Genomic DNA, 72089 nt, shown 5'->3' on the forward strand with positions numbered 1-72089 from the left:
CAGACACGCAAATTAACCATAAATCGATATTGAGCATCTTGTGTATAGGGCTCTGTTCAAGGCAAGCGCTTAGTGGTTACGCACCGTGTGCGCCAACCAAAAATTCACCATCTTTAAATGTGGCAAAACAAACCAAAAAAAACGGGAGAGATATGTGCTTAATAAATATTTATACGAAAATCACATGCAGTGTGTTTCTAGCAATAATTGTAATTGTGTTTTTTTGAGAATTCGACTTGTACAATCTGTGCATGTTTTACAAAGCGGGGTTTAGTTTGTGCTACAATTACAAAAGTAATGTCCATCGAACGTGACAAAGATTTTCTTTTGTCTTCCGGGTTTCCAGGAGGACTTTATTATATTAGCCTGGTACTAAACAATAGAGACAGATATAACACTCTCTCACTTGTCTTTACTACACTAGCCATTTTAATGTAGTTGCAAAACCTCTCATAAACTTCTAATCTATTCGCGAATCGCGGATCATATAGAAATGTACGCCAAGGCGCTAGAGAATGATTCTTCCCCGGGTTTGTTTTGTGCCCGACTCTATGGTTTACAACTCATTGACGAAGACAATCGTTACGTCAGAGCGGAAGCGACGTAGGTGTTTGTCAGACGCTGTGAGATGTGGAGCCGCCTGAGGAGGAGAATAAGCAGAGTGGCTTGACAGGTGCGGAGCCACCTCTGTCTGTCAGAGATAAGACTGAGGATTTCTCAAATATAGCGCGCCCAGCAGAGGTAGGGGCTGCAAGCAAAGCCTGCCAGGTATGGGAGGTAGTGGGGAGGAATCCAGCAGAGGGACGGGGATCACCTGAGTGGGGGTGGCCTGTCAGGTGCAAGCAGTGAGGTATGCAGCATTTGGCCTTATACTGTGACCAACGTCATGTAAGATGGGTACACCTCAGGTCAGGACATAAACCATCAGCATCTCAGGGGACATAAATGGTGGATCAGGTGGAATATTGTACTTGAGTAATGATGTATAGTTTATGCTCATTGAATAGCCACTTGTGGCTAGCTGTTATTAACTCATTGCTCAGTTTGAATGGATTGTATACTTGTAATTATATAGCCATGCGGTTAAAAGAGCTCAAGATTCATCTACCGGTTGTAACTCATGATAACGGGGTCTACTCACTTAAGAGAGAGTTGGCAGGAGAGTTTTGGTTGTTACACCCTCACACTAACACTGACCAGTTTCTCCGGCAGTAATGCCTAAACTGGCCCTACGTAATGCAGATGGGTGAAGCTGATCTGGAGAAATCTCACTGATTTAACTATACATTATACAGGGCCAGGCAAGCGCTTCCTGCCGCAGAAGCTCAGTAGGGTTGGTCCTTAATGTACGGCAAGGAGTTGAACTGTCTTACCAACTATAGTGAATAAACCCCAGCGCGTTGAATGTCATCTTGCTGATTTAACTACGTGTTATATATATATAGTGAATTTGTCGGCTTCCATGCAATATGCTGTGGCAGCCCAACCCGCTCATTTACGTTTATCATTTTTGCTTTCCCTAAATTATTGATCAATCATTTATACAGTTATAAGTATAATAACTATTATTATTATAGACTTCCTGGTATTGTACTCTTGCAAATTAGTTTTTTTTACGGTTTTGTGTCCTCAATACTGCTAAATATTATTATTATTTATTGTTTTATATAGCGCCATCAAATTCCGTAGCGCTGTACATAACAAGTAGTATGTAACATAACATTGACTAACAGTTCTTATCCTCTTAGACCGGTTGTATGCTTTGAAGTAAATAGAAAATAATCAGATGATAGAATCTTTGGACCACCATTGGTTTCCATTTGGTCTCCAAGAGGGTCTCTTTTCTGGGCCAGCTGGCAATTAAAAATTCTGTTATATTGGGTATATTAACTTATGCTCTACATATTGATACACAGTTGCTGGTTTTTAGGTTGTATTTCACGTTTGTGTACTTTTTCTTATCTTTTTTATTTATATAGCACCCCTTCTTACAGTACATACATTCAAGGGGTATGACAAAACTAGAACTGACAGAGTAAGAGGAACCGATCCATTAGGAGGGCCCTCACTCGCAAGCTCGCAATCTAGAAGGGGTGAGGTGTAGAAGATACAAGATATAGAGAAGGAGGGAGAGATACCCCCTTAGATGACATTGGGAATTCTATAAGATAAGATGGATTCTATTCTTCTTTGAAGAAGTGGGTTTGAGTAGGGGGGTATTTTGTTAAATGTATGGGGGAGCAGTACAATGGAGAGTTTTGTAGGATAGCATAATGATTTTAAATTTCATGATTGTGCTAACAGTGCCAGTGGAGGCAAAACAAGAGCTTCATCTAAGGAAGATAAACCAAGCGCAGCAACATTTTTTGGGGGGTAAAATCCTATGTATCCAAAAGTTTTGGCCACATCTAAAAAAAAAATAACTTTGTGTTTGTTCAATTCCTCTCTTTGTTTAATATTCTTCAGATACTGCATTGATCCATCTCATCCATCGTTTAATATGAAAACATTTGAAGGAAAGAGGGGAAAAAAAGGCAACTTTTATTTTTGCTTTTTAATTGGCTTGTGTAACTTAAAAAAACTACCCCTAAAATACATGCACCGTACTGTCCTAAGACTACTTATCCCGCCAGAAAACCCTAGAAGAACTAAACAAAAATGTGCCAGAAATTGCACTGATCATAATATCCCGCTAATATTATGTAATAAGGTTAAAAAAAAGGCATATCCATCAAATTTCCTTTCCAAGGCATCCCAATTATTTTGCTTTGATCCAGGTGTGTCCCTTTAAAGCACAGGATCATTTTGCTCAGAAGAGAGGTGGGAATCCCTTCATGTCTCAGTGGGAATATTTCTCTAATAATCCCCAGGAATGTCAAAGCTAGACTTTGTGTATATATGTGTGTGTGTATATATATATATATTAGTATACTGTATGTTACTATTAAGTGATTATCCAAAACCAATAGGCAGAAAATCCTTTTTGACAGTTCTTCCCATTTGCATTGCTTTCTTTCAAGCATCGTTTCCTTTTTTCATTATTGTACTTTCCCTGATTTGCATTTTTTTTATGTGAGGATTTTATAATTAACGGATCACAATTATCTCTTTTTTTTTCATGTGCATAAGATAATACAAAAACCAACATGGAGTCCATGCTAAATAAGCTAAAAAACACTGTCACAAAGGTAACAGCTGACGTTACCAGTGCGGTGATGGGCAATCCTGTGACGAGGGAATTCGATGTGGGAAAGCATATAGCCAGTGGTGGCAATGGACTGGCCTGGAAAATCTTTAATGGCACTAAAAAGTCTACTAAACAGGTATGTTTTTTTTTTTTCTTCTTTATCTCCTGTTTGGTTTTGTTCTTACATGCATTATTCCTACTTTAAGTTTCATGTATAGAGTGCCAGGAGATTCTGTAGAGAATTTACAATGACGAAGGATGCAAAATAAACAATAAATAAGACATACTGCCTGGTATAGAAGAAGAGGCCCCTGAGATGACTTTCTGTCGAGGAGGCTGGACGTAGATGCTTTTGGGGGTGCATTCATTACAGGCACAGTTGGATTGAGGCACTCTTTAGGATGATCACTTTCTGGAGATTATCGCCCATTGGGTCAATTTGAGGAGGAAACTCACTACAGTTCTCAGATTACTTATGGATTTAAGCAAGCGGACTACACATTTCTTGTCAGTTCAGCTTCCTAGTTGAGCTCCCGAGCCAAGTAGTGATTTAAGTCAACGTGTCTTAACACGCAGAGTCTAGAATGCATTCTGCATTTGTTTAATTTGCAGATGACCCTTATTAGCTGCCAATGAAAGGCCCCAAGTCTGTGACATGAACATTGTCGCTGCTGTGGATAAACAGGAGGACATACTAGCTAGTAATATGAAATGCTTATTCCATGGCAGGGGTTGGCAAATTTGGTTTGGAACTAGGAGCCAGCCAAGAAATTAAAAAAAAAAAAAAATACTCTAAAAAGCACCCCTCCGGTGCCTGGCATTTAAGTGGTGTACGAGCAGACATTGTCAAAAGTCAGGATTTCACAACAAAAACTCACATTTCCCAGATTCTGTAATGACCGTAAAATGGGGACCTTCTAACCAAATCACCACACGCTAATCTAGTGTCATCCAATCTAAGCCCTTGACAGCATCATGAATCTTTATATGAAAATCTCCAATATGAGTCACACACACAAGTTCTGGCAAGTGACCTCAGATCACACAGAAGCACCACGGTGCCAATAAAATGAGATTGTAATCTGCTCGGCACACAGTGGCAGTATTAACCCCTTCCATGTCAAATTCGATATGCCCTTCTGTAATCAGTGGGGCGCAGGGGTCTGGGATGGAGTTTGCCCTAACGTTGCAGCTGATTGCCCTATCTCACCCCCAATACCTCTGTGCCTGATGCTCTGATATCCTGGCTGTGGCTCGCCAGCTGCTCTCAGTGCAATTCCTCTGCCAATCTGCCTCCCAGCCCGACTGACACATACAATAAACGAGGTTTCAAATGCAATGCCGTACTTCAAAATTGTATAACTTTACTTAGATCATGAAGTAGAACATATTAGCAAATGCAACAGGGTCATAGAGAAAAATGTTGCACATTCTAACCCCCCCTTACTCCCTCCAACCTGTCTGCACCTCGCCATGTACTGCGGGCACATTCCTGAGCGCCCCCCCTATAACCAGGCCCTATGGGGACACTGAGGCACCTGCGTTACTGGCCACGAGAGACAGCAGCAGACAGCTTACTTGCTGTGCAGACAAGACGGAGGAAGTAAGAGGGGGTTAGTTTATGAGAAATGTTCTCTATGTCCTTGTTGCGTCTGCTGATTTGTTCTACTTCACGTTCTAAGTAAAGTTACACAATTTTGAGAGCAGCTGGCGGAGGCGAGTCACCATGGCTACCTGGCGCCCAGGATTTGTCGAGCTGTGTTCTTTGGAGTGCTTGTCTGTCATCCTGGTGCATTTGTCTTCCCGTTGGTATTTTTATTGTTTGTTTGTTTTTCATTGTTTTAACGCTTTCTTTTTCTCTATAGGAAGTTGCTGTTTTTGTGTTTGATAAAAAGTTAATTGACAAATACCAGAAATTTGAAAAAGATCAAATTATTCATTCCCTCAAGCGAGGTGTTCAGCAGTTAACACGGCTCCGGCACCCAAGGCTGCTCACTGTCCAACATCCACTAGAAGAGTCCAGGTGTGTTGTCTGTACGTCTACTGCAAGAGCTGGGGTTCTCGTGTCTTCGAATCCAGGGACTCTTAATCGCAGCCATAGAGGGCCACATGCACTCCGTTAATTTTTGGATATCCGACAGCCCAATCAAAATAGTTCAAATTGATTACAGAATTCGTATCAGCCCCTCAGGCTTGGGTCTTGTCTGTATTCTCCAAAACTCTCTGTCTATTTACATAATTGCTCTCAGTGATGTAAGTTGATATTTTTTTTTTTTCTTTTCAAATCAAGGGCTACATAATACCGGTATTTTTAAGTCCACCCACTAAACCAGGCATCTCCATATGATGGATTACATCAGTTTGGGAAATAAACTAAAAACTGTTATAAAAATATATTTTCCAGGGACAGTTTTTCTACATTGCTAAACTCATAATCGATCCTGGTTGTTAATGACCGTTAATTGGTGATTATTATGTTTTTATTTGACTGCATGTGTACTGACTTTATGTAATGCATTCATTTATTTTGTGCAGGGATTGTCTTGCATTTTGTACAGAGCCAGTCTTTGCAAGCTTGGCCAATGTACTCGGATGCTGGGACAGTCTTCCATCTCCTCTGCCTTCTGACATAAAGGAACACAAACTGCATGATATAGAAACAAAATATGGCTTGCTTCAGGTAGGTTTTCCTATCTGCACACTTGGTTACTTTAAAAAAAAAAAAAAAAATGTCAAATGCAATAAAAAGCCTTTAGGATTAACCCAAGAGGTTTTTACCAAGCGTAACTCATAACCGATCCTTTATGTGAAATATGACGGCACTGTATAAATCAATAAACATTAATAATATCTCTCACAGGTCTCTGAAGGATTGTCATTTTTACATAGCAGTGTAAAGATGATCCATGCAAACCTTACACCGGAGAACATCATTTTGAATAAAACGGGAGCATGGAAGATAATGGGTTTTGATTTTTGCAATCCGGCACTGAATCAAAGTGATCAAGAGGTACTTCGCAAATATACTAATGTTTGGATTTTTTGTTGCATGCTTTCCATAGCTTTTCTTTATTTCTAAACGTTCACTTTAAGCAAATTTAAGTAAAAAAAAAATATTTAATTACATAAAAATTGCATCTCAATTATATTTTTTTTCTTTCTGTGAGGCAGAACGTCCTGTTTCTTTCCCTCTTGATCCCCCCTCACTTAGTGTGTCCCGGAGGTGAGGCTATGCGCTCACCTTGGGTCCCTGACTGCTTCTGCGACGCGGACACTTGGGGATGGTCCTTGGGGCAGGAGATCACCACACCTAGTGCTCTTCTTTCCGTTTTGTAGGAAGGGAAAGGTTAGCTCTGGTCTTTGTAGGCAGACGCACACCGAACCAAACATCCAACATGCTCTTCATGCGAGAAATCAAATCCAAGGTCTGTGCTTCTTATTCCAGACCCTGAGATGATGCGGGCAATGAGTTTTTGAAATGGTTCAGGTCTGAGTGCCTCAGAAAGCAGCTTCCTCCATCTGCCACAATTAAGCATTTGATATCGTGGGAATAGTTTACATTTTGTGTGTCTTTAGGCCTCATGTGTGGTTTAGCACATTGTGCCTTTTGCGCATCTGAAATCGTTAAGCCCATTTTCCTTATTCCAGCCAAAGTTCGTGTGTAAAGAATGGGATCCCAACTTACCGCCGCTTTGTTTGCCGAATCCGGAGTACGTGGCGCCTGAATATATATTGTCTGTGAGCTGTGACCCTGCCAGTGACATGTACTCGCTTGGCATGGTCATACATGCCGTTTTTAACAAAGGAAAGCCCATCTTTGAAGTGAACAAACAAGATATCTATAAAAGCTTTAGCAGACAGCTGGATCAGGTATGTTCTACAGTACTTAATGGAGGGATGCCTTGTGTTTCAAATTTAAATGGCAATTGTATTAATATCAAGGTAGCAAAAACATAAATTTTTGTTCCGCTCCTGGAAATGGTTACATAGCCAGACTTTATGTTAGTATGTTTTCTGCATCATTCTCTACAATTTTAATTTCATTTTTGATGCAGCCTAACTACCTCATTCTTTCATTCCCGCATTAACAAGAGTACATTTTTGTGCAATTATAAATATATAGAGCATTTTAAATACGGAAATGCTCGAGTAATTTTGCCATAATACTTTTCTTAAGTGTAATTTAGTTTAATATAATGCAGTTTAACAATAAGTTCTGTTCCAATAATTTATTTTTTTCTTGTCCTTTCACTTTGTTCAGCTAAGTCGTTTAAACCCAAATGTCCTTGCAAACATTCCAGAAGATGTGCGAGAACATGTGAAACTTCTACTGAATGTGACACCTGCTGTTAGGCCTGATGCAGATCAAATGACAAAGGTAAAATCTAGTGTGACCCGATGCTCGTATATTGAGACCCAGCAATGACTCTTTAACATTGTGAATAGTCACCACACTGGCTCAAACCCTTGATATGTTTTTTTGTAGACCTTTGCAAACAGCTGTCACAGTATTGTATCAAGCAATTGTTATACATACAATAACAATTAGAAACTCTAATAACGGCATGTTCACGGATAATCAAAATTAAAGTATGCATCGCTGAGCTATGCGAGACACTGGAGCTTTGGTGACAATCCTGATGGAACCATACAGAAGGCCTTGTGATTGCCATCTAGACATACACGACCCAAACTCCTTTTTATTCTCCAGAGATTTTGTCATATGTATGCAGTCAGTATTTCAAATTGGCCGTGAGTGACTGACATAATACGTTGGTGTACAGGTGGGGAGATCCAAGCTTACAATAGCTTGTGGCAAGATGGTAGCTTGCGGAGACCTTGTGGCGTTACACTGCCCTGAAGCTTCCACATATATTTCAGGGCAGCGTCAAGCCTTTTACATTACAAAGTGTATGGCTCATCAAAAATGCCACCTATACATGAGCTAAAAAACACTACTGCCATTGTGTGTATTCATTTTTTAAGTAGCTGTATAAGTTCCCTATTAAAGAGGCTTTTATTTGGTCTTGTTTTGCTCTTACAGATCCCCTTTTTTGATGATGTTGGTGCTGTGACGCTGCAATATTTTGATTCGCTTTTCCAACGAGACAATCTCCAGAAGTCACAGTTTTTTAAAGGGCTCCCAAAAGTTCTTCCAAAGCTGCCAAAGGTTTGTAAGCACCCAGCGATATACATGCAATGACTAAAACAGTAACAGTCATATCACAAAATCGCATCTGAACGCCCTCTCTGTATCCACCTGATTGCAAAAACACGATTTAGTGGTCAGACATTTCCCTCCGTGACCAAATGATGTACTAGTTCATAAAACAAAATGTTAACAAAGCTTTAATAATGGTGCTATAACAATATGCGGAAAAAGTGTAATATCTCATTTTAATTTAAAACGATTAGTAATAATAAGCAAGTTTGCTTCAGCCACTTGCACTAGATTAATTAATAGAGAGTGAATGTGAAGATTGTTTTTGGGACTGCAAATGGTTAGAAAAATGCTATCCCCTCTTGCAAATGGAAGACCCCTGAACTCTTGCTCAAGCAGCCAGAAAAAAAACCCTGCTGCTGCAAGTAGTATAACGGATAAGTACTTTTTTTACATTTTTCTGTATTTTTAGTAGGGCTGTCAAGGAAACTAAATTGTCCCTTTAAGGCTAGGTTTCCACTTGTTTTTTTTTAGCTAAAAACGCCCATGAAAACGCCAATAGCGCCACCTGGCATTTTTTTAGTGAAAAAACGCAGCAGCCAGATGTTAGCTGTTCTTCAATAGGAAATCGCACAATGCCATATCCACTTGGCGTTTTTCTGTTTGGCGTTTTTTCGGTCCTCTTTGGCGTTTTTCTGCTTTTTTGGGCTCTGTGGCAGTTTTTCTAAATCGCAGCATGTTGACACTCTGGCGTTTTTTGCAAGGAAATCTTGGCGTTTTTCTCCAATAGAAGTCTATGGGAGAGAAAAAACGCCATGAAAAAGCCATGTGGGTTTATTGCCTTGGCGTTTTTTATGGCGTTTTTTCCACAGTTACAATGCAGAGGATGGACCCAGTATCTGTGTGTCCTACGAGAAATAGGCTGGAAACAAACAGTTTCACACAAAACAAAGTTCATATTGAATTCTACACCATTTGGAACAAACATGCCATTACAAACAAACATACCCAACTGGATCCTGCGTGCCAAAAGCAACAGCAAACCATTTGCACCATCATTTGGGGCCAATCTTCCTAGAGGAGCAGACATTCGGAATAAAGCATGCCTTACAAACCACAGAAAAGAGACAAAAGGGTCCGCCGGGGCGTTTAAGTAGAACTCTACCAAGTAAATGGCATCAGGAGGGGGCAGATACTTGCCATTTATCCTAATCCCTTTTAGCTGGGTGACAATTCTAACTTGTAAAGGCTGAAAAAACTGCCTAAGGTCTAAAAAAGCAATTTCCACAGAAAGGCTAAAACGCCAGAAAAAACTCCAGAAAAAAACGCCAAAATGCAGTGGCAGTTTTCTTGGCGTTTTTCATCAAGAAAAAAAACGCAGGACAAAAACCCAAGTGGAAACCTAGCCTAAGTTCATCATCGGTTCTATTTCCTGTATGCACGCTGTTATATGTACCTCTTTTCACTTTTTTTTTTATTTTCAGCGTGTTGTTGTTCAGCGTATCTTGCCAGCATTGACGGCTGAATTTGTAAATCCTGATATGGTGCCGTTTGTCCTGCCCAACGTACTTCTGATTGCAGAGGAGTGCACAAAAGAAGAGTACATAAAGCTCATCCTACCAGAACTAGGGCCCGTGTTCAGACAGCAGGAGCCTATTCAGGTTTGCTTCTTTCCATTACCCTTCTGCAGGTCTTACTCTACTCTATTGTCTCATTTATATAAGGCCTGTTCAGCCTGTCTTGCAGGAGAAGCTTCCTTCACAATCCTAGAATTATCAAAGGTTTCAAATGTTTCATTCTCTAGCAGAGTCCCTCTTTAGCCAATAGACCACATTGTGACACAAGCCCAAGATAGCTTCTATGTCTGTTGTAACTAAAACTGATGCGCACTTTCTGAACCTAATAAATATACCTGCAAATGTGCACTAATTGCCCAGACAAACTTCCTGATAGTGATGGGTGGAAGTCTTAGTTTTATGAATAAGACAAGCGTGAGTGGCCATTGTTAAAGCTGATAGTATGTCATATATAATATAATATAATAATAATATATAATGTTAAGTGTACCTATATTTCAGGGATTTTTTTATGTTTTTTTTTTTTTTAGAATTATGTGAATTAAGTATAATGTGAGTGCACTGGTTTGTTTATATATTTGTATTATTATTATTATTACCTTTTGCGTAAATAAAAACAACATATTATAATAGAAAAAGTGAATACTGGTCAACCATTGTTACTCAGGAGGCCAAAATAGCCAAAGACCAAATGTATCCAAAATTGTTGTAATTGAATGACCATTCCTGTATTTCACAATTTATTACAGATATTGGTTCTTTTTTGATCAATACAACAATATAAATATATATATTTTTTTTATTGAAAAACCTAATTTATTGTGTTACTTTTAATTTCCATGCCTTCAGGCTAGCAACATGGTAAGTGAAAGGCATTGAATTCTCACTTAAATTTGATGTTTCCGATAGCTTTGAACGTATTCATAACACGTGCTGTCTTTGTTTCCAGATCCTTCTTATATTTCTGCAAAAAATGGATCTCCTTCTCACCAAAACGCCACCTGACGAAATCAAGAATAGCGTGTTACCCATGGTTTACAGGGCTCTAGAGGCCCCGTCGATTCAGATTCAGGTATCCCTGTCACTACGGCTCCGATTTATTTTTCCCCTAAAATATTCTCTGGTCTGTTACACCAAGTTGATCCTATTTCTCTATTTGTAGGAGCTGTGCTTAAATATCATCCCTTCCTTTGCTAACCTAATCGATTATCCCTCCATGAAAAACTCTCTGATACCAAGAATTAAGACTGCGTGTCTACAGACTTCCTCTCTCGCGGTGAGTACATCATTTTTTTATTTTTTTTTATCACTATGGCATATGACGTATAGCATTCGCTAGAGATTCATGATAAGTCAAACATGCAAATGAGACTATTATCTAACATCATTTTCATTATGTAGCACTATGCGCATGGTAGGAGGCACGTGAAAACAACTGAGCCTGTGTATCTGTGAGTAAGGAATAAAACACTGGGGCACATCCAGTTTTTTTCCTGTATACTAAGTGATTTTCATGCACGACTTAAAAAGTCATGTTGTCACCTTAACAGGCAATGCCATTATGTTCTTATTTGCATGTTGACAGTCTAGAATTCTTTAAGTGTCCTGGAACCTTTGCAAGGAATGATTTCATGATGAAGAACTTGTCCCCACTCAGTCAAGGCATAGCATGCATTAAGGTGCAGTCACTCACCTTAGTGAATAAAGCAGATTGTATGTGAATTCAATGTCACACTTGCTTTGGCTTAATAAAAAAGCCTCTCTAACATCCTTCTCCAATAGGTGCGAGTAAATTCACTGGTCTGCTTGGGAAAGATTTTGGAATACCTGGATAAGTGGTTTGTGTTAGATGAAATTCTTCCTTTCCTGCAACAAATTCCTTCAAAGGAGTCAGCGGTTCTTATGGGAATTTTAGGTATTTGAGCTTTCATTATCTATTGCAACCAGACAAATGTCATTTCTTGTTGGACCCAGATGAAATGACTTTATTTAAAATATATATATATATATATTTCAAATAAAAACAAAAAGGCATGAATGGATGTGATACTGTATTTTATTTCTATATATACACTATGGAGCGCACTGATATTGTAACACAATTTTATAACGACAGTCCCATTAAATAACAATTTTGTACATCTTTTGTACCTCAGAGGATTTCCCATACCCTGAATTTAAACGTTGTGTCATACATTGACTAAAATGTTTTTTTCTGACAGGAATATACAAATGTACCTTTACACATAAGAAGCTTGGTGTTACCAAAGAGCAACTGGCAGGGAAAGTGTTACCCCACTTAATCCCTCTTAGTATTGATAATAACCTTAACCTCAACCAGGTAAGGACTAAAATATATATAGTCTTGCATTATTATTACTATATTTACTTATGTAGCATTGTCTTTATTATCCCTACATAGAGATGTAAAAAATTCCAGAAATTTTGAAACCAAGGGGAAAAAAACCCCAAAACAGTCCCCCCCCCCAGAAACAAAAAGGACATTTAAAAAAAAAAAAAAAATGCAGAGTGGAGTAGTTTTACAAATTTAAAATTATTTTGTTAAGCTGGGAACATGAAAATAAATGAAGAAACCATCAGCACAAAAAAACAAGACGGGGAGAGCGATCCCAATCAGCACCTTAGCACCATTTCCAAATGGGAAAGCTAAGTAACCGGCATTATTTGTGCCAGTGAGATGTGAACACATTGCATCTTTCATCAAGGTCTTCCTGTTATATAGTTTGAATGCCATGTCATAAACATATTATTTATCATTGTAAAAGAAGATATTCCACACTTCATTTTGTTTCAATTTTTCCAGGAAAAAAACAAAAACAAAAAATGCCTTTGGGAAAAAAAAACAAAAACGGTCACATTCCCCCCCCCCCCCCCCCCAATTTTTCAGTTTTTTCCCCCAGACCTTCCCATCTCTATCCCTACATTATACCAACCATAAGACAGGCAGTACATGCTTTATAGATTATTTTTAATTCTTAATGTTTTTCTTTATCGTTATCACATAGTTTAATTCTTTCATGTCTGTGATCAAAGAGATGTTGTGCAAATTGGAGGCAGAACATAAAACGAAACTTGAGCAACTGCACGTTATGCAAGAACAGCAGAAGTGAGTAGTTTTGTGTATTTAGGGAATCTTTTATAGTACTTTTTTATAATGTACTGATCAACTCATTGTTTAATAAAAAATAGAAAATACTTTATTTTTTATTATATATCACAATTTGGCTCATAAGAAATTAAGCAGAGCATGCCCGTTGGCTCTGTTTACCTTGCAGGTCGTTGGATATTACAGGTCAGCTGAATCTGTCTGCAGGACAAGCTAATAAAGCAAGCAATCAGGTAACAAGCAAAACACACCCAAGGCGAATTCAAAGAAAAGCAGTTCAATGTCAAGGTTAAAATGTGAGACCATGGTAACCAATTAAATGTTTGAGTGATCCGGCTTTACATGTTTCACAATTTATGGTCCGTCGGTGAAACCTTTTACACAGCGCATTTTTCTTTTATAAATATAATATTTCCCCCCCCCCCCCCAATTCTGACTGTAAGCTTCACTACAATTTTTTGCTGAAGAAATAAACTAGAAATAAAGAGACTGCTACTTTTTGGGTACTGGTTGGGAACAGATTTAATAAAAAAAGTGATGAAATAAAATTTGTCTTTGCCCTTGTAAAACATGCAGTCTGACCTATTGAGACATATCGTTTTGCAGTAAAGGAGATATTTTCCTTTTTATATTTTGTCATGTTGCATTTATCTTATGGACACATGTTTTGTGTATGTATGTATGTGTGTATATATATATGTGTGTGTGCGTGTGTGTATATATATATATATATATATATATATTGAGAAAATATAGATAAAATTGTAGCCTTTGAAAGCGTATAATTATCCAGTGTTTAAACATTTTACGTGTCTTTTTAAAAGCAGACAGACACACTAAGTACCAATGTGGGGCAAGATTTTCTTACGGGCGTAACTGACAAGCAAGAAAACGGGCACGCTCAGAAGCAGCTGGTCAAGGTGGGTGCGCTTCTTCATACACAATACAAAAATTCATCCTCTCATTTTCCATTTGCTCGCAAGCAAAGTTTTCTTGCGTTCTCAGAGCTAATGATGTTATTGCCTCAAATCTAGTTTAGCGTTCTTAGATCTGTATACCGTGTCATTTCTATTGTCAATGCTAGGCAAGGTGCTTATTTTTTTGTGACTTCTCATCAACTTGCTGTTATTTTCATTTTGAGTCTAACAGGTGATATGTTCGTCCTGCCTTCATTCCTGCCACATAGATGTTTGTTTACATTATCAAATTGTTATGTATCAATGCATGTTCCAATGACTTACACCTATTTGTTTCATCTCTAAAGGCATCGCTTACACTTGAAGAGAAGCAGAAACTCGCAAAAGAGCAGGAGCAGGTGCAAAAAATGAAGAGCCAGCAGCCTCTTATTCCTAATTCAGTGCCACCCGTGCCACCAGTCAAACAGGTAACAAATGTTCGCAAAACTAGCCGAAAAATTAAGCTTATTATGTGTATGGTACAGATGCTTAATATCAACCTATTATCATGTTATTGCCCTGTAAGGGTTACGTTGTCTGAGTGATCTAAGAGGGAACAGAATGGTTTTTAAAAATATAGCTTTTTTTTTTTGGTTTGCCCCTCATATAATGTGTCACTGTCTCCCAATTTCCGGCTGTTGGCATTGCCTAGGATTTGGTTCCTAGCCCAGTCTCGGGTGTCTCACGTGAGCAGAGGTTTTATGCATGCTGAGAACATATGATACTTTCTGGGTTGCAGGAACAGACTTCTTGATGCTTGATGTCTTTGATGTTAATTGCAACGCTTGCCAATCTAATCCTTGTGAGAGAATAAATACAAAGTGAAAAATGAAGGCAGTAGGGAGTAAGCACCTTATTCATCATATATTTAAAAATATATATATATTTATTTATTTATTTTTGCAGACCAAGGATCTCACCTTAACACTGATGGAAAATATGTCGTCGCTGAACAGCTTTTCAAGTGGAAACCCTAAAGTTGCCCCAGGCGGGTTTTCTTCTGTTGCTAACGTACCAGGCAGCCTAGGTTTCCAAGCACCAGTTGACAACATGAGTGCAAACCGTAATTTACAAAATGGTTTTAATGCCAACCCTGGCTTCCACACTACTGGATTCAGCATGGGGCCTGGGAATCCAAACCAAAATTTTTTCAGTGGTACCGGTTCTGTCGGAATGAGCAAGACTACTCCAATATCAACCCCTGCCAGCATGCAGAACTTCAATGCGTTAAGCAGTCCTCCAGGGATGGTACACAACAAACCTGCTCCAGACTTGTCCCCTCTCGACCAACTCTTTGGTTCTCAGAAACCCAAAGTTAGTATGAACCAAATGTCTCAACAGAAACAAACGCCCTGGATCAACCAATTTGCCACCCCTCAAGCACCTCAGATCATGAGCGGCCCAGTAACACAAACAGGCATGATGGGACAAACGGGCTTTGGAGCTCAGTCCAACCCGTTTTTCAACCCACAAAGCTTTACTCCGCCAACAAACACAATGAAAAGCAGTAGTTCGGCTAGCAACGATTTAAAAGACCTTTTTGGTTAGAGGAACCCCTTTTTATGGGTTGTTTTGTAACCGTGGTTAAATAGCTTGGAATCTATATCATATGAGTGATACTTTTCCATTTCTGATGTTTTATTGCAATCCTTTTTTTTATGTAATGCTGATTATCCTGTGTCTCATTAGGATTTTCCAGTATCTGTTACGGGCAATCTTTCAACAATCAGTAGTAGGAATATCTTGTGTTTCCGGTCATTGTGTCCATGTCATATCAATACAGATTTTGTAACCAAAACAAGAATTTAAAATTCTTTGCAACTCACTAAATATAACATTCAGAATCAGATGCATATTACAGAGATGGTTTAGATTGAGTTTTAGCAGGAGGGAAAAACATTTATACGTTTATTTTTTTTATTTTTTTTTATAATCCTGTTTTACATTTTCTATGACAAGTACATATGAAGGGAAAATGCATATTTCCATAGCATCCAACATTCTTTCTTCAAGCAACAGTTGTATCCAGATTTAACCCAGTGACTGTCAGATATGCAGTGTTTTGCAAAGCAAAATCACCAAAGGTACACAAAATGGATTGAATTAAGGTTAACATTCCAAATGTATTTGCTGAGGTTTCAATTAATATATAGCTTTTACTTGATCCTTATTTCTATTTTTCTTCATTTGCTGTTTTTGCACATTAATGTTGCTGATATTCCATTGTATTTACAATTTACCATGTTGTTATGCTTTATACTCCTTTCAAATATTAGCAGAAATTCAGCAGAACGCTATATTAAGAAGGTCTACCCTTTCGCACTCTGTTAGCCCTTAAAACTTTTTGCACTCTTAATTGTTGGACAACCCAATTAGTGATGTTTTAACACATTCACCCTGTGATCAATTTATTCATCGCAATTTGCTAAAAATATAAATGAATACACATAAATATCACACTGAAATCCCTAGGCTTTGAGGTATGCTGGCCAACAGTAAAATGCACCGTTGTGTATGATTTTTAATAATTTTGTTATTTAATTACAGTCAATTACAGATTGTCACTTTGAATTATTCAAAATACATTCTCGGTAAAGATACTTTTTATTTTATACTATTTTTTTTATGCGCTGTATTAATGTAATTGGAATGATGCGGTATGCGGAAGCTACTTAAAGACCCAAAAAGATTGTACCATTGCTGAAAAAAAACTTGGAGGCATGTTCACAAACCCTGTGCTGGCATGTCTAATTATGTCAGCTAAATCATCTTCTCTATTCGCTTATAAAGGACCAAACCCTTGGTTTTAACACTGGCAAGAAAGGCAGATTTGCCTATGTATAATGCATAATTCAATAGATGAGGAGACTTTTTTAACTGAGGTCAGCCGAGGTCTTCGTCCAGCAGAAGCCGTGACTGGGTTTGAACCTTCTTAATGGATACTGAAGTCAAGATGTATAAACTCTTCCTTAGGCACCTTACATTTATGAGATCGCTTTCAAGAATGTATGGGTAACCCTGCTTGAAGGATAAACTCCCTAGTGTTGGCCTTTCATAATGCACAGTGAAATCTGCGAGATAAAATGCTTAACACAGGATATAGTAAACACACCTCCAGGTCCTTCTACTGCTTTGTACGTCTGCACATGCCTGAGAAAAATGATCATGGAAGGGTCTATTCAAAAATCGACAGTTTCAGATGTAATGTACTAGTCATGCCGTGACATCTAGGAAACAGCTGCGGATCTTAATGTTCCTTCTTAGAAATGATAGTCTTCTTATTGAAGAAGCCACGATGCGGCAGTGCCCTTTTAATGGCACATTCGTAGACATTTCCAAGGCCGTACAAGCAATATGCTTATCGAAGCATTCAGCCTCTGTATAATATACACTGTTATTTCCCTTTAATTTGTTTAGCACAGGAACTGTATATACTGATCAGATAACCTGCTTGACGAATTGCCTCTATTAATTCTTTGTTTCATTGGACTGTGTTACTCCATCTAATGTTTAAGACCACGGGGCCTTATGGTGTAAATGGATTTGTTACATAACTTTCTGTATTGAAGACTTGATAAAAACACATTGATTTCTGTAAAACTGTGAATAATATAAATTGTTTAACATACACTTGGAGGTTTACGTGTGTTGTTCTCCATTCTTGTTAAACCCGTGATGTTGGTAAATACATTTTGAGTAATCTGTTTATAAGGAATTATAATTAAATAAATTAATACTGGAGAAAGGCTCAGACCATAGAGACTGACGTTTATATTTCTGTACAGGTGTTTGTGTTGTCCTGTATAAAGTTTCATCTTTGTGTTTTTCTGGACTCACAGGCATTCTTTTCATTGAACTTATAGGCAGGAATAATAGGTTCACTTACCACATTCACATGCAAAACATTTAAAAATGATTTGTTATTTTGAAACCAATATGTATGTATATTTTTGGTTTTCTCTCTCTCCTCTCTTCACGTTAGTTGGTTATTTTAACTGCCCAATGCACATTCGACTTTCATTAAATCTCTCCACATTAACTATTATGCATTCTAAATGGCCATCAGCGTCAGCTGAGTTGAAATGTTTAGATTCCATATAAGATCCTGGTTTACGGAATACAACTCCTATTGAGTGACAGAGGCACCGTAGGGAGGGATAGATTGAAAGGATTACTGCTGGAACAGGTATTGTATAGAACACCAGGTGAAAAAATAAAACCCACCTACACTGGATAATCACCCATGACAAATACAGGCCCATGGACACCTGAGACGAGCAAAGAGAAGCCAGTTCAAGGACAGACACGTGAAAGGCTTTACAACACAATAGATTCTTGTTGCTGTGTCCTTTACTATCTCATTATCAGTCTGCTGAGCGGGAATTCATGCCCCGAATTCCAGTAACTTCCAAATGGCAAATCTACGAACACAATATGCGTACGTAGACTGTGAAGTTAAAGGGAGACAAACAATGCTTTCAGTGCCAACCATTAGCAATGTAGTCATCAAACCTGCTCACAAAGCTAACCGCATATCCTGTAATCCTTCTTACTAAAATGACCTTTCTTTAGAAAAAATCTTGCATGCCAACAAAAATGGGCAGACTAGGAGGGCTTGAATTGTCATTATCTGAGAATTGGCTTATAGATGGTAGCCATCCATTTAATATTGGATAGATAAGATATAAATATATCTTAAAATAGTTGAATTTCAATAAGTTTATGAATAGATGTTCTAGGTAAAGTGTAAGCCATTTATAAGTTTGTCACTTAAATAGAACTATATCAAAACTACAAAACAGGCACTCAAAAGGGTTAATGTAGTAACTTGCACTGTCATGTGAATGAACACTGAAGGCGGGTTTCTTTGTCTTGGCACCATTAGACTGCAACCAGAGGAGAAACATGCCAGTAAAAACTTATGTCAAAAACATCATTTTTATTAATCACCTTAATATGCCACAAGAGGGAGATAATGCTTTACGTTTTCATGATGAGGGTTTTAAAACCGTCCCAGCAGAAAGACAACGAGGGAATTTAACTCTACATTAAAAGCATGAAGCAATTTTAAACACTAAAACCAGGCAAAGGTTTGGGATCCAACAACTGCTACACAAAATTGGTCGGTCTAGAATATTTATTAAGTAATCTAAATTTAAAAAAAATAAAAATAAATTCATTTTTGTTAGAGATGACCATCACTTAAGGAATTAGTTACTTTGCTTCTCTTTAATCTCCTTGTTGGTGTATCTACTAAAGTTAGCAATGTGCTATCTGAATAGGAAGCAAATAATACAACACTGTTAAAAACAGTTTTTTCATTTTTTCAAATACTTTAATGCTCAAAATACAACAAATCCAAAACGTCCACGTAGCAAGTAAAGGTACTTCTGTTTAAAAACGTGTACTGAATGTTATCTCTATATGCGTTTATGTATCTATAATATCCACACTTCTAAGAAAGAATTACAAGCTTTCGTTTATAATACTCCTTAGAAGGCATTCTTTAAAAACCCAAAAGGTTTTGCACCAGCTAATGATTTTCCCCGGCCGACTCATCTACTTAAATATTATTGTGAGCTTGCTACTTGGTCTTAGGATCTGGGTCAGTAAGATCATTTTACTCCCAGACAAAAAGCTGCCAACCTTTATAAGATAATTAGAGGCGGCTGCGTGCACCTCAGGCAAGGTGACGTATACACACGCAAAAGCAAATGGAAAAAAAACAGCGTACATTTACATGGGAAATATATACATTCATTGTACATACAACCTCTCATAAATAGAAATTATTGCCTACATTGTTTTGTTGCTAAGAACCTGACCTTAGAAGTTTTTATTTTGTGTGATACAAGACATTTCACCTATTTTGCCATAGTTTGCCACCCAGAGCCACACCAGACCCCAGCCACAGCTCACCAGGCTGAAAGCCAAGCTAGACTTGCCACACAGGCACTGCTTTGGAAACTCTCATGAATGACCTAGCCAAGGAGTGAAATCCCTAAATTAACTTCAGAATAACAATTCATGGTGTGGGGCTGTTTTTCAGGGTTTACTTCCAGCGAAGGGAAATCTTAATGCTTCACCGTACCAAGACATTTTGGACAATGCTTCCAACTTTGTGGGAACAGTTTAGGGGAGGCAATTTTCTTTTCCAAACGCTCTACTTAATGAATGGGCAAAAATTCCCACAGAAACACTCAAAAATCTTGTGGAAAGCCTTCCCAGCAGAGTTGAACCTGTTGTAGCTGCAAGGGGGGGGGGGGACTTTTTTATTAATGTATCTGTAGTTAGATAGAAAGTCCCAGTTGGTGTAATGGTCAGGTGTCTATATAGCGTATAAATATATAAATATAATTCTACACATGACATATATACTAGCCGTGGAAGTAGCTAGCGTGAATCTATTTGAAAATGCATTGGATGTATAGGTTTTCACACCAATTGTATTTTTCGTTTTCCTTTATTTGGATAACCTATATGAGCAGCTGTTGTGAATGAGACTTGTGCCTTTTGGAAAAAAAAAAAAAAAAAAAAAAGAATGAAAGAAAGGCCTTAGTAATAATACATGCGAATTTCAGTCCGTTGCCACCTGCATGCGTCATGGAGACAGGAGGAATCCCTTAAATGTTTAATAAACTTGCTCCTTTCTATGGGATGCTATTAATAACTAAACGGGCCAGTTCTGTGCTGACTCTGTTACTATAGCATCGCCGCTTCTTTAGTCGGATCAGACACACATGACAACCTGGGAGGCTGATCATCAGGTTTCAGGATATGGTGGCACTGGCTGGACCCACAGTATTATCCATTAAATATGTACATTAGTTCCAGGATTTCGCTACGTGCCCTGTTGTAATTAGCTGGCCACGTTTGCTTCTTTGTCAGCTTCTAGAAGACAAAGCCAGTTTTCTCCAATTTAATTACTGCCTGCATAAGATCAGATATAGAATATTTCTGAATTTCCACTGCCAAGTGTGGTATTTGACTTGGCTAGTTAGTTTTGCATGAGATCTTTCCAGCTGTCAGTCTTCCCTCCAGAAAAGAGTATTTTATCTTAAAGACTCTCAATTTCAGGTTCAGTTCTCCAGAAGAGGATTTCTCAACGCTATCGATCTTTGACTTCATCAAACTAGCTTTACATCTTAAAACCGAAAAAGGCGAGAAGAAGAAAAGGAGACCTTGCATTTTTCATGTTTAGTCTTTGGTTAGAGTTCACCTGGGCATGATGCTGCTGTCACTCTTTTGAAGTTGGACATAATATTCCTCCAAGATCTGTTTTGTATCAAGCGTAGAAGCCAGAATGCATGGTTACTAGAGGAGCACTGAGAATCCAGACTTACAATGCCTTTTCAAACAATCAGTTCCTTCAAAGACAAACTTTTTAACCCAGCTAAAGATGAGGTAAAGAACACCATAGGCGACTCACTGGGCAACCTGCAAAGGTAACATTTTTAACAAGCTTTACGCATAAAACTGTGCTTTTTAAATGCTGATTCTCCTGATTTGTAGAAGTTGTCTTTAACTTGTGTTTTAGTGCCGTACCTTGCTGTGCTGGAACTGCAATTTCTAAAAGACCTGTTTGCAAATAGAAGTAGATGCTGATGGAGGACAAACAATAATTGCTTGTTGTAGTTAGACTATCTACGTCTATGCCTTATGGCTAATGCTTGACCATCCACATCTATACATGTAAGGCTATATTAATGTGATGTCTGTCCCTTGCACTGGAAGTCTATTCAATTTTGTGTAAAATTATATTATGGAAAAATAGGTTTCACTGACCCAACACCTAATTAAGTCCCTGCTATCATTATCTTAAATTCTAGATGAAAATACTGTGAAATTTAATTCAACTTAAGGCTAAATGCAGCATTAAAAATTAATTGTAGTACTCCATTCCATGAAATAATTCTATAATAATGTCAAATTTGGCCTCTTTAATTTTTGCTATAGAATCTGAAAATGCTTTTAAAAAAAAATTGTATAGTTTTTAAGAGCTCAAACCTTCAATGTTTTAAAATTTTAGGTAGGACAGCTCGATTAATGTCTAAGTGAAAAGCACCTTTAAATTAATACAGTATTGCGTGCTTCGTATACGCTTAGAAAATGGCATATATAATATTCTTTTCCATATCTAGCTGTAAGATATGAGAGTATACATTTAGTAGAGGTTTCATTATATGGAGGCTATGTGCACAGAGCGCTTTTGAAGAACTGAAGCTATCAATAAAAATATCCTTTTGATTTGGCTATTCCATTGGTTGCAATGGTGATAAGACTATTGTTTCAGAGGTGGCATCAGAAAGCCTCTATACATAACCCCCTACTTCTTCACACTGCGTTTATGCAGATTTTAGTAGATACAGCGTTAGTGAATGTTATGTTAACGGGTGCCCATCTTCTTCCAAGCCAGTTTTGTTTTCTAGAGCCCAGGTACTTGACTTAATTAGCTAACACGTATAAGCCTTTCTCTACGTGCTAAGCATCTACACCAAGTGATAACCACTTTCATGTTTCAGTAAGTTAGAGCAGTAGTGCTGCTGCATTTTTTAAGGAAATTACTGGACTTTTGCTAACATTTACAGAAACCGCACTGCATATACAACACGAATTCAAAAATGACTAAGAAGGTTCTTATGAGCAGCTTTATTGCCTTTCTCATAGAATGAGGTAGCCTTCTAAGGTTACACCATTTAAGTATTTTTTTTTAGTCATTTTTTTTTATTTTTGCAAATCATTTTATAATCACTGATCTATTTATTTCTAGATCATTTGCTTTTAAAGATATTTCTCTAGATGGAGGAAGTTTCTGTTTTTTTATATCATTCACTGTGCCGGGTTTCCGTCATATACATACTAAGTTTTTGTGTACGAGTGATAGCTTTGTAACTGTTTCTAATCCTGATAGGGAATCCGAGAGGTTTATGCCAACCTGCATTTCTCAGTTACATTAGATAATAGGCAGGGGTTTCACATGTATGTAGATGACAATTGGTACATTTTTACAGGAAGCCCCTTACTCTGACAAAAAGTTGTAACATCTGTATTGTTCATTAATGTAAATGATCCCTCTTTATTAACTCTCTAAAAGCAATGTTATTTTCTTTATTTAGATACTTTTTGCAAACACAGTAAATGTACCAATAGACCTTTATGTCATTGGTGATCTGTAAATGGAAACTAAATAGATAAAAAAAAAACCAATGTGCTGAGTACCAAGATAAACATCACATGTAGCAGAAAAGACATCTTATTTTCAAATATACTTTTCATCAGGAAAGTTGATGGAACAAATACAGAAGAAGACAGTTTTGAACTCAATGAAGATGGACAGCCTGTCCAGGGCTCTACTCACACCCCACCTAAATTTGCCTGTTACTGTTGTGGACTGCCTAAGCGGTACATCATTGCCATCATGAGTGGCTTAGGATTCTGCATTTCATTTGGAATTAGATGCAACCTTGGCGTGGCCATCGTAGAGATGGTGAATAATAACACAGTGTATGTAAATGGAAAACCCGAAATTCAGGTAGGTCATCACCTTTTCATATACACAGATGTACAGTATGTGTGTGTATATGTATGTATATATATATATACACGCACACACCATACAGTCCAAGTTGTTATGTTATGTACTACTTGTTATGTCCTCTTAAATAAATAATAAAACTATTGTGTGAAGATAAAACTATTATGTGCAGTCTAGCATATACTGTACACCAACAATATAGTGGCCACTGGCCATAAAGTCTACCTTTGTTTATTACAAAAGAAAATAACTTTAATTGCTCATAAAATATATATATTACATTATCTATTTATTAGTATATACTGTGTATGTATTATGCATATAAATGTATGTATTTATATACAAGTAATCACTGAATATGTATTAACTGCTTTGCTTTGTTAAGAATATGCAACCTTATTTTTCCCTATTTTATTTTGTTCCAACTTGGAGTTACAATTACTTAACCAATGATTTATGTAAACGATCTAGGAAAAATACGTTGTATTGCTCAAGTGCAGAAATGTGCATGAAGATAAACTAAAATGTCTTAAAGGGAGACTTCCACTCATTTTTTATCACTAGTATCAGGTTTTCAAAAATGTTGTACTGTTTAAAACTAGATCTAGTGTTTGGATAACGTAATGTTTTTGGGCAGCTGTATGTGTTTTTGTATGTGTTCTGGTGTTGCTCTGTTATTGCCCAATCAATGAGACAAACTCCCTAACTCCATATGACTGTAGGACACCTGCCCCCCCTGGACTTGCTGCCCTAGGCCTAGTTGACCTAGGCAGAATACATCACTGTATACAATGGCTAAGTCTTAATCCTAAACCAGACACTCTGAGAAATGAAAGACTATGAAATAACAGACTTCATTAGCATTTCCATAAGGAATTAGATAGGGGTAGCATTAGGAAAATTAACCAAAATATCACATGACTGACAATAATGAAAGCCTCTAGGTCTACATATAAAGGGAAACAGATATGAAATCATTTTTATTTTTTGTTATTGCTAACATACATTATGATTATTATTATTAGCATTGGATAAGGATCAAGGATAAAAATGTTTTCTTCCATGGGGCTTCCTCTTTAAACATGTCAGCATTGCCACATGTCCCTGCAAGCTCTGGTGTTGTCACGACCGAGGTACGGGTTCTGGATCCGTGCTGCAGAATCGGCGCCTCCTGGTGGAGAGAGGACGCACTGCCATCAGGGCACAGGAGATACAGGCCGTTCACCACCGAGAGTAATGAGAAGGTGAAACTCAGGAACAGAAAATAAAAAATAATAACGGTATCCGAGGGGTCAGGCAAGAGAATAGTCAGGGTCACAAGCAAAGGTCAGGGCAGGCAGCGAAACAACGGAGGTCAGGTTCAAGCAGGAGTCAATACCAGAGAGATAAATCAGGATTCAAACGCTAGTGTAGGCAAAAAGGCACTAACACAGGCAAGGGTGTAGTACCAAATGAGAGTTTAAATATCCCTCCAACAATACAGATCCTCCTACCCTCCTAATTAGGGGGAGGAGGAAAAATGATAAATGTCACTTTAAGAGTGACATGAATATTCATTAGTTTAGTAGAGGCGCGCGCCCCATCACGATCCCTCGAACTCGCCGGGGACGCGCATCTCGAAGGAGGACGGACCCGGCGGCAGCTCACCGCCACGGCACGAGCAAGGAGCCGACCGCGCGGGCTGCGTCTCGGGGTCCCTGCCGGCGGCAACACGACGGGAGCGATAACAGGTGTAACCAGCTGCCTCAGAAGTCACATAATTAGTTTAATGGTGTACATAGATTTTAAGTGTCACTCATTCTCAAGTCAATACACCTGTTTGTAGAAGCCCCAAATTATTAGAAAGATTTTCTAACAAACAGCATCATTTAGACCCAGGGGATTACGTTGTGTAGAAGTACCAATCAGGATTCAGTTGCAAAATATATCCCTATGAACATTTTATGGAGCACCATTCAATCTATTAACCCCTTATGGATAAGAGTTATTTATACTATTGGACCAGAGCAGTTTTCCATATTCCATAATTTTCCATATTAGTGTTTCTACACAAATTATATATCTTTTTACGGACAAGTAGTGCTTTCTTTTGAAACCACATGCATATTATATTTTATATATTTAATAATAATAACCCTCTCCTGCCCAGATGCAGCAGCCTCTTTTTAGAACAATTCACTTGCCTCATCTCTCGACAGCATTGCTGCAATTACTAAATGTTACCCCCGACAATTGAGATGCCAACCGTGCTGCCACACGGCTGAACGCTACTTCAGAAAATCCAAATCCAGCAAAGACTTTACTCACTATAAATTCATGCTTCGCACCTACAACTCTGAACTCTCTCTCGCCAGGGCATAACTAGAAGCCTCAGGGCCCTGGTGCGAGAATCTGTTAAGGGCCCCCCATCCCCAACCCAATCTGCCCCCTTCTCACACTATCTACCCCCTCTCCCTCCCTTCTCAGGCTATCTACCCCCTCTCCCTCCCTTCTCACTATCTACCCTCTCCCTCCCCCCAATTCTCACTATCTATCCTCTCCCTACCCCCCCATTCTCACCATCTACCCCCTCTCCCCCTTCTCAGGCTATCTACCCCCTCTCACTACTCCCCTTCTCACTATCTACCCTCTCCCTACACCCCATTCTCACTATCTACCCTCTCCCTACCCTCTTCTCACTATCTACCCCCTCTCCCCCCCATTCTCACTATCTACCCCCTCTCCCCACCCCCCATTCTCACTATCTACCCCTCTCCCCCTTCTCACTATCTACCCCCTCTCCCTCCCTTCTCAGGCTATCTACCCCCTCTGCCCCTTCTCACTATCTACCCTCTCCCTACCCCTTTCTCACTATGTACCCTCTCCCTACCCCCCTTCTCACTATCTACCCTCTCCCTACCCCCCTTCTCACTATCTACCCTCTCCCTACCCCCCTTCTCACTATCTACCCTCTCCCTACCCCATCTCACTACCTACCCTCTCCCTACCCCCATTCTCACTATCTACCCTCTCCCTACCCCTTCCCACTATCTACCCCCTTCTCACTATCTACCCTCTTCCTACTCCCCCTTCTCACTATCTACCCTCTCCCTACCCCCCTTTGTAGGTCACTTACCATGCAGTCCTCTGTCTCGCTGCTCTGCCGCGGTGCACACAGCTTCACTGCTGAGTGCAGGCATATGACGTCATATGCCGGCGCTCAGCATGACGCGCCAGCACCCGAGACAGACGGCTCACACTTCCACCACTGCAGTCAGGGCAGCACTGAGGCAGCGCCAGGGAGCAGAGGAGACAGTAGGGCGCTGAGCGGTTGCTGAAAACGACCGCTCGGCACCCCTTGGGCCCCCCTGACTGGCAGAACTCCAGGGCGCGGTCGCAGTCGCGACCCCTGCAACCCCGGTAGTTCCGCCACTGTCTCTCGCCAAACAGCTCTACTTCTCCACTCTCATATCCTCCCTTTCTTCAAACCCGTGACGCCTTCAACTCCCTTTTCTGTCCCTCCATACCCACATCACAAACCTCTCTCACTGCCTAAGATCTTGCTAGCCACTTCAAAGACAAGATTGAGACTATTAGAAATGACCTCTCTTCTTTACAACCCCCTCCTACACCACCCACCACCACTCTATCCACTCATCCCATACTAACCGCCTTTTCCCCTACAACTGAAGAAGAGATAGCCACTCTTTTTTCTTCCTCCCCATCCCATCACACCTCACAAGGTCTCTATGTCCATCCCTTAACCACCTATTTAATCTTTCTCTATCATCTGGAACTATACCAATAACCTTCAAGCATGTGCTAATCACACCCATTCTAAAAAATCCTTCCTCAGATCCCATCTGTCTAACTACCGCCCTTTCTCTCTTACCTCTAAATTGCTTGAACATATTGTGTACAGTCGCCTTACTAAATTGACCCTTGACCCTCTACAGTCTGGTTTCAAACCTCTTCACTTTCCTGAAATGGCTCTGACTAAAGTCTCCAATTACTTGCTCTCTGCCAAAGCAAAAGGTCACTTCTCCATTCTAATACTATTGGACCTCTCTGCTGCTTTTGATACTGTTGATCACCACCTTCTTCTTGACTCACTTGCTTCCACAGACATTCGAGATACAGCTCTCTCCTGGATCTCCTCATATCTGTCTAACTGTTCCTTCTCTGTCTGCTTCTCTGGCAAGACATCATCACCCCTTCCACTTTCGGTTGGCGTCCCCCAAGGTTCAGTCTTTTGGCCCTCTGCTGTTCTCTCTTTATACTTCATCTCTTGGCAAACTAATAAACTCATTTGGCCTCCAGTATCATCTATATGCAGATGAGACCTAAATATACATGTCTTCTCCTGATCTCTCTCCATTTCTCATGTCCCATATTACCAATTGCTTGTCTGCTATTTCTTCATGGATGTCACAATGCTACCAGAAACTTAATCTTTCTAAAACTGAACTCATTATCTTCCCTCCTTCCATCTTCACTCCACTGCCTGGATTCTCTGTCACATTAAACAACACGACTATCTCTCCTACTAACCAGGCCTTGGGGACATCCTTGACACTAACATCTCCTTCATCCCTCACATTCAGTCCCTCACCAGATCCTGCTGCTTGCACCTAAAAAACATCTCTCACATCCTCCCATTCCTCACCCAAGGATCCACAAAAACTCTGGTTCATTCACTTATCATTTCCCGTCTTGATTACTGCAAGACTCACATTCAGTCCCTCACCAGATCCTGCCGCTTGCACCTAAAAAACATCTCTCACATCCGCCCATTCCTCACCCAAGAATCCACAAAAACTCTAGTTCATTCACTTATCATTTCCCGTCTTGACTACTGCAACACTCTTCTGGTTGGCATTCCACTCTCGACTCTCTCCTCTGCAATCTGTCCTAAATGCTGCTGCTAGGCTTATCTTCCTTGCACGCCTCTCCTCTTCTACCTTTAGAATTAAATTTAAAATCCTGGTACTAATGTATAAGGCCCTCCATAACACTGTTCCTCCATACATTTCTGTACTCATAAGCAAATACTCTCCTCCTCACTTATCACCTCTTCCTTTTCCCGTCTATAAGATTTCACTCGGGCTGCCCCATATCTCTGGAATCTATTTTCACCTAACCTTCAGCATTCACCCTCCCTCCCAACATTCAAGAAACATCTCAAAACCCACTTCTTCAGAGAAGCATACCATCTTAGCTGCTAGAACTTCCTTGTCATTGATACGACCACCACACTACCTCTCACCCTTTCTCTGTGCCTTATGTTTGTCACCCCATTCCCTCAAGATTGTAATCTTGCGAGCAGGGCTCTCTCCACCTAATGAATCGATTTGTCTTAGTCTGTCAATTCTTGTCTTGTCATATCCCTTGAATTTATGTATTGTATTAAGCACTGCGTAAATTGTTGGGGCTATATAAATAAAGGATAATAATAATAATAATAATAATAATAATAATAATAGGACTATAATAAAAAAAAAAACCTGTGACAGTAAAAAAAAAATCTAATTTTGTTTAGTATGTTTTCCACAGGATATGTGCCATTGCTAAATCAGTCTTATGTTCAGCAACAACCCCCCGGTACACTAATACCTCTCACTGATAGTTTTTTTAATACTTTTCTCTTCTTATTGTAATATTCCTGCCTAGCAATCACAAAGTGATCAGGAAGTGGGGCTCTACAACTCTGATTTCTTGATCATATGTGATCAGCATAACTGGGAACTTTTGGACTCCGGCTACCTGGAGCCTACCCTTGCGGGGCACAGCCAGGACTACTTACTGACATCAGTAGGCAGTCCCGCTGATGTTGCAGGACACCCCCCATTTACAGGGCAAATGGGTGGGGAGTGGATCACGTCAGGACCCCAGTCCCACGGCCAGGAGGATTCCACTGTTGACCTGGAGAAGCGGCGCTTTCTAGCATCTCCAGGCGAAACCCAGAGAGTTCCCAGTTACGGTGATCAGCATCAGTGGGATGAACAGGGTTTCTGTTACGCTGATAGGGCTGACACCACACCACATTCTGTAACTGCTTAACAGGTCTTTTTATACTTTCTAGAAAGGAGAGAGATGGTGCAGTGGTCCAAGATCTAGCAAGTGCTGTGAGCAAACACTATCCAAATATTATGTCCGTAACACTATGGCCCTGTGCCAAGAGACCTGTAAAAGCAAGGAGGAAGATAAGAAAGAACAGCACTAAAGAGCCATATAAAAGAAGCAACTCCCATCATACAAACCAAACTTTCAGCCTTAGTGCCAAATACAATGTGCAAAAAAGCAAATACTTGTCATCACCCTGATAATGAAACATCACAGGCCCAGTATCAATTTAGTAAGGACTGCAATATTGATCAAAGAGGAAGAAGACTTCTAGCTTGCAAAAAATTACCCTAAATATGCCCAAAATATACCCAAAAATAACTTTGGAGCATTTCAAACTTAAAAACCTGAATGTTTCAGAAGGAATACTTCAGTAAAAGCCCAGTACACAATTCAATTAAAAATATGTGTGAAAAAAAACATAAAATTGCTTGCCGGCAACGGCCCCATCCAACCTGGGACAGCATGAGTAATATTGTTAGTAAGAAAGAGTACAAATAGTAAATAGTAAAAATGATACTGGCAAAACATTTTGTCAGTTGAAATAGTTTTATTTCCAGACAGTAAATAAAACTATGGAAAAGACAAAGGGTGTCATAATAAAAAATGTCATCATAATCAGCAAGGCAGGAGACCTCAAGCGTACCCTAGTCCTTAAGGCTACAATATATTGTTAAACATCTATATTTATTTACACTTAACCATTGTGAGATAAATGAATGTGAAACCTGTCTTACAGAAAGCCCAGTTCAACTGGGACCCAGAAACTGTCGGCCTCATCCATGGCTCATTTTTTTGGGGATACATCGTGACTCAGATACCTGGAGGTTTCATTGCGAACAAACTTGCTGCCAATAGGTAAGAAATAAGAAAAAATAGGACAAAAAATGCCTGACATATGTTAACACGCTGCCAGATTAACAAGTTTACCAGTAGTAGAATCACTGATGTCTGAAGTGATATTGCACGACATTCTCCAATCAAAGACGTTTTGAACTCAGAAGTATTTCTGGCCCTGCTCTTCCCAAGATTGGGCTCTGGATCTGCCCATACAAATAGCCCTGTTATTTATTAGTCTTCCAAAAGTCAATGAAAAAGGGATGATATCCACTTGACCAAGCACTGATTCTGAGTATTGGGATAGAACTTGCTACCCTATGAATTCACACAGGAATGAAAGGGAAAATTGGGTAATTGTCTTGGAATAATTGACAAAAGGAATGAGGGAAAATGGAGTAAAGAAAATATGGAGAGAAAAAAACAACTAAAAAAAAAGGAATTATGGGGAGAGATAAATGAGAAAACCAAAACATTTGCAAGAGATACCTAGGGTAGTAAGCCCCACAATAACCACTGATCTTCGTATGAATTTAGGTTGTCAAAGAAATAATTGAACACAGCTTTTAGTTCTTTTATCTGAAATTGGCTCAGTAATAACAATAGGCCTTTTGATTTGAATGATAAGATCACTTAATCAATGTAACAGTTACATTTTATAGATATTTTTGTGGGGCGATAAGCAATTTATATAACTGTAATCCACTGGAATTAAAGAAATCAGCATACGGGTAAATATAAGGCCAGGGTGTTTAGTGCCAAATAAATGATAATACATGGAGAAACAGGCAGATAATTAATTAGAGGGAATTATCTTAAAGGAACAAAGCATAAAAAAAGAGAAACGCTTCAGTTATATAAAAATAAGTATTGATTCAACTCCACATGAATAAAATGATTAGAAACACAATGGGGTGTCTAACAAATTAATAATAACTATGCTATATGATGGGGCTATATAAATCAATAAATAATAATAGAACTAAAATTGTTTAATTTGGGGATGCACTCACTAAGAATGTTTAAAGTGAAAGAATTATATAGAACACTAACCATAGAATTTGCATTTCAATTTTAAATTCCTAACAAAAAGTGAAACATGCTTCACCATAGAGTAAGAATTGAACCATTTGGGAGTATTGAGTACTGGTTAGTAGTCTCAAAAACTCAACTCACCAAAAAAGTTCGTGCCACATTTAGATTGGAAAACATAGTCGGTTTGGTCATAATAAATGAACTTTCTTCTCTATAAAAAATATAAAAAAGGCATATGAGTTTTCTTGTATATATAGTCTTGAATTGTTTTTTATCTACACTTTATCTTCTCCCAGGGTATTTGGTGCTGCTATTTTTTTAACCTCAATACTAAATATGCTGATCCCATCTGCAGCAAAAGCACATTATGGATGTGTGATATCTGTTCGAATTCTTCAAGGTCTTGTTGAGGTATGTAATAATAAAATATAAAAAAAAGGAGTAAAAGGATAGGGTCAATGTTAGCTGTAAATGTCTGAATAATAGCAAGGTGGTGAATATCCAAACAGGATTGATGATGCCCCATCTTGTCTGCATACAGGACTAATGGTCAAATTGTCTTATTGCAGAATGTCATAGACAGGAATATCTTTTGAGACAAAAAAAATGACAACGTAATTCCTTGGGAAGTATAGATAAGTAGTGTGATATGTCAAAGCATTTCATTGTCCCACACATTACAGGGTGTTACCTACCCAGCATGCCATGGGATGTGGAGCAAATGGGCCCCTCCATTGGAGAGGAGCAGGCTGGCAACCACTTCATTCTGCGGTATGTGAATGGCTTTCACCAAGTTAGACAAATTTGGGAAAAAATATTTTATGTTGAGGCAGTTGGTATTGTTTTATTGTAGATTTAAGTGATATACTATTCTTGCTCTGCACACCATAGCTTTACTTTTTGCCAATGTTTAGCAAGGGTCTGACACACAATTCTATGCAGATCAGAATAGGATCCTGCTTTATAAACATGATTATATAAATCTACAGTAAATAAATGCTGGCATATGGCTAGTCCAGTAAGATACAAAAACAGCATTCAAAGTATCCTTCACCGTCAAATACTAAACAGGTTATGGTGTGCACTGTACCATAACACATTTAATTAACTCATTATTTTTAATTAACCCTTATTTCTTATGGCGTTAAACATTTGTCAGCTGTGAGCATATGTGGCTCTTAGACAGAATTTACTTTTTTAATTATGTTTTACTATTATAGGCAAGTGAGTTGATTAGCGTACATGGTGTGTGTGTTGAGGTTTTTTACTATAAACAGTGTGTCTGATGTATTTATATTTTTGCTTGTTAGGATCCTATGCAGGTGCAGTGATAGCTATGCCACTTGCCGGGATACTGGTGCAATATATAGGTTGGTCTTCAGTCTTTTACATTTATGGTAAGAATATTTTATTCTACTATTATTTTCTTTCTGCGAGAAACACCTTACCCTGGCCTTTACTGAATACTGAAACCATCCCTGAGATTAGATTGCATTGGATGGATGTGAACATGCTCTCCAAATGCAGAAGTGCAAATTAGGGGGACGGGGATTACAGAGGCACATATTGCCAGTGCTGACCTCACGTGTTGCAATAGTTAGGGTGACTAGAAATCATTTTTAATAGAGGACACATATAAAATAACATGTATGGCTATGGGGGCTAGAAAAATAGTTTTTAATAACTATACTGATTTATAGCTTTACACAGTTTCAGTTCCAACTCAATCATACTTTTGCTTCAAATATTGTACAATGATAACAACATGTTTCAAAGTGTAGCCAATTATTATACAACAAATATATATAATATAAATTGTATAACGCATTTTTTAACAAATTAGCCTCAGAAAAAAACATAGGGTTTATCAGACTACTGGGGCATAGGCGGATCCAGGGGGCAGCAACGGGGCAATGCCCCATCCTGAAAAAGGTGGTAGTATGCTCTGGTCATAAGCATTGAGAAGTTAGACCTGAGTAAATCTTAACTTATATTTAACTCTTTATTCCCCTAATTTCAATGAGGAGGCAGGGTTCAGCGGGGTTATGTAACGTCAAGTTGCGTGACCGTGTGGTAGTAGCACAGCAGCTACCACAATGGGAGCTGCATTAAACACAGGGTGAGGCTTCACCATGGTGAGTTGTGTTTCATTGTGTGTCTGGGTATGTTAGTGTGAGTGTCTGGTTATGTTAGTGTGTGTTTGCTGAATACGTTAGTGTGAGTGCGTCTGGGTATGTTAGTTTCTGTGCTTGTTAGTGTAGGTCTATATTTGTTTCGACATGGTGTTGTGTGTTTGCTATGCGTGTGTGTATCTTGGTATGTTAGTGTATCTGTGTATGTTAATGTGTGCATGGGTTTGTTAGTGTGGGCATATTATTATTATTATCTTTTATTTATACAACGCCACAAATGTACGCAGCGCTTAATACAATACATATATACAATCTTGAGTTATTAGTCTCTGTTTGTAATTATGAGTGTCTCTATGTGTCTTTGTATATTAATGTATGTATTTCCCGAAATGTTACTGTGTGTGTACAGTTGTCTGGTTGTGTGAGTGTCAGTGTTTGTTACCGTCTCTGGTTGTGTTCGTTTGAGTGTCTGGGTGAGTATGTGTTAGCATGAGTGTATGAGTATGTTACTGTAAGTCTCTGAATGAGTTTCTGTGTGGGTATATTACTGTGGATATGTTAGCATTTGTGTCTCAGTGAATGTGTGTTAGTGTTAAATGTATGATTGTCTGTCTGTGTGCCTGGAAATGTTAGTGTGTGTGGATGTGTTAGAGTGTGTGTCTGTATGCATGTGTGTTAGTGTGAGTGTCTAGATGTGTGTGTTAGTGTGAATATCTGCATGTTTGTGTGTCTGTTTACATATTAATCAGAGTGAGTGGTCTGGCTGTGTAAGTGTGTGTTAGTGTCTGGTTGTGTTAGAGAGTGTTAGTGTGAGTCACCCTTCCAAGATCAGGCTCTGGATCTGCCCCTAAACTGTGGATTAGGGAGTAAGACCTGATAAAATGAACTAACTTGCATACTTTTTACCAACAGGGATGTTTGGCATATTCTGGTACATCTTCTGGTTGCTCCATACCACAGAGAGTCCAGCCGCACATCCTACCATTACCATTGAAGAAAGGACATATATCGAATCAAGTATAGGTGAAGGATGTAGTTTAGTTACAACCAGTGTAAGTATTATAAGCTGTTTTATGACAAATTGTGCAGAACTATGCATACCTTTCCAGCAATGTCATTGATTAGTTAACAATACTCTTTCATTGTTTTTTACAATTTTATTTTTTTTATTATTATTCTGAACGGTAATGTTATACTATTTGGGTGGCTGGTATTTTAAGTGGTACATTGTTTACCTTATAGACTTATGTTTCATAGGTTAAAAACAGTTTGTTTTTTAAATAGAATGTACAGCAGTCAGAATGAACAGCACCACAAGCAGGAAATATTCTACAGTGCCTCATCTTTGCATCTTGGAGTATCTGGTCCATATTTGTGGCATGCAGTACCTTCAACATGAGGCAAAAAGAGCAGTTGCCCTGAGCCATGGCTTACCTTAGTGGCCCACGGCAAATGCCCCATTGACCCCCCTCAACCACTGCCATAGTCTTATGGGGGGTTGTGTAGTCACCAGCGCAAACTGTTTTGTCCCTCTGGTCTTGTTTCCCCCTATTTTTAGAGTGTACTGGGTTATATGAACTCATAGGGGAGCATCCAGCAGCAGGCAGCATGCTTACCATCAAAGTAACTTGAGTGGAGTGGAGCCCACAAACCTACATTTAGGTGAAATCTGGGGAGTTTTGTTGGGCCCCATTATGTTAAGATAGCCCTGTAGTAAAAATCATTTTGCAGCAATTGAAACGTATTATACATTTTAGACTGGGTTGATAACATATTCTTTTTTTAATACACACACAGCAGACTTTTGTAAGCACATACAAAGCATAAAAATAAATATCTGTATTTGGCCTATAGGACTCATGCAAAACCTTTTGTCTGTTTTTTTAAAAAATCCTCCCATGTTTTAGACTATTCGGAATCATCCTAGTTTTTTCAGTGATTTGATTTTGTTTTGGACAAATGATGAACTCAGAATTGGTAATTACTTATAATGCTGCATTTTATTTTAACAAAATAAAATGTTCATCATTATGCTGCTATTGTTTTTGTAGAAATTTAGAACCCCTTGGAAGAAGTTTTTCACGTCTATGCCAGTCTATGCAATCATCGTAGCTAATTTCTGCAGGAGCTGGACCTTTTATTTGTTGTTAATAAGTCAACCTGCTTATTTTGAAGAAGTGTTTGGATTCCCTATAAGCAAGGTACAACCTATTTTTAATTTTACAATTTTAGGAATGATATACACGTTTTTCATAATCAGTACTTGTCTGTATTACTCTAAGCCTATTGTTTTTTTTATATATATATTTAGTTTCATGGATTTTTCAAGGTACTTTATGAAAAACGGGGATTACAGAGAAACATATTGCCAGTGCTGACCTCACGTGTTGCAATAGTTAGGGTGACTAGAAATAATTTTTAATAGGGGACACATATAAAATAACATGTATGGCTATGGGGGCTAGAAAAAGAGTTTTTGATAACTATACTGATTTATAGCTTTACACAGTTTCAGTTCCAACTCAATCATACTTTTGCTTCAAATATTGTACAATGATAACAACATGTTTCAAAGTGTAGCCAATTATTATACAACATATATATATTTGTATAACACATTTTTTAACAAATTAGCCTCAGAAACAAACATAGGGTTTATCAGACTACTGGGGCATAGGCGGATCCAGGGGGCAGCAACGGGGCAATGCCCCATCCTGAGAAAGGTGGTAGCATGCTCTGGTCATAAGCATAAGAAGGTTAGCCCTGAGTAAATCTTAACTTAGATTTAACTCTTTATTCCCTTAATTTCAATGAAAATTCATGTTAATGCTTCAATATTTCCAGGTTGGCATACTCTCGGCAGTCCCACACATGGTAATGACTATTATTGTACCCATTGGAGGACAGCTGGCCGACTTCTTAAGGAGCCGCAAGATATTATCTACCACAACTGTGAGAAAAATAATGAACTGTGGAGGTACTAACAATTTTAAACAGTGGAATGTGCAATCATAAACAAACGCAATTTATTTTAACTAATAAAACACAAATTTATGTATTGTTCTTGTCTATCCTAAATACATCATTCAAACGTTGACAGTGTGGGATGGAAAAAGTATAGATCAGATCACATTTTATGGACAAATAAAGCAGAAAACCAGTTAATTCCCATCTAGTCTGCCCACTTTTCCTGATGTTAAGACTGAGACTTTAAGTTAAGTCCTTGGTCTGATCTTAGATTCAGGATAGCTTTATGCCTATCTTAAACATCTCATAAATTCTTCTGTTAAAAGGCATAAAAATAATATCAAAGCATTCCTTTATACTAGAATAACATAGAAAAAACACAGCTCTATGCATAATATTCCTTAGTGTTTAGACAATTATTTGCATTATAAAGAGGAAGTTTTCCATCATTCACAAATGATGGAGTCTTTGGTTAAAAATAATAGTGTGATTTACTCTTTTTTTTATGCAGGATTTGGAATGGAGGCAACTCTTCTTCTGGTGGTTGGCTACTCTCACACCAAGGTCATCGCAATATCTTTTCTCGTCCTTGCTGTAGGATTTAGTGGCTTTGCAATATCAGGTAAAATATTGAAATATATCTGCATTTTAATTTTTTATGTGTGCTGTGTTTATTCATTTCTTGAAGCGTTCCCTTATAAAGTACCAATGTGTTGTTTATACAACCATACATCTTTATTTCTTCATTCCACATGCAGCTTAAAATAGTTAAATGAGTACCTAATTCTGGTCTGGAGGACTAATTTGAAATACCCTAACACTTTATTTGATAGTTTCAGTGTGACAGAGCTCTTGGCCCTTGGGGATCCAGCCCCGTGCTGATGTCACGTAGGTTTCTGGAAACAGGAGGTAGGGGGTGCAGGGGTATTGTCCCCAAGCAGCTCACATGTGCTCCTCACCTTGCAGCAACTGTGGCAGCTGTCCCTTGGGACCTTGCTGTAAGATCCATAACTGAAGTCATGTTTGGTTTAGAACTGGTGCCATTAATAGTAGGACATGATTATTTCTAACTGATTGTGATATGTGTATCGAAACATTAATACAGTTGTAGTTGCGTACTTAATTTAATTGATACAAACTGTTCCTTGGATTATGTTTTAAGTCATAGATTTGCATTAGAATTCTGATTTTTTTAAGACAAAATTGAGGATTATAGAATAGCATGGTCATATCGATTCTGCATTTTAAGGAGGTTAGTTCACTTAAGATTTTTCCAATATTTGCTAGTTTTTGTTAATGTATTTTGCCATAAACAAATTTCTTAACATCAGATCGATCCTAACATAAATGATTTCTTGTGTTTTGTGTTTAATTAAATGAAACATCCGTATTTTTCCACACATCATTTTTTTTAATTACTTTTTATCACAAATGCTGAAAAAGATATTTTAGCACAATAACGTATTTAATTAAATATCCTTCAGCACCAACTCATGTTTTCATCTACTTAAAGAGAAAGTCCACAGATCAACATTGGTTTAATTAACAGAGATACACTGTCCTGATTATATCACAGGCATTTTGGCAAGGTTTAGGAAATGCAGATCAAGAGAGGGAATGCATGCACTCTTTAGAAAAGCAGAAAATATTAAATAATACTGAAGACCAACTAGAACTAGAACTAGCTTTTTAGTTTTCGTTTTTAGATGGTGTGAATGCATAACATATTATAACAGACTTTATTATGAAAGTTCTCTGTCCTGTCCTGCTGTGACAGTACCCTGCAGAGACACCACTATCACAGTGTCCTACCTCTGGTTTGCTCAGTGTGTTCTTGTGCTAGCCAAGTAAATAAACAATTGAAGATACGAGTCTTCAGTTGCTGCATGCACCTGCCTACTGCACTAAAGGTACTACATGGAAACATAACAATCGCTCACTACAGAGTTCTATACTGCCTCTGGAAGCAAAACCAGCGCAAGCACCACATGTCAGCAGCTTCATGAAATTGGTTTCCATGACCAACCTGCTATACACAAACTAAAGCTCACTATGTGCAATGGCCAGCATCAGCTAGGGTGGTATAACACACATAGACGCTGGACTCTGGAGCACTGGAAACGTCCTCTGGAGTTATTAATCACGCTTCATTATCTGAAAGTCTGATGGATGAATCTGGGCTTGGCAAATGCCAGTAGAATAATCCTAATAATGCTAATAATGCATAATGCCTTCCTTAAAGTGTGTTGGAGGAGGGATAATGGTCTTGGGCTGTCTTCAGGGCTTGGGCTAGGCCCCTTAGTTCAATTAAACTATGCTGCAGCATACAAAGACATTTTAGAAATTTGTATTCCAACTTTGTTGCACCAGTTTGGGGAAGATTCTTTTTTGTTCCAGCATGACTATGCCCCTGTGCACAAAGCAAGGTCCATGAAGACATGGTTTGATGAGTTTGTTGTGGAGGAACTCGTGGCCACTTTGGGATGAATTAAAACAACAATTGTGAACCAGGTCTTCTCGTCCAACATCTGTGCCCGACCTCACAAATGCTCTTTTGGCTGAATGGGCACACATTTTGTGGAAAGCGTTCCCAGAGAAGTGGAAGTTGTCATAGCCATAGAAGGGGGTGGGGGGCAACTACATATTGGCTATATAGTGTACGTGACGTGAAAAAATTGTGCTATATAGTGACCCTACCTGGGTCTATCTGTCTCAGGTGCATTGTGAAAAAGGGGCTTTTGTCTTGAAACATTTGCTTACATGTTGTATATGTAAATGCATTTGGTGACACTAATACCATTTAGGGTGTGGAGCTTATACTCTTTTATTTCCATTTTCTTTTCTGGGAGGGGACCTCATCCATAGTGATCTTGGAAAAATGCTAGGACAATCATCTTTGTTGCGAGGTGCTTGTCACAACTTTATTTATCTGTTTGTGTTATTTAACACAAAAAACAGCAAATCATAGACAACAACGTGAATAAACCGTGGGTCGTTGAGCATAAAACAGGCAGATATTATCATTATCTTTACATAGTGGCCTATGATGCCACGGCAACCATGGGAATCCAAAGAAAATATTTCAAGGATGGTGTAAAAACCATAATAAACTCTAGAGTTTGAATTATGACCAAGACATAACAAATACTAAGGACATAACCCCCCTACTCTGAAATTAAATAGCCTGACAATGCTATCTGTGGCAATAAAAGTATCGCTGAATATTCAAGCAGCTTTCAGAACTACACAGGCTAAATTCCAGGGAGAAAGTGCTCCCTCTTACTGTACCCTGTGGATGTCCATGAGTGGCGTGAAAAGTTCAGAGGAGGGCACTTCCAAATCTTACATGGGACTTTTATGGGGAACAACCTCCCACTCCACTGAATCTGTACAAACCCAAAACAAAATATTTACAAATATATTAACAATGTCGTAGGGGCTTATATCCATAGCACAGTGATCCACATAGATCCTCTACCTCCCCTTGAGCAGATACACCTATAGCCCTGAACATACAGAAGACCTACATTGCAGCATTACATATACTACTACTCTCAGGATATTTTATTGTTATTAATTGAGCAATTGGTAAAAACATATTGAAAATCGCCACTAGGAGGCAACAGTATGCATTCTACTATGGTTGGTTTGGAATTGATTCTTATTACAGTATATCTGATTTAACAAAGATGCTAAATATCCAAGAAATCCAAATTAATCCTTGTAAATAACACCCCTTAAATAAATGTATTTTCACATTAATAATTAATTTAATTGCAGTTGATTTTTACAGACCCTCATCACTAATGTTATGTACAAGGCATTTTCAGGGTTTGAAATATCTAAAGATACTCACTGAACACTTTATTAGGTACAGCAGTTTAATTGCTTGTTAACACATATAGCTAATCAGCCAATCTCATGGCAGCAACTCAATGCATTTAGGCATGTAGACGTGGTCAAGACAACTTGCTGAGGTTCAAACCAAGCATCAGAATGTAGAAGAAAGGGGATTTAAGTGACTTTGAACGTGGCATGGTTGTTGGTTCAAGACGAGCTGGTTTGAGCACTTCATAAGCTATTCATCTACTGGGTTTTTTAAGCACAACCATTTCTAGGGTTTACAGAAAATGGTCTGAAAAAGAGAAAATATCCAGTGAGCGGCAGTTGTGTGGACGAAAATGCCCTGTTGATTTCGGAGGAGAATGGGCAGACTGGTTAAAGCTGACAGAAAAGCAACAGTAACTCAAATAACCACTAGTTACAACCACAACATGTCGAACCTTGAAGCAGATGGGCTACAGCAGCAGAAGACCACACCGGGTAGTGGTGGTATAATGGTGTGGGGGACGTTTTCTTGGCACACTTTGGGCTCCTTAGTACCAATTCAGCCTACCTGAGTATTGTTGCTGACCTTGTCAATCCCTTTATGACCACAGTGTACCCATCTTCTGATGGCTACTTCCAGCAGGAAAATGCACCATGTCATAAAGCTCCCATCATTTCAAACTGGTTCACTGAACTCCAATGACCTCTGCAGTCACCAGATCTCAATCCAATAGAGCACCTTTTGGGATGAGGTGGAATGGGAGATTCACATCATGGATGTGCAGCCGACAAATCTGTAGCAAATGCGTGATGTCATCATGTCCATATGGACCAGAATCTCTGAGGAATGTTTTCAGCATCTTGTAAAAAGTATGTCACGAAGAATGAAGGCAGTTCTGATGGCAAAAGGGGGTCCAAGCTGGTACTAGCAAGGGGTACCTAATAAAGTGCCCAAATGAGTCTATGTCCCCATACTAATCACATGAGATTGTATATTTAGATATATGCATGCTTCGCTAATGCTTGATTTTCAACAGCATGCTTATATATGCTGGCTTTAGCACAAGTTAAACAATTAATAAACCACACAAGTACTTGTAGAAAAGTGATTTTCAGTGATCTTCATCAACAAAATAAGATAAATGTAGGCGAAATTAAAACTTAACTTGCATTAATGCTTCACCTTTAAAAAATAGGACAACAGATTGAGCTGTGAACTGGCTATAAATGTTAAAAAATATTGGTTAGAGCTAGGTGCATATTTAATATTTAATATTTAGCTCACCCATACCAAATAAAAATAAAATCTAGGTTTATTCAGACCCCAGCTAAAAAGACACACTGGTCCACACCTATATTGAGCCTATTCTATAGGAAATGCATGTTGGGTTCTGTGGGATGGAAGAGTTGTGTTTTCACTGCTCATTGTAGTACAGAAATAACTGATCTTAGCAGTCACTTGTTACTTAAAATGTTAATATCTCAGAGAAAGTTTAATAGGTAAGTAAATTATATACTTATATGGCTACGTTGGACAAGGCATTTCCTCCATTCTGCACATCAATAGTTTTACATTATAATAGCATTGAAATGACAAAGAATGTTATAAATGGTTTATTGATTGTTTATCCATGGGAAGAAAATAGTACGCTGTGATTGCGTGGACAGATGGCTGACCAATATATGTTATGGATGCCAGGAAACTGATATAAATGTTGGCAAGGTGGAAGAAAATAATAATCAATAACTTGAAAAATTGCATTTGTATTTTTTTGTTGTTTTAGGTTTCAATGTCAACCATCTTGACATCGCACCTCGCTATGCCAGCATTCTCATGGGAATATCTAATGGTGTTGGGACTTTATCAGGGATGGTATGTCCACTCATTGTAGGAGCAATGACAAAGCATAAGGTACACGTTTGCTCTCTCTTCCCATAGTTTAATTCATAAATACAACATACAACATTCAAAACATGCAGTAGTACAGCACAACTGAATTATATACCAAAGTATAATTATGTTACATTAGTTAGAAGGCTATGTATGTAATTGCATATTTCATTGTGTAAATGGTTAGGGTGGTAAGTAGCAGGTCTGTGTGCAATTTTATATGATGCTACACAGGGGAAGACAGGTAAAGGAGGTAAAGGACTGCTGGACTGATATGTTTTAAAGATTTAAGGCCACTACCTAAAGCCTATTTGTGTGTCTAGTCTTGGGTATAATATGTATATTATGCATGATTCAATTAGAACTACATTTTCACAAAAGGTCATGTTATTTTGTAATTTTGCATAATATAGAACCCAATTTGTAATTGCAATTCCATATGTAGCCACCAGAATATCTTTAGTAATATTGCTTCAGGAGCACTCATACAATGACAGGATTATTTGTGTGCTCCTTTGTAGGGCTCTTTGTGTAATCCACTTTAGTGAATGTTTGTTGGATGGCATTAGATAGTGCTCATGCTGAAAAATGTGTTTCTCTATAATGATGGAACATTTGGCTCATGCTACATGAAATAGCTGTGTGAAACAAGGCAGTGTGGGAATGCTGAACCAAATATAGCAGGGCTATGGAAAGAAAAATAATAAAATACTGATCGGGGTTTGCTATAAGCCACCAAATATAATGGAAGCAGCAGAAGATCAATTATTAAAGCAAATAAACAAGGCAGCTAATCACAATGAGGTGGTTATTATGGGGGACTTTAACTATCCCGACATAAACTGGGAAACCGAGACCTGTGAATCTCATAAAGGAAACCGGTTTCTGACTATAAGTAAGGATAATTATCTGTCCCAAATGGTACAGGGCCCGACCAGAGGGGGCGCCCTACTGGACTTAATATTAACCAACAGACCTGACAGAGTAACTAATGTGCAGGTCAGGGGACATCTAGGAAATAGTGATCACAATATGATGCATTATAACTTGTCCTTCAATAAGGGAACTCTTAGAGGAGCCACAAGAACTATGCACTTTAGGAGGGCAAAGTTTGATCAACTAAGAGAAGCCCTTAACACTGTAAATTGGGAAAATGTCCTCAAAAACAAGAGTACAGACGCTCAATGGGAGATTTTTAAGAATATCTTAAATTCTCACTGTGAAAGGTACATACCGTATGGGAATAAAAGAGTCAGGAACAAGAGAAAACCAATGTGGATAAATAAAAATGTAAAGGGGGCAATAAATGGCAAAAAAGGCATTTAAGCTACTAAAACAGGAAGGCAGTGAGGAAGCACTAAAAAGCTATCGGGAAAAAAATAAAATATGTAAAAATCAGATAAAAGCAGCAAAATTGGAGACAGAAAGACTCATTGCCAAAGAGAGTAAAACAAACCCCAAAATGTTCTTTAACTATATAAATAGTAAAAAGGTTAACAATGAAAGCGTTGGCCCCTTAAAAAGTAATGAGGGAGAAGTTATAGACGGGGATCAGGAAAAAGCTAATCTATTAAATATATTCTTCTCTGCTGTATTCACAGAGGAAAATGAAATGCCAGGTAATATACAGCAGGATGAGATAAATGCCCCAGTACATGTTGCCTGTCTAACCCAGGAAGAAGTGCAGTGCCGCCTAAAAAAAATCAAAATAGACAAATCACCAGGTCCAGATGGCATTCACCCCCGCGTTCTAAGGGAGTTAAGAAATGTAATAGACAGACCCCTATTTCTAATATTCAAGGACTCTATAGTGACAGGGTCTGTTCCCCAGGACTGGCGCATAGCAAATGTTGTGCCAATATTCAAAAAGGGGACAAAAAGTGACCCGGGGAATTATAGGCCTGTTAGTTTAACTTCTGTTGTGTGTAAACTGTTTGAGGGTTTCCTAAGAGATGCTATTTTGGAGTATCTCAATGAAAATAAGTGTATGACTCCATATCAGCATGGGTTTACAAGGGATCGGTCCTGTCAAACTAACCTGATCAGCTTTTATGAGGAGGTGAGCTCAAGACTGGATCGGGGTGAATCGCTGGATGTCGTATATCTTGATTTTTCCAAAGCATTTGATACGGTGCCACATAAAAGGCTCGTACATAAAATGAGAATGCTTGGGCTGGGGGAGAATGTGTGTATGTGGGTAAGTAACTGGCTCAGTGATAGGAAACAGAGGGTGGTTATTAATGGTACATACTCTGAGTGGGTGACTGTTGCTAGTGGGGTACCACAGGGGTCAGTTTTGGGTCCTATTCTTTTTAATATATTTATTAATGACCTTGTAGAGGGATTGTATAGTAAAGTATCAATCTTTGCAGACGATACTAAGCTCTGTAACGTGGTTAACACAATAGAGGACAGCGCACGATTACAAATGGATCTGCATAGGTTGGAGGCTTGGGCTGGGATGTGGCAGATGAGGTTCAACACAGATAAATGTAAGGTTATGCACATGGGGAAGAAAAATCCATATATTTTTATGTATTAAATGGGAAAACACTGGGGACGACTGACATGGAAAAGGACTTAGGAGTTTTAGTTAACAGTAAATTTACCTGTAGCGACCAGTGTCAGGCAGCTGCTGCTAAGGCAAATAAAATCATGGGGTGCATCAAAAGGGGCATAGATGCCCACGACAAGGAAATAATTCTACCCCTGTACAAGTCACTAGTCAGACCACACATGGAATACTGTGTACAGTACTGGGCACCAGTGTACAAGAAAGATATAGTGGAGCTGGAGAGGGTTCAAAGACGGGCAACCAGAGTAATAAGGGGAATGGGAGGACTACAGTACCCAGAAAGATTATCAGAATTGGGGTTATTTAGTTTGGAAAAAAGACGGCTTAGGGGGGACTTAATAACTATGTATAAATATATAAGGGGACAGTACAGAGATCACTCCCAGGACCTATTTATACCCAGGACTGTATCTATAACAAGGGGACATCCTCTACGGCTGGAGGAAAGAAGGTTTCTACACCAGCACAGACGGGGGTTCTTTACAGTAAGAGCGGTGAGATTATGGAACTCTCTGCCAGAGGAAGTGGTGATGGTAAACTCAATAAAAGAGTTCAAAAGGAGCCTGGACGTGTTTCTTGAAAGCAATAATATTACAAGTTATGGATATTAGATTAATAGGGACAGAACGTTGATCCAGGGATTTATTCTGATTGCCATATTTGGAGTCGGGAAGGAATTTTCCCCCTGGTATGGGGCAATTGGCATCTGCTTCATAAGGGTTTTTTGCCTTCCTCTGGATCAACACAGTAGGGACACAATATGTATATAGGTTGAACTTGATGGACTTTGGTCTTTTTTCAACCTTATGAACTATGTTACTATGTTACTATGTTAATGTGATAGATGGTCATCTATGTGATGTAGTACAATGAGGGTGCCCACTGGGAATAATAACATGCTCTCAAGTGACTGTGAAACCTTGGTTATTTAAAGGGACACTCCAGCAATCATTTGCATGTTAATGAAATTAGGTCTTATATCCAAAGCAAACAATCAGCGGGAACTTGCTGTTGGTTACAATGTAATCCAAGACTGCTTTTCTAATTCTGCCTTTTCTAACACCAAGATGGTTTTTATACATAACCCCCAACTGCCAACTTAAATTAGGATGCATGTATCTGTGTGATCATCATACCTCATACAGCTGATTCATGTTTACATCATCTCCATGAGTGTGACTTTTATGTCATTTATTGATCATAGACCCGGGAAGAATGGCAAAATGTGTTCCTGATTGCTGCAATTGTACATTATAGTGGAGTTATCTTCTATGGCATCTTTGCCTCTGGCGAAAAGCAGGAATGGGCTGATCCTGAGAGCCTAAGTGAAGATAAGTGTGGTATCATCGACAATGACGAACTTGCCGAAGAAACTGAACTTAATAACGAATCTTACACCAGCCCAAGTAAAAAGCCTAGTTATGGTTCTACCATTCAGAGCACTGAGATACGGAAGAAAGGTTGGAGAACACAAAAAGTAAAGACACAGGATGTAGACGAACAGAATTCCTACCAGTACGAAAATGAGGATTTGTCCTAATCCCAGTAAGGCATTGTAAGTGTGATAAAGACTATCAATGTTTCGTATGAAAATCTGGTATAAAAACTTGTATTAAACAGGTGGAAAGAGAGAAATATACTGTAATAAGATTTACTACAATATAAATGTATATTATTGATAAGGTAATATTGTTATATTATAAAAGGGGAACTAGTTTTACAAATGCTGTAATCATCACTGTGAACTATGTTCAGTGTTTAAACATGTAGACTTTTTTTCTGTGAATACTCTGGACTATTTAGCATTTTGGGTCAGTAGTTTTTCATGCTATGCAATATAAGATAAAGAGGCATGTTTGTACTTTCATTTTAACATGATTTGGTTTTTTGTCAGGCATACATTTTTGCTTATCAATGTTATAGGGATTTGATTCAAAAACATCTGCCAACATCATAAAAACTAAACCTTGGGTACAAGCAAACCTGTGCAATCCAATGTTTCACCTACTTTGCTGAATTAACTCTTTTGCAACGGAATGCGGTATGTTTCCAGTACTGTTGAATACCTAGACCTTTCCCAGATGTTTTTATTGTAACATGTAACATTTCTATGTATGAACTGTTTCAAAACATTCTTCATACTAGCACTGAGGAGATAGTAGGGTTGCTATATCAATCAGTTTTTCCATGACACATCATTTTCTTCTTTGCTTCTTGCTGACAACCACCTACGAAGTACTTGCCTGCATTAGGAGAATAGGGAGACTTAATTGATTAAATTATGTGAGTTGACACATCCCACATACCACAGTTAATCACTTTCTCAGTAACATGTGCATACCTGGGAACTTCTGAGCTTCCGGTACCCGGAGCCTTCCCTTGCCGGACACGTCCAGGACTGACCACTGTGGGCGTTCCCGCTGAAGTCAGGGGTGTTCTCGATGACATTGGGTGCATTCTCGATGATGTTGTGGGCGTTCTCGATGATGTCAGTGGGCATTCCTGCTGTCATCGTGGGAAACACCCCCATTTAAAGGGGAAATGGACTGGGAGTGGGGCATGTCAAGACTCCACTCCTGCGACCTAGAGGATTCAGGTGTTCCCAAGTACTGAAAGGTATAATCAATATGGTAACCCTAGATGAATCCATAGACATATTGGAGTTATGTATAAAAAGTGATCGTGATGGAATATTTGAAATTGATTACCATAGCAATCAATGGAATGGTTTAATCAGCAGCAATGTTACATTGTTGCTATGGTGATATAGAAGCTTTCCTGGAGATGGAGACAGTCAAGCAAACTGCAAAAAAATGGTTTTATTTAGCCAAATAAACATGCAGTAAAATCGATAGCGTATAGCGATATATGGAAGAGCTTGCCTTTAGGCACCAGTTAGCTCACTAAAGGTAGAGTTGTTTCAGCTTCTACATGTTTTGAAGGACCAAACTCATTAAGCTTCTGCTGCATTAAGACCTTGCCTTCCATTATATTAAAACCAGTGAGAGTTCCCCAGCATTTCATCATCTATTAAAATATGCATTAGACATTCTAGCTGGATAAACCTGTTAGCCCTTCATAATGAATAGTGAAGAGTTAGAGTTAGAACCACAACTCTCCTGTAAACTCTCCTTTTAACTAATAAAATCTTAGTCCTTTAAGGCTCATATGTCCCACAATGTACACCTGTGCATGGCTTCTTCTATTACGATAAATGAAAACTCTTAACAAACCTTAACAATGCAAAATAACAGACATAAACATACCTAGGATTTTCGCAGACAAAGTCACTTTTATTTAATACAACAAAATGAAATTTAGGGTTATGGAGTCCCCTCTGGTAAAAGCCCTGATTCCATCTTTTGACAAGCCAGACTGCAAAATCAGTGGTTACTGTTGACCAATGACATCACTAGAGGGCTATGCCTGCACCCAACCTTAATGCATTGCCAGACCTGACCACAAAGTCAGTGGCTGGTTCTGGCCTGAACCGAACTGTACAAGGTGTTTTGTTGAAGGACAATGTGACTTCTCTGTTATTTTACCAGTTGGGCAGGTTGGGAAACAAAGCAAACAAGGTAAGTAATTTATATTACTTACCTTGTTTGCTTTGTTTCCGAACAGTCCAGAGGGTTGACTTAAACAGACCCCTAATTTCCCTATTTACTTTTGCCCCTACCCCTAATGTTGAGGCTGACCCAGCCTGCAGCCCATTGTACTGTATAGCTGCATGCTGGCCCAGCTTGGATACCATTTTAGGAGTACCTGAGAGCAAAGCACCTTAATGGTGCTGATTCCCTTCGCTAGTTTGTCTTTAATGGAAAGATTTTAGGCAGCAGACCAAATTCCAATTCTGGTTTTCAAGCAGTTAATAATGGGGCTCATGCTTTAATTAATCAACTCAGCCCAGCAAACTTCAAATATATTTGCTGGTGTTTAATCAGTCCACCAAACTTCCAAACTGGAATTAACATGTTTTCTAGCTAGCTCTAGTAATACGCCCTGTTACAAAAGACCGCTTTTACAACTTTGCACAAGAATTTAAACATAACCTCATTGTGTCCATAGGTTTACAATTCACAGATGGAATGCTGTGGTGTTATATGGTGTGTTTCCACAAGACTGCTGGTAGTTAGCCTTAAAATGTAGGTGGACTAAACATGTACTAATGTTGTGAGAAAACTCTATTGAATATTGGTAGCTAACGGACAAATTATTTTGCATAATACTGTGTTCTAGTAAGACTGCTGTTGATGCAGCAGGCCCAAACAGTGTAAAGGGCACAGTCATTTAAGCTGCAAGAGCAATCTTTTTTTAATTTTTAATAAATGTAGCCACATTATGGTAACCCCATTTGTCATGTTTTCCAGGACACAGGTCACTTTCCAATGTTGCTAACCAGCATGGCTGAACTGCAGATGTATTCACTCATGGAAGGAAACCAATAACTCAGTTACACATCCTGCAGGGCAGTACGTTACCCGCACTGGTCAGCAATATGTGAGAGTTATGTGAGTTCTGGCTGATATGGGCACCCTGTATTACATGTATTTCAGTCTTGCTACCTGGAGGTGCACCATGCATATTCATGTACTAGGGATGTGAACTCTGAGAATAAGAGGTAGGCTGTCTGCCAAAAGTCCAAAGTCTGATCAGTAGAACAAAGAGCTTGTGGTCCACTCACACTAAGTAGAAAAACGGAACCTTTTTAAAAAAAAAAAAAATGGTTATTAATCCATATTGATTAAAAACAAATTGACAAAGTGATCAAGGAGCCAAACAACCTTTTAGGTTTCATTCAAATAATACGTGGCACAAATTACCTTACACAATTTGTGATGGGCAACTGTGTCTACGTTTTTATCTTTGATTATGTACATTAACCAAAAGCACCGCCAATATGGTCAGAATGATTATCCTAATGTTTCATGTCTGTTACCTCTTGTATTTTTGGGCGTTATAAGTGTATCTGTGGTACTTTTTAAGTGTTGTGTTTTTTTGGATGCTAATTTATGATCTGGTTTTATTCTGGTTGAACAAAATAAAAATCATGTGTGAATGTGTTTCACATGCACATTTTTGTGTAAAATTGTATCACTTATAAATAATATTACAGTGGGGATATTTTTGGTGAATTTGCCCCAACACACATTCCTCATTCAAACTTGACACTAACCAAAATTCTACTGCAAATATTTTTATTTATTTCATTGATGAGGTTGGGGGAAAAAAATCCCATATAGCAATGTCAGCAGTGGCAAACACTACAGTTATAGTATGTGATAAGTAGCTATGAACTTGAAAACACCACACATACTCAGGTTCCATGAACAAGAACCTAGTGATGAAAGTATCAAAAGCACATCAGGGTGTTTATTCTTGGGGACTTGTGTCTCCTGGTTCTTATGTTCAGAATCACCAAGTTATAATGTCAAGTAAAGCAGGGCTGCCATTAGGTTGTGTCCCACCACCCTATTCTACCACCCTGCCTGGCAGTCCTGATTACTGTTCCTGATAGCCCTACTAAAGAAGAAAGCAATTTAATATACATTCTTCAAAAATGAGAAAAGGGACTTGCTTGAGGAAGAAGCTAGCAATTGGTTGCGGAAAAGCACTTGGGAGGTCTGAGATCCCTGTCCACAGCATTCTCACAGGAGCAGACTTGCAGAAACACATATCCTGCACGGAAACTAGCTGAGGGGAAGCAAAGGGTCAAAACTATATGTAGAATCTGCATGTAGAATCCCTCCATGCATTTGCAAGGGGGCACCACACATATTTTAAGAGACCATGGAGCTATCATCTGTATTGCAGTGCCTATGATGGTTGGAATGTCCATTTTAAAGAAGCATTCATCTATATAGTCTTGTATGGGCTAATTGTTTGTTGCAAACCAAAATGCTTAAAGTAACTTGTGAATTGTGGAAAAAACATGTACCTTTTAATTGGGATCTGCCATCGTAGCTTTAAGCACAAGTAAATTAATTAGTTAAAGCTACATATAGATTAGGTTTTCCGTTTGCCAATTGGGGTAATTGTTTTTGGATATATTTTAGTTTAAAAATTCATTGAAGCTGTGTTTTAGAGGCTGTCCGTGGTAAAGCCAGTGTTTAATGAATTTGCAGTTCAGAATTTCTTTCCCTTCTTCTCACCCATGTCACATAAGGCTGCCTAAACAGCCAACAACTATCAGCAACTTAACAATATGGGAAAGATAGAGTAGAGGAATAATAATAATGCAACTCATTAAAAATAAGCTATTAGACAGCATGGCGTACGTGTATGGTGGGTTATATTACATTGCTTATTTTAATCTGTAAAGACAGGTGAATTTATTTACTGCGCAGAAATGTAAAATGTAGCATTTGGGAAAAGTGACAGATCTTTAATACTAAAACATCTAAGGCATGTTGATTTACAACTCAGGTACCTCATAGAACTGGTTTACCACACAAACACAAAAGCGTCTCCATTTTCGGGCCCACCTTCAACTAGGTCAAAGTTAAAAGCTAACTATTATGGCAATTTAATGTAAGCTTACACACTCTTTAAAGGGCAGCTCAAACAAAAACGGAAAACTACCTTGCATATAGTACAGACGCGCATATTGATTACTGTAAACATGTATATGTATATTCTGTGAACTGTTCTGATGGACTGTGGAAAATATATGCTCCCTAAACTTCCATTTTTTCCCACTACGATAAAATGCACTTTTTTAGGTCAAGCACGAGTCGTTTCCAATAGCATGATAAAAAAGTGGTTTATGCAAAATGCTTTGCAGAGTATGGTTAGCATCTATGTCCATATCAGAAACATGGTTTTACCTATAGAATATCTGACTATGGTTCTTTTTCATATTAATAATATATTGTGACAGAAGGTTATAATGCTTGGTCTTATTGTTCCAAACCAAAAGCTACATTTCCCCACTAGATCTGCTGGCACCTAGGCAAATATGTGTAGGACTCCATTTCATATTACTTCAAGGTATGAAGGAGTTTGCTAGTCTACTATCTACTGGTGCTTTTCATGAAGGAACCTTTGAGAGTAGGCATGGTTCCACCATCTCACAGAGGAAATACCAATTCTTCAGTCATAATAATTTATTCAGAAATAACACAAAATTAATTTATTCATCAAATTATGTTAGCAAGATGCGCCAGCCCATGTCTGAATATCTTACTGGTTATGTTACCTTTCATCAGGTATCCAAGTGACAACAAATGGTCTGAGGAAAGTCCTGCCCCATTGCTATACCTTTGGTCACACCTTCTAATACAAAAGTGTCCTTTTTTTAAAATTTTCCCTCAGAATCCTCACAAAATTAGGTAAAGTGATGGAAAATCGCCTCCAAGTTTATCAATTCAGGTGTCCTGATTTCAGAAATACCTAATTTATATAGATTTTCCATATTTTCCCAGCACCAGGGAACATACTATAAGGTGTAAATTTTTTGTAGAATTTTTATGCTTATGTCTAAACGGGTTTGAGGTTGTGAACGGGGCCAGGAAGATTATACTGGGTAGATGTTATGCTAGGGCAATGGGATGTATATATATATATTTTTTTATATATATTTTTTATTTATTTTTTTCGTTTTAAATGGTTAGAGGTCCTCTTAGGGATCTCTTGAACATGTTATTAATCCCGGCTTCTGCTGTCAGGGGGGAGTCCAGGCTATCAAACAGCCTGATCTCCCGTGCAACAGCAGGGATGTGTCCTGCAAGAAGGGCAGGACATACCGGTACGTCCATAGGGGATTCTTGGAATGCGTTTTTTTGGACGTACATAGGGGACTGAAGGGGATAAAGGTAGGTCACAACATGAAAAAGAAAGAAGTAGAGCCATTGTCTGAACTCTATGTGGGTCCAACAAAATCTCTCCAACAAGGGGAAGAACAGTTAAAATATCTGAAATAGAAAATATATGCTCTTTTGAAATATATTAGAAATAAGAAATTGATGTATTTAAAGACAGCATTCTGTTGTAAATAGTAAATAGCGTTAGGCGAGTTGCGGATTACAGAGGTCTTGAAAAAGAAACGTCGACACTGCAAATATTGACTCTTTGCATAAACTTAATCAAATTGTCAATAAGAGCCTGACACTTATAAAATGCTTGTAATTATACATCAGTATACCATAGTAACATCTGACAAAAAGAAAAAATCTGAAGCAGCAAACTTTATGAAGACCGATACTTGTGTTATTCCCAAACCTTTTGGCCAAAACGGTAGCATTACTGCTTTTAAAATTGCCTAAACATACATACAAACAGACATTCATCACGATTCAAATTCTAGTTGCCACTATTTTGTCATTTGCCAGTAGATCACAATACCCTCCATCTTGGAATATAATTAAACCACGATCATTTATCAACTAAAGATAGAAAGAGGCAGAGCTAAACATATTGACACTACAGCACATTTAATAAATAACTGGATAGAAACTCTGAATATATATATATATATATATATATATACACACACACACACACAACTTGTACCGAATGAGCATGGCAGAAGATCAGAGGATGTTTCTGGCTCATTATCCATTGATTTGCACAATCTAGAAGTGTATACAAATGAAGCAATATGCTGTAAATGAGTAAACCACTATACAATTATCTTACAATAAAGCTGTAATATCATGGAATTTATTATAAGATCAAACAATCAAATATTACCATTTTTTAACTAATGGGTTGTTTCCTTGTGAGAATAATACCTGTATTGGAGCCTAGGCTACCTTCTGTTGACTCCTGTGACTTGAATTCCTCTGCCCCACTTTTCTGATCTTTTGTTTTCTAGGGGCTTAGGAACTTGTCGGCATATAAATGCACCACAGTGGTTTCAAAAGTCCAAATAGTATGACTGAACATTTGTAGAGATCATATATAATATTCAGCTAGGGGAGCTGTGATCATGATATGATTTCATTTGAACACAGTTACACTCCTGCCATCATTAATACATATCCAATTATTGGCAATTTGTTTGCATGAAAATACATAAAGGGATTCATCATAATCTTCTCAATATATTTTCGGTTTCCCCTCCCTCCTCAGCTATGAGGAAATCTCACACTCATGACTTGTGTGAGATTTCCAGGGTTCTAGAAAGAGCACCTGTGCACATGCACAGAAAACATTCACATTGTTTTCAATTCAATTTTTGTGATAGTGATAGGCTGGTCCCAGCAGCCAAATCTGGAGAGAAACAAGAAGTGAGAAGAGAAGGTACTCTGCATCTCTGGAGCTGCATCTCTGGAGTACTGAAGCAGCAGCTTCAGTACTTTCTTATTCATTCATCATTGATGAGGCTGTTTGGGACAGTGGATCATCCCTTTAAGTCTTCTTAATGCTTCTAATACTGCATGGGAAAGAACATAAGGACAATAACAAAGATTTAAAAATATACAGCAAAAAGTATTATAAGTAGATTGTGGGAATAAATACAAAACCCCCCCAAAAAAACAAGACCAATGTGGTGCAGTCCATACTATTAAGGCAGATCTGTAGCTTGCTTAAAACAGAACTTTTGAGAATTATAACAAATTAAACAAACTATGCTAAAAATCAGCTCTATCAGCTAAAATAGCAAATTATATTAGGGTTGCCAAGTCCAACTGTAAACATTTAATCAAAAACATGGGTCATGTAAATATCTGGCCCTTTAAGGGTCAGTCAGAAATTTTAATCAGTGATTACATGTTGAATTTTCTTTGTTTACACAAATGTGGACCATTCACAGAAAAAACCTTCAGTATGTGAACTATAGGTCTCAGTGAGGTTATTGCAAAGCATGTTTATCATTAATAGTGGGTATATTACTTGAAGTAAGGAATTAGGGACAACATTGCTATAATTAATCAGCACAGTTATGAAAGACAGGTCTTGCCAAACAATCCTCCTGAGCTAAGTAAAGAAGTAAATAGGAATTTATCTGGGTTCCAACTACCATTATGGGAGGATGGCCTTCAATCCTGTCATGACCAGGGTGCGCGTTTTCACTCAAGTGAACAAAACTTTTCATTGATTATAAGACGACCCTCCAAAATCTGAATATTAATTTAGGGGGGAAAAAAGCCTGAATATAAGATGACCCTATAAAAACGTTTTACTAGTAAATATTAATTCATGTTTTTTTTCATATTTAATAAAAGCTATGATTGAGAAAAATATATATTTTTTGTTTTTATTTCCTTTTATTTGCCAACCTGCCCCCAGTTATGCACATCTGCCCCAGGCTTGCCACTCTGCCTCCCTGATATGCCTTATACCCCCTTTATGCCACTGCAACTGAAATTACAGGGACAAAATATTTATCTTTCTTTTCTCTCTCCTTTTACCTCTTCTCTCGTTTCCCGCTCTCTCCTCAGATTTCTCTCTCCCTCTGTTCTCCCTTCCCTCCTTTTTTTTCCCTTCCCTTCATTTATTGACTGTCATCCTCCCCTTCTTAATGGACCTATAATTTGCTTACCTACACTCGCCTGACGCTTTGGTCTGCTCACTTCACCTCTCCAACGATCTGTTCAGCTTGCCTACCTTCTCCTCTCCTATGCTTTCTTCACATACCTTCTCTTTTTCTTATTTAATTTTGCCTTTCTTTGCCTCATATATCCTCTCCTTTTCAACACTTGACCTCTCCTCACCTGATTTCACATCCCTTCACCTTTCCTAGTGGACATTCACAAGAGGTGAGTGGAGGGTTAGTGGCACTTGGGTGCAGTATTTATTTGGCTCTCCTCTTAACTAAAACACATGCACATACTAATATGCAAATTTGCTCTAACATCATACACTCACACTCTACCACCATAAAGTGATACACATCCACGTTAAAACCAAACACTAACAAATCAGTGACACACACATTAGCACCATACATTAACACATGCACACACTCACTTTATCACCATATCCTTACACATACATACCATCATCAGTGCAACTTTCTCCCCAATACAGAGGGGACCTAGAGGTGGCTGGTCAGAGCAGAGGGGGACAGATCAAAGCAAAAGGAACAAGAAAGGGCTGAAAGGATCAGAGAGGGGATGGATGGGCCTTACTTTAAGCCCCACCCAGTGTAACTGACAATTCCCATGTTGACAAGACCATTATATATTAGATGTTTGGGTTGATTTAACTGCCCTGAAAAAATGTTAAATCGTGTAACACAAGATAAATGGGTCCATGTGTAAATTGTGCTGGGAGCTCCCATTATTGTATGTATGTGATGTGCATACTTTCTTGTGTGAAGTAGGGTTATGGGATAAACAAATACAATATGCCAACTTGACGCATAAATAAACCAAAACAAGAGCATGTCTAGCAAGAAATCCTTGCAGAAGATATCAACAGCCAATGTTTGTGCTATTAGAAAACAATCCTCTTGTGGACCAAGAAAAATTGGGGTCCATCTAAGATCCAAGGCCCTTGTGCTCTACAGGTGATGCAGAGCCCTACTTTATTCACCATGTAACCTGTGCATATTAGCTACAAATTAATTTATTTGTGTTGTACTCAAGGCAATAATATTCAGTCTTTCCACTCCAGTGTACACAAACATAGGTAGATACAGAAACTTGCGATATGTAGCACACAAGCTTTTAGAATTCTGATTGGCTGAGCTTCTGCCTCTTGTCTGGCGATGAATCAAAGGCTGCTTTCATTTAAACAGGTAAAAAGTGCTTTGATGGGAGTTTCATACAACTGGTTTTTATACAATTGAATGATCAGAACAAGCGAACATAAACCCGGGCCAATCGTATCAAGATACTGCATTGTGTTATCTGATTTAGATAACCAAGTAATCCATGCTGATAAGATCTCAGTTCTGAGATCAGATTAAATATATCAATGTGATTAAGAAAGCATTGCATTTTTAATCATTGATTTGGACTTTGCTCACCATTTGTTTTTCTGCTTTGCAATATAATATGAATCCCACCCAGTCCCTTCCATCTGTAGAAGAGACTTCTGAGCAGTGATGTATTGATTATAGGTGCTGTACTAACCCTGACCCAGGGCCTTCCTCATTGCTGAGTATTGAGATATGACATATCCTGGTGCTCTGTCTCTTTAAGGCATGGGGCACCAGTTAAAGCTCTACAGGGGTTGTGCTCACTCAGCACAGTCCTTCATAGTGTTAATGGGCCAGATGGCAAGATCACAAATTTTCCTTGTAATCTGCACATTGAGCAATGGCAGTCCTGAAAACATATGTAACTTGATATCTTTTTTTATTTTGGCCCTTTAAAGGGTCTTTAAGCTTTGGCTCTAGATCTAGATTTCACTTTCACTTTCATTACCCATTTCAGATAAACTAATGTAATGCATTAACTGCCCAAGTATTGGTGAATAATGTATGTCAGGTCACTTTGTATTTTTAAGAAAATATACAATATATATGAATGGATAACCAAAACAGAAGCAAAAATGCACTAACTGTTTTTAAATACAATTTTTGTCTAATGTTTTTTTATCTGCAAATATATTTACTAAACTCAGAAAAAAATCCATGTTTTATACCATTCCTCAGCATCTGTAATGGGTTACTGTCTGGGCTCTGACTGAGTCACTCCAAAAGTTGGGTTTTTTAACCCATTGCGTAGTAAATTTACTTTGATGTTTAGAGTAAATGTTCTGCTGCATCCTGACATTATCCTGTATGATGCCTTGATAAACTTGGGAAATCATTGTCCCCTCGATGATGGCATGCTGTCATGGCAAACTTAAGGCCCATTTTTTGGGAAAGCAGCAACTTCCTCCGTGGTATCCTGCTATGGACCCCATGCCTTTGCAAAGTTTTGCGTACGGTAGACTTATGAATAGAGATATTAACAATATTTTTTTAAGTCTTTAGCTGTAGGGTTCATTTTTATCTCATTGACCGTTCTGCGTTGTGCCCTTGGAGTCATATTGGCTGGGCGCCCACTTCTAGGAAGAGCCGCAATAGTACTAAATCATCTCCATTTATAAACAATTTGTCAACTGTGGGCTGAATATGTAGACTCTTTGAGATTACTTTTGAACCATTTCCAGCTTTACGGAAATGACCAATTTTTGATTGTAGGTCTTCTGAAATTTATTTTGGTGAGGCATGGTTCACATCAGCAAATGCTTCTTGAGCAAACCCAACAAGTGTGAGTATTTCCACCAAATTTCCTCCAATTTGTTTCATTAATTGAACTCAAGGTTTGCTAACTCCTGACTCCAATTAACTTTTGTTGAAGTTGTTAGCCTAGGGGTTCACATACTTTTTCCAACCCACAATGTGAATGCTTGAATAATTTATTCAATATGGACAAGAACAAGACAAGAATTTGTGTATTATTTGTGAATACAAATTTTGTTTGTTTATTATTGTAACTTGGATGAAGATCATTTCCTATTTGAAGACAAATATATACATAAATGCTGGTTTTGCCAGCACTTTTGGATTGCAATTGCGAACATGTCATCTCAAATTTTAGCTAAGCATGTTGCTCTTATGCTTGGCTTGTTGCTCTGAATCTTTGCTATTAACCTTTCCTCTTGGAACACTTACCAGTTCCTTGTTTTTTTATCGCCCTAGACAAACAACATCTCCATTCATCCCTTTTACTAGCAGAGATAGGAGAAAACTACAATTTACATTAATACTCTAAAACTGAACTTCAAATTTCTCAAGAAGATTGGTCCAATGCTTTGACAGTGATGCTTGGAGAGACCAGACATACTTTTTTGCATTATAAAAAGTCCCAAAGATTGTGTTTTGTAGCCCCCTATTCAAGATGTCCTGCTTGCTGTCACCCACAACTAAAAATGGCCTTACATGGCTCCCAGTGGGTACATGGGACTCAGGAGGCGCTGTGCTACGGTAGCAATTTGTCACCTCAGGGCATGTTCTTTCAGGCTGGGTCCATAGTAAGTGAGTTGTGTGTGATTATGTGTGTTTGTATATGTTTGTGTGTCTGGGTAGGTTAGTGTGTTTGTCTGGGTATGTTAGTGTGTGTGTTTAGGTATGTAAGTGCATGTCTGATTATGTTTCTGGGTGTTAAATCTCATGGTGCTGCCACAACCACAAGGGATTCTGGGTAGGTGCATGTAAATAAGGTTAACAATCATCACCTTTGCCTCTATATCCACCGTTAACCTTATTTGTATTCGCCTACCCAGAATCCCTTGTGGTTGTGGCGGGACCATGAGATTTCTGAGGGAAAAAACAAGCCTTCTGGTGTCTATAGATGAGTGTTTAATAATACTTCTACTACCCCTTAAATTTAAGTGGAAGGGTTTTCCATAATCTTTACCCATCATAACTTATATAATGTGTGTATATAAATATGTTAACGTGTGTTTCTGGGTATGTTAGTGTGTATGTATCTGGAAATGTTAGTGTGTGAGTGTGTCTGGGTATGTTGGTTTGTGTGTTTGTTTATCTGGTTATGGTAGTGCGTGTCTGCTATGTGTGTGTATCTAGGTATGTTTGTTTCTCGGTATGCTAGTTTGTGTGACAGCATGTGTGTCTGAATATGCTAGTGTGTATATGTATATGTGTGTGTATGCTAGTGCGTGTTTGTTAGTGTGGGTGTCTGCATGTTAGTGTACACTTGTATGTAAGTGTGTGTCCAATTGTGTTAGTCTCAGTGTGTGTGCGTTTTAATGTATGTGTTTGTGTTAGTGTGTCTGGGTATGTTACAGTGTGTTTGCTTATGTGTGTGTGCTTGGACATGTGATTGTGTTTGTCTGGGTATGTACTGTAAATGTTTGTATGCACGTCACTTTGTGATAAGTTTAGTTTTGTTAATAATGACATAACATAATGGATGTGGCTGTGGTTTTGGTGTGAGAGTGCAGCATTTCATCCTGGACCCAGGCAGCACAATGTCTTAAGCCGGCCGTTCCCACACCAATGAAAACACATGGTAGTTGAATCTAATTGTTTTATATGTTATTTCATAATTAAGTATCTATATATGTTTTCTTATTTCAATTCTATGACCATAGGTCTTGTTAGTTTTAAAGTGCTTTGCATTGCTTATTTCATATTTCTTGTTATTATGAAACCAAAGAAAGTACACCATTTAGAAGTGAAATGTTTGCTTAGCAGGTTTTTCGCATCTCATTTACCCATCAGAGTTTGTGCACAAATACCCCAGCACTTGTAACTGAATGAAGGCAGGAAGCTGATGGGCAAATGACTTGACCTTTTTAACCATGCAACCTATCATGTGAATGAATGCCTGCCCAACCTAGCCTCTTCAGCGAAATGGCACTTAGATTGGCTTGGGAATAGCGAAATAAATATAATTTGTTTTACTGAAAACAAATAAGGTATTACTACTCCTTTCATGTCTTGAATGTAGTCACTGGACTAACACTGCCCTCTAGTCCTTGCAGTCCATACATAACACCTGTCTTTATCAGTACATTATGTTGCCTTATGATAAATACATTTAAACGCCATGGTTGCCTCAGTAAGAAAAAAATACAATAATGTTTACAACAAATTGCACCTTGATAAGTGCTAATAGTACTGTATTTGTTGTTGTTGTTTGAAGTACCAACATATATGTTAATATGGCCACATATTTTCTGTGCTCGGGCTGGTGACTGAATTCCAATTCTGTTTATTTAAAGGAAAGACAGCAGTTAATGAGTAATCTTTGTGTCTCTACTGGACACCACTAGTCCGGAGGGCTTGTCACTGAATCAAGAGTCTTATCACAAAGTACATTTTCTAAACACTAAAGCAAAGTTTTTACCAGTGCATGAAGAACGCTTACTTGAGTTTAACCGAAAGAAGCAAAGACATTTTACTGCTTGGTAAGTGGAAATATTTAGACATTTTCAAGAAAAAGCAGTTACTTGGTTGGTATATGAATTATTTAGAACTTTGTATGCATATGGGAGAGAAAATTAGTATTTAATTGTACATTTTATTTGTAAGGTATTATATATTCAAATTATCTTCTGGCTGCTACAGCACAAGACATTTTACATTTAAATGGGAGGAAATGTTTAAATGTACTACAAATACAATTTTGTTTTTACAATGTAGTCTAGATGAGGTTTATACAAAACAGGACACATCTGGAGTTTTTCTCTAAGGGAATTCTCAGCCTAAAATTTACAATGTTTTTGTATAGGTACATATAATTCCACAACAGGGTGCTTGAAAATCTTTTATAACTAACTGATTTATGTTAACAAAAAATCTTAACTATTAATTTTTTTTGTCAGTGGATTGCCCTGGTCCCTTTATTCTGCACAGGTGTATTAATGCTGTATGTCTCTCTACTATTGCCACATTTAGCCTTTAATTTACAATGTATTTGACAACAAATAAAAAAAATGCTCACATACTAAGTAAATCCATTTCTAAGTAAATGCAGACTAATCTAAATTTTTCAAAAATCCTTATCATGTAAAAAATACTTAACTTGTTTTTATTTTTTGTAGATTTGTATTTATAAATCACCAAAAATACCTATACATATATGTTGTATTTATTTATAAAAATGTGTACAGTATCTCTGGCTCTGGAGGGTATAGAAACATTACTCAATTTTTTCATTATTCAGCAATTATTTAGAAAGTTATTTGTAAAAGTGAGTTCTCTATTAAGTATATATCAGTATGATTTTTTTTGTAGAAATTGCATACGTTTGTATTGTAATTCTATTTATATATTTTTTGTTATACTCTGGCATACTTCCCAACTCCTATGCCTGGCTTCCCGAGGGGGTGGAGCTTGGTCCACTGCTGCGCTACTGCACATGCGCACAATTCTGCCCATGCCCAGCATGCATTCCCCAGTGCCCCACGCAGGACAGTTGGAAGGCAAGCTCTAGTACTAAAAAGTCAGTAACACACTTCCCCTGTATTTTTATTTTTTTGTAAATTAGAAATACAATGAGGGGAAAAAAATATTTTCTGTAATTTTTTCTGTAATACATATATTTTTTTAATTCTGTAGTTCTATAATTTATATTTATTATATTTATTTTAGACTTTTTTGTTCTGGAAATACAGAGTATATTAAATTGAAAGAGGAATTTAGCTTGAAAAATAATTAGGGGAAATTCTAACTGAATGAGGTAGGGAATTCCAGAGAGCAGACACAGTACTTGTAAAACCCTGGAGAAATAAATACGAAGAAGTGAATCAAGTCATAGTGAAGTCGGCTGTTAGGACAGTATATAGAGACAACAGATGTGAAAGTGTGTAGATGTGTTGAGGGCTCTATAAATATGTGTAAGCAAGAGTCAGGAGATTAAAGTTTAACGTGGCAGGTATGCGATACCAATTGATGGACTGGCAGAGTGGGTCATAAGATGAAGTGCAATTGGATAAAATGACTAGTCTGGCAGAGATAGTTAGAATACAATAAAAGGCTAAACAAAGTGCTGGCTGGCAGAATCACACGTCAGACTTGTCTGTACTGACTTGCACAATCAGTTCTACTTACTGAGTAATAAATGTGTTCTAGAGAGAAGAAGGTGTTCCTGTTTTTCCTTAAGGGGAAAGTCCCAGTACCTTTCGACTTAAAATGCAATGATATATACAGTAATATATGGTAGCATTTTATTTAATTTTGTTCCAGTAAAGTTCCATTATTTGCAGACCTGGAGTCTGCTATTGTCAATCATGTAACTTTCCCTGCGTAATAACCACACTGGTTCTTTACGACAATGCTAATGAAGTCTGTTCTTCCATAAACTTTCTTTAGTCAGAGTTTCCGGCTGGTTAATTAACACTGAATAGTTCTGTTGTTTATCACAGGCAGCATGATAAAGAGTCAGAGTGCTTGTCTAGTAGATTGAGACTTACTACTTACACTTACTAATGGCTAAAATGCAGCAGTCTGAAAACATATTATGCAAAAACTAGACCTGTTAAAAAATAAAACAGCACATCTTATTTTTAATCTGATGTTAGTAATACAAATGGTTGGAGTTCCACTTTAAGGACAATGTTTGCTTCCTGGGGGAATAACATACAAAACTATCTATTGAGATTGTAGAGAAAATTTGAGTACAAAATCAGCCACTCATCACCATTTTTCTTAGAACATCATTGTACAACTCCGAAAAGTCTGCTTCATAGCAGTGATACTGCCTCTAAAGTTCATGATAATGTTAATATAAATAACTATTGATTCCCCAAAAGTGACAGTCAAGAAAACAAGCATTTGTATGATGACTTTACAAATTTCTTACTATACAAGTAAATTCCATTTCATAAACATTGATGACTGAGAGGCATTGTGTAAGAACCATAACTATGCAATTTTATTTACTTTTGAACAGATTGGGGGTTGTGCAGAATTGTCACTGTGACAAACGTTGTAGAATTGCATCACAATTCTGTTTTGCACATATAGTTACCAATAGACATTTGTGGCTTTAAGCTCATTTGCCAAAATAAGACTAAAGAAATGTGAATATGATTATGTTAGAAGTAGCACCACAATTCATTCACTCATTCATTCATTTTGCCATCTTGTAACTGGGTGTCAAAAGTGGTGATAAAACCTTAACCTGTGTGGGGCACTTTAAAGAGGTCCGCCAGAGTTGAGGGGCATTTCCATTACAGATATGGGTAATGTTCTCCCAGACCTGCCGCACTGAGGAGATGGTTGGAATATGTGACAGCCAGGGTAGATGCAGATCTCTGTGCAACTGACAGTTGTAACTCACTGGAGGAGTCCCATCTGAAAGGGTCTCAAAAAGCCACCAGAATGACTGATTTCATTTTTTTTCTGGGACGTGGGGCACTTATGGACAAGGACAGCGGCCATCATTAATAATCCACTCAATAGTTTTAATTGCCTGTGTAAAAAGTGGCACATACCCTAACAATTCTGTATGTATTTATTAGTAGGGACCATCTGAAAATACCAAATATTAACAAAACATTAGGTTTAAGCAGTATTGCTTTTTGAAAGTAACTGCATAGCCAGAAAGAGAGAATTTACATAGGTATGGTCATTCAGTCTGGTAGAAATGTTAGTACTTGTGGGCTCACTGTTGTTTCAGTGATGAACTCAGTGGCACACCATCTGGAAATAAGTGCATAGGAAAAAATAGGCAAAATTGTTCCTCATCACAGACCAAATCACTGTTCCATTAACAAGTAATAGAAGCTAGATGCTTCAGCTATGCCCAACAGTCCTTCTCGTCAACATGGTGAACCTTAATTTTTGGCTTTTCACCTGGGCAGGTGATGAAATGCGTAACACTCAAAGATATCAGTACCAAAGGAAATGAGCAGGTTATATATCAACGACTCATGTAGTTTTGTTAAACACATAATGGTTTTCTGTCTGAAATACCGTTTACTAAAGCAATACAGAGTAAATAGTTAGATTGTTTACAGCTATAATACAGTTTTTTGATAATCTGTTTTATTTATGCATTTTAACACTTACTGTATCATCCTACTTGTGTGTCATTTTATTACATTAATACTTTTTTAAATTCAGATTGTTACATTACATAAAATGTCATTTATGGCACCAATAGAATGCAAAACTACCAATGTCATGACAATGTTACCAGTGTAATTGTTTTGAAGGTAATTTGTTTAAAATTGACCTCATGGGAGCTGAGATGGAGGCAGCCTATGGGAGAGCCAGTGTTATGCAAATCGGTCCTGAAGTAATCTTCTTTCCCCACTCTTACAAAGGCTGCTTAAGATGGCTGATATCATAATATATATAAGGTGGACTTCTAATACATATATATTTTCTATTTTAAACTGTTAACACCATTACACACTTGTATTTAGTGTATGGAACTGTAAAATGTAGCTGTGACGGGACACCCTGTACCCCGAATGTGGAACTCCCGCCAAGCTGTGCTTCCTTCTGCCGAGACACCAGCAGTTAACCCCCTTCCGCACCATACAGAACCAGCATTGTAGAGAGAAGGGAGATGCTGCTGCACCTGAGTTGTGTTGGCGCTGTGGCTAGCCATAGATTAGCATATTCAGCACATGAAAAGGACAGTGAGTTTTTACAACAGCCTACCCCATGTTGAGGTGAAAACAGGACTGAGTTTTATTGAAAACACACCAGTATTTAAACAGTACAAGGGGGTATTTACATACAATACTCACAGCAAACCACTCATAGTTCTCCATAGGGCCCTCCTTTGCACACGGCTCAGTATTTGCACTCGGCCCACCTCCGCTCAGTTGGGGACCGCTATTGTAGTCTGTGGGGAAGATGGTAAACACAGACAGTTCCCCGACTACTGTCCATAGAGCTCTCTGTCCTGTAAGTCCTCACCCGATGGAGAGTAACACACCACATACACTACACATAAATCCCCCCTTTCATAATGCAGGTGTCCCAAATCGCTGTCCAAGCTCCACAGTCTTTAGAGTCTCTGGTAATTGGGAAAATGTGGCACTCTGTACCAGGGAGAAGAAAAAGTCCTAAGGCATCCCTTGTGCCCACCTCCCCAAAAACAGAACCCCTTCCAAGGCCAGGGCCCATTGTCTGTAGAGAGGCTGGCCTCCAGGGGCCCAGGGCACAGAAGTTTCCATAACAGTAGCATCTATGAAAAATTACAAATTTACTGTAAATCAAGAAACACACATTTATGAGTAGATAATTATGACTTTTACAGATTGCAGTTGTTTTGATATCTTACAAGTCTTGGTTAACATAGAAACAGAATTAGACAGCAGATAAACAATCGGCCTATCTTGTCTGTCTAGTTTTTCTGCTATAAAGAAGACTGTTATAGGAGCTGTTCCACCTACTCTGCTGAATTAAATACTTTTGTAACATAACGAAGAATTGAAAACATCATTCTTAGTATAGTTGAATGAACATATCCTTCCATGAATTTCTTATTTCATCATTGGAAATGCTGTCATACTCATATTGTTTTGCTAGGAAGTCTTAATTTTAATGTGACATCCAAACAGATGCTGATTAATTGTTACCATGAAAATATTAAAGGCTTCTTAAAGGTTTCTGTGTTGTTATTAAAGTATGAAATGCTAGATCTGCTGAGCCTTCATTTGTTTACCATACTAGAGAGTGGTTTTGCCTTAGTGGAACAACACCTTTAAGAGGTAATCATGTATTTTACATATTATTGTTATCAGAAGATTTCTTACATTATATTTACTGTCCCTGTGTATATTTAAATATGATACGGTTCAAAAATCCATGTGAAAGAGCTCTTGCAAACTGTTACATGTCAGGCTACACAGAGATAATGGACCAGATGCAATGGCCTATCTTATTTTTGTACAATAAAGACTATACTGTATACAGACAATACTTGTTTCTCTAAAATACAGTACAGTACAAAATAGCAATTTAACTCTCATGGCATACAGTCAAGTAACAAACATTTACTGTTCATCTAAACATACATGTTTCGCAACATACACTGTTTTTCCAATTAAAATCACCTTGTGTCTAAGCAGATCAAAGGAAATCTCTAGGCATTTAGCACACAGATCCCTGGTGTAAACTGACACTAATACAAGTCAAGTACAACCTTTACTTTTAAAACCTTTCACATTATAGCATACTGTATGAGTGTATAGTGATTCAATATGTGTAAATACTATATGCGATGTAATGTAATAGATATTTATATATATTATAACAATTATTACCTCTGAATAATAAAAGAGGGATAAAAGCAAAAAACACATTAAATAGCGTCCTGTCTACAAAGTGTACAGAGCTACGGAATTTGATGGCGCTAATAAAACAAAAAATAATATACAGAAATTGTTTGATTTTGGTTTCATATTTAGTAGTTTATGTTGGGCTTTGTTAGCGGAGACGCAGCCATGTATATAGGAAGGAAGCTTCAGCATTCTTTGTTTTGCCCCTATGCTCTCTCATGTCCACTTCACATATACACATATTCCACAAGACCTAGTGTTCCATTTACTTCACATACATTAGATGCACATTAGCTAGTTGTCTACTGGTGTATGGATCGGTACCTGTGTCACAGACAAAGATGCATCTTAATTCTTACAGGCCTGCTGCGTATTTGTGGGAGTATTTCCTGTGTGACTGCTAATGCATATGACAGAGCACAGCAATGTATGTTCTAGGCAGTCCTTGAACTCTACCCCATATTCCTACGATGACACATTTATAGGACAATGAATACGCTTTGCAGGCCTTTTCATTCACAGGGTTAAGTGAAGTTTTATTTAAAAAATAGTTCAATAAATATACACCCTAAAGCTGTATTTACAAAAGGCATATGTCATTTTTAAAGCACATTACTGATTGTCAAGGACATAAGTAGAAAGTGTGGCCCATGAACGGAAAAGGAGCATTTTTTATGGAGGTTAGGACATGACAATTACAATGACATTTTGCTGTCATTCCAATGTGAAAATCTCCAAACTGAAAGACAAACAATGAAGGACCAGTTACGACCAGTGGCAGTTGCCACAGACATGGCTCTAGAATTTTAGGGACCCTTAGCTAAAAGAATTATAGAAACATAGAAAGTGACGGCAGAGAAGAACCATTAGGTCCATCCAGTCTGCCCAACCTCTGAGTACTTTCCTTAGTACCTGGCTTTATCCTGTATCTAGCTTGGGTTTATGCCTATCCCATGCTTGCTTAAATGTCTTTACTGTATTAATATCTACCACTTCTGCTGGAAGGCTATTCCGTGTGTCCACTACCCTTTCCGTAAAGTACCGTATTTGTTCGATTATAAGACGGGGTTTTTTCCAGAGCAAATCTCATCTTATAATCGGAGTCGTCTTATAATCAGACCTCAAATATCTGACCTGGATCCTCCTGTGTATGCCCCCCCCACTTACCGCTGCTTTTGAGTCCCCGGTGCTTAGTCCGGGCAGCGTGTAGAGCTCTACGCGATTCGCGTAGACAACTTCCACTCTACGCGAATCGCGTAGAGTTCTACACGCTGCCCGGACTAAACACCGGGGACTCAGATGCAGGGGAGCTGGATCCTCCTGTGTTATGCCCCCCCCTCAACTTACCGGTGCATCTGAGTCCCCGGTGCTTAGTCCGGGCAGCGTGTAGAGCTCTAAGCGATTTGCGTAGACAACTTCCACTCTACGCGAATCGCGTAGAGTTCTACACGCTGCCCGGACTAAGCACCGGGGACTCAGATGCAGGGGACCTGGATCCTCCTGTGTATGCCCCCCCCCAACTTACCGGTGCTTACCTGGTGCTTAGTCCAGGCAGCGTGTAGAGCTCTACGCGATTCGCGTAGAGCGGAAGTTGTCTACGCGAATACACGCTGCCCGGACTAAGCACTGGGGGACTCAGAAGCACCGGTAAGTTTGGAGGAGGGAGGAGGAGGGAGTGTTAAATGGGGGGCATAAGGCATTTCTGGAGGCAGAGTGCTCTGTGAAATGCCTTTTAACCCCCTTAATGCCACTCTGCCTCCAGAAATGCCTTTTAACCCTCTATACGCCACTCTGCCTCCTGAAATGTCCTATACCTCCCTATATGCCACTCTGCCCCATAATATGGCTTTTAACCCCTTAAATGCCAGAGTGGCATATAGGGGTATAAGGCATTTCTGGAGGCAGAGTGGCACATAGGGGGTCAAAAGGCATATCATGGGGCACAGTGGCATATAGAGGGTTAAAAGGTGTATCGTGGGGCACAGTGGCATATAGAGGGTTAAAAGGCATATCATGGGGCACAGTGGCATATATGGGGTATAAGGCATTTCTGGGGCAGAGTGGCAAGCCTGGGGCAGATGTGCATAACTGGGAGGGGGGCAGGTTGGGAAAAAAAAAGGAAATAAAAACGAAATATTTTTCTCAATCGTAGCTTTTATTAACAAACAATAGTTCACATAGTTTACATGAATTAACATTTACTGGTAAAACTTTTTTCCTATAGGGTCATCTTATATTCAGGCCTTTTCTTTTTTTCATAAATTAATATTCAGATTTTGGGGGGTCGTCTTATAATCGAGCAAATACGGTAATATTTCCTGATGTTACCTTTAAACCTTTGCCCCTCTAGCTTATGACTATGTCCTCTTGTTGTGGTAGTATTTCTCCTTTTTTCTATCATATCCCCCATGTCACGTCTTTCTTCCTTTAACCGTTCCTGGTAAGTTTTATGCTATAATCCATAAACCATTTTAGTAGCCCTTCTCTGAACTTTCTCCAACATATCTATATCCTTCTGGAGAGACGGTCTCCAGTACTGTACACAATACTCCAAGTGAGGTCTCACCAGTGTTCTGCACAACGACATGAGCACTTCCCTCTTTCTACTGCTAATACCTCTCCCTATACAACCAAGCATTCTGCTAGCATTACCTGCTGCTCTACTGCATTGTCTACCTACCTTTAAATCTTCAAATATTCTATACTCTGTCCTTGGGTTTTTATGCCCTAGATGCATTACTTTGCATTTATCCACATTAAATGCCAGTTGCCACAGCTCTGACCATTTTCCAGTTTACCTAAATCATTTGCCATTTGGCTTCTCCCTCCAGGAACGTCAACCCTGTTGGAAATTTTTGTCGTCAGCAAAAAGACATACCTTTCCATCAAGACCTTCTGCAATATCATTAATAAAAATATTAAAGAGAATGGGTCCAAGTACAGATCGCCGAGGTACCCCACTGGTGACAAGACCTTGCAACAACCCTCTGTTTTCTGTCACTCAGCGACTCCCTAATCCATTCAACAACATTGGGATCTAAACTCAGAGATTGCAGTTTATTTATAAGTCTTCTGTGTTGCACAGTGTCAAAGGCCTTACTGAAATCCAGATACGCAATGTTGACCTTGATCAATTACTTTAGTCACCCAATCAAAAAAATCAATAAGATTCCTTTGGCATGATCTTCCTGAGGTAAACCCATGTTGTTTTTGATCTTGAAAACCACGTGACTTCAGATTTTTTAACAATCCTGTCCATACTGAAAGTGATGAATAAGGTATATGGCATATCTGGGGGGCAGAGTCGTGGGGCAGATGTGCATAGCCGGGGGCAGGTTGGCAAATAAAAGGAAGTAAAAACAAGACATTTTTCTCAATCATAGTTTTTATTAAATATGAAAAAATAGTTTACAGGTTAATTAATTCAAATAGGGTAGTCTTATATTCAGGCTTTTTCTTTCTAAATTAATATTCACATTTGGGGGGGTCGTCTTATAATCGAGCAAATACGGTAATACACAAAATATTGTATTGTTCTTGTCCATATTGAATACAGAGTGAGTGAGTTAGAAAAGTATGTGAACCCATAGGTTAATCACTTCAACAAAAGCTAACTGGAGTCAGGAATTAGTAAACCTGGAGGTGTGTTTTAGAGCTACTTGGACATAAAATTCTCAGAAGACCTAGAATCAAGAATTATTATTTTGTAGAAAGCTGGATAGGGTTACAAAGTACTCTCTCTAAGCCAGACATTGATATGGTAAATTAACATGCCCGTGCCACTTCTTCCCCTGAAACAGCACTGTCTGTGCCACCACTGCCCCTTTAACAGCCTCTCTGTGCTACCTCTGCCCCTTTAACAGCCTGCCTGTACTACATCTGCCCCTCCCAAACAGCCTGCCTTTGCCACCTCTGCCCCCTTAAACAGCTTGCCTGTCCCATTCCTGCCCCTAAACACTCACTCACTATGCCACTATGTCTATGTGGCCCAACGGCCACCTAGCACAGGCCCGCAGCTTACCGCTGTAGCGCACACACACTATGTTAGGAAACTTTCTTTTGTGAGGTCCACATCGGTAATCTCTGGACCTGTGTTAGGCGACCGTCAGGCCACAAAAACATCTGCTAGGCTGCCGCCCCGGGTACCCCCCTGATGAGTGGCACCTGGGGCAGACCACACCCCCCTTGCCCCCTTAGGTACTCTACTGTTTGTGACTGATATAGATCAGATCACATTTTATAAACCCTTAATTGAGAAAAACAGTTAATTCCCAAGGGGTCATTTTATTTTCTTGCCACTGTACATATAGCAAGAATCTGCCTCAGGACTCCAAAATTGACTGAAGGGCAGTATTATATTTTGGCCTAGGCTTACTAGGCCTTGGGTGACAAGTCCTCAGCTCATAACCAGAGATCTGTCACCCCATTGGGCAATTGGGATCTCCAGTGGAATGCTTACTCAAAAGTTCTGGTGGAGGACATTGAAGCTATCTCTTGTACCTGGTCCATTTACAGTATGGACAACTGCTTAGCTTACAAAGTCTCCATAACTTTGTTTTTCCTGGCACCACACATTCTTAGGAGGTGGAGCCCACCATATAAAGACATGTTCTTGTGCTCAGCAGAATAAATGATGGCTGTGGAGGTAAGTAATGGGGGTGGCTGGGGCACTGTCCTGGGTCACATCTAGGGTAGCAATGGGGGCCCTAAGCAACTGTTTAATCAGCAAGGAATAATTACTGTGGCTAGGTTACTAGTTAGAATGCTGATTATTGATGAAAACAGCGCTTTAGTTGTCAGAATGATCTTGCTGTATTTTTACCTTATTTTTGTAACAAACATGTATTTACTGATCTCTGTCATCTCATCATGTATCAACAAAGGCAACTTGTAATGGATTTAGAAAAAAAATCAATTCTATGTTAACGTATGGAAAACTGGATCAGAGGTCACTACAGAGTGAACTTTTATCGAGTGCAGTTGGTACAAATCTAGTGGAGTTGGACCATAATTAGCTCCAGTGAAAGTCTTTTGATAAGAAGTTTCTTTGTGCTATTATCAGTTTGAGAAAGGTTTTAAAACCCACTGAAAAGCAAATACATTTTAAGTACTTAATGATATCTTCATTTATACATCATAAGTAAATATCTAGTTCTATGTTGGGAAAATAGTTATTATATGAGGCCACTATTAATATGGTTGAATTCCATAAATTAAATCCTAGAAACTAGATTGAATTAAACCCATGTGGCCTAGTGATGGTAGTGAAATCTATATTTTTTGATGGATCATCAGTTTATTAAATGAAGACTTTCATACTACTGTGAATAGACTTGTAGTCCATGTATTGAGTCAAGGCTTCAATTATTAATTAATTAGTCTGTGAGTTTGACAGTTAGTTTATGTCAAAGGTCACTTCAATAAGCATTCTGAAGTGTCAGCTTGCAAGAGGGGTAAGGTAATCCTAGTGTATATTTAACACAGGCAGATTTCTTGGTCATCATTTCTCCTCGATTTATTCAAGAAGG

At 38.4% G+C, this 72089-nt stretch overlaps 2 protein-coding genes across 2 annotated transcripts; both read left to right on the top strand.

The window, feature by feature from the left end:
* Positions 1-3146: 3146 nt before the first annotated feature.
* LOC149299700 (SCY1-like protein 2) lies at positions 3147-15556 on the top strand. The gene is made up of 18 exons (XM_089486012.1): positions 3147-3323; positions 5053-5210; positions 5723-5867; positions 6048-6197; positions 6836-7057; positions 7449-7565; positions 8232-8357; positions 9833-10009; positions 10775-10786; positions 10875-10997; positions 11088-11201; positions 11708-11840; positions 12148-12266; positions 12952-13052; positions 13222-13285; positions 13880-13972; positions 14317-14436; positions 14915-15556. The coding sequence occupies exons 1-18, from the start codon at positions 3147-3149 to the stop codon at positions 15554-15556; spliced, it is 2793 nt and encodes a 930-aa protein (XP_089342138.1).
* A 5796-nt stretch (positions 15557-21352) lies between these two features.
* On the top strand, positions 21353-46450 carry LOC149299701 (vesicular glutamate transporter 3-like). Its single transcript, XM_089486077.1, has 12 exons — positions 21353-21453; positions 23288-23540; positions 30385-30503; positions 31814-31928; positions 32201-32288; positions 32828-32914; positions 34562-34701; positions 35701-35850; positions 36494-36626; positions 37128-37238; positions 42229-42356; positions 46115-46450. The coding sequence occupies exons 1-12, from the start codon at positions 21353-21355 to the stop codon at positions 46448-46450; spliced, it is 1761 nt and encodes a 586-aa protein (XP_089342203.1).
* Positions 46451-72089: the final 25639 nt, after the last annotated feature.

This window comes from Sceloporus occidentalis, unplaced genomic scaffold (genome assembly GCF_023333645.1).
Source record: "Sceloporus occidentalis isolate IW3139 unplaced genomic scaffold, rSceOcc1.0.p SCAF_28, whole genome shotgun sequence".
Lineage (NCBI taxonomy): Eukaryota > Metazoa > Chordata > Lepidosauria > Squamata > Phrynosomatidae > Sceloporus > Sceloporus occidentalis.

What these genes read in the sequence shown, in the direction of transcription:
- LOC149299701 (XM_089486077.1), top strand. Translation starts at nt 21,353, where the DNA reads ATGCCTTTTCAAACAATCAGTTCCTTCAAAGACAAACTTTTTAACCCA. An exon ending in GGCAACCACTTCATTCTGCG is followed by an intron (nt 32,289 to 32,827) that starts GTATGTGAATGG and finishes TTTGCTTGTTAG; the next exon opens with GATCCTATGCAGGTGCAGTG. An exon ending in TAGTGGCTTTGCAATATCAG is followed by an intron (nt 37,239 to 42,228) that starts GTAAAATATTGA and finishes TTGTTGTTTTAG; the next exon opens with GTTTCAATGTCAACCATCTT.
- LOC149299700 (XM_089486012.1), top strand. Translation starts at nt 3,147, where the DNA reads ATGGAGTCCATGCTAAATAAGCTAAAAAACACTGTCACAAAGGTAACA. An exon ending in ATGCAGATCAAATGACAAAG is followed by an intron (nt 7,566 to 8,231) that starts GTAAAATCTAGT and finishes TTGCTCTTACAG; the next exon opens with ATCCCCTTTTTTGATGATGT. An exon ending in ATAACCTTAACCTCAACCAG is followed by an intron (nt 12,267 to 12,951) that starts GTAAGGACTAAA and finishes GTTATCACATAG; the next exon opens with TTTAATTCTTTCATGTCTGT.